Below are 72,089 nucleotides of genomic sequence, written 5' to 3' on the forward strand. Positions count from 1 at the left end.
ACAGTCAACTCACTTTAACCCCAATCTCCCACATTTTTACCATTAGCACTTTAAAACTATTTTTTTTCAAATTACAGAATTCAGTGAAAAACCTCAAATGAGAGTAAATGGAGTGAAAACCACAATTTCTTCTCCTCCATTTCCTACCGCTCTTCCCAGTCCCATTCCCTCCACAGCAGGAATCACCATCCACAGCGTGGGGGTAGTTCTCTAGGACTTTGTCGCCTTGTACACATATACATGTCCCATTATCATCATTTCTAAATTTAGCAATATGTGCTATACATCTTCCTTTTTTTTTTAATTAAACTTTATTGGGGTAACAATTGTTAGTAAAGTTACACAGATTTCAGGTGTACAATTCTGTATTACATCATCTATAAATCCCATTGTGTGTTCACCACCCAGAGTCAGTTCTCCTTCCATCACCATATATTTGATCCCCCTTACCCTCATCACCCACCCCCCACCCCCTTACCCTCTGGTAACCACTAAACTATTGTCTGTGTCTATGAGTTTTTGTTTCTCATGTATTTGTCTTGTTCTTTTGTTGTTTTTGGTTTATATACCACATATCAGTGAAATCATAGGGTTCTCTGCTTTTTCTGTCTGACTTATTTCGCTTAGCATTTTAATCTCAAGATCCACCCAAGTTTATACATCTTTCAATATCAATATTTTTATTCTTCTTTTTAAATAAAAACATGCCTTTTATTAAAATTATTTACATGGAACATGAATTACTCATACTTAATAGCAGAGTTAAAAACTTCACTTCGGAACATGAAGTAAAGAAAGACAAACACTTCGTCATAACTTATGACTGCTTATTTATTTTTATTCTCCCATATCTGTAATGTAATCTAATCCAAGTTGAATGGATCCCAGTCTTTGGATGTTACAGGATTTCACACCCAGGTCTCTATGCTCACCTGTTGCTGACTAAATGCTCTCTTTCTAATTCTTTACAAGAAGGAGACACTTCTGCTTTAGCTTCGGGCAGTTTCTCTTATTTTTGAAGAGAAATGATATCATAGTTCACTTGCGAAGTCAGGAAAGCTTCTCCCTGTTAAGTCAAACTCTGTGATTGTCTTTATTTCATCAGAAGAAAGTTTCTCTCTTTTTTTATTTTCCCTTGATATCTTTATACTTTCCTAATATCGAACCCTTTAGAGTATTTTGAAAATGTCTAGCAGTTTCACTGACCTCGCATGTAGAAGACAAATTTCTTTCTATTATCAGTTAATCAATCCACAAGATTTCTTTATGCACTCAGCACTATGCTGGATTTTTGGCGAGCATTGCATAACACAAGGTTCCTGTCTTTCAAGAGTTTATAATCTAGTTGAGGAGAGCAAAAGAAGCTGCAAGGAATATAGAAAAGATTATGGGGGTGTCTGGCGGGTGACACTCCTTCAGAGGAAATTAAAAACAGTGAATAAAACCAAAAGGAAAAAGTCCTCCCTGAGTGATAGGCTGTGGCTGAGAGAGAAAGATTGAGTGGAGACGTCAAGAAGAAATGATGGAGAGCAGTGCACACCCAACGGTCTAGATGTGATATGGTGGTGATCAAAAAGAAACCAATAGCCCTTGGAGGATGAGAGGACATGAGACAGACATTGCTCCGGGGGGTTAATCAGGGCAGCAATGACTGGACGAGGGGCCCGGGGCTTCGAGGCTGTTGCATGAGTCCAGACTGGCCCAAATGGAAAGGCAGCTGTCTGCAAGAAGACAAGAGTGTGGGTGTGAGAGTTTTAGAGAATGCCCAGCAGACCCAGGGGGCAGCTGGATTTGGAGAATGACTGTGGGTACCTCCGTCTGACTGGGAAAAATTCTCAGACACCTTAAGGGTTCCATGCGGCTCTCCTCAAGCAGTTCATAAGCTTGTCAGGTAAGGTCACACCTCTCAGACTTCTAACTTCTTGGCAAGGAAGTACCTGAAGTGGTTCACAGACAGACATTCTAGAAATGGCCACAGTACCATGGGAAATCTCTGGATTGCCTTAGCTTTCACCCTTTTGGTAAAATCTTAGTTTCCGATACACATTCATTGGTAAATTGCAAACAATATCTCCCTCTATTTTGCCTTTCTTAACAGTCTCCCCCACTTTACTAATTATCTGTACATACATATTAAATAGAATGGCCAATATAAACCAGTGTTTTTGGCCACTAAAATTGAAAGGTACTATTCTGAATGCTTCTCATGAAACATAAGATGATACATTCTCAAGTTTTTCGTGGAGAGGTTGTGAGTGACAGCTCATGAAGTAAAATGAAAATGTGTTGTTCCCCCTGATGATTAGTCAGGATGGGAACTCTGGTTTGGGGACAGGTATTTGATAACGTTGCTCTAAAGAAGATGCTCACAGGTCCCAACACCCTGCTCCTACGGTGTGTTAAACCCCAATTTAATTTCACAATCCTCGACCTATTTCCTGAAGAGGAACCTTTAAAAACCAGACCCCATGCTCTGGTACACATATATTTTATCATAAAAGGAGAGAGGGGGGCAAACATTTTGTTTTTGATTATGATTTTAAATATATTTCAATTGAACAGTCATTAAATTAAAAACATTCAAAATAATTGATTTGTGTCCCATTCCCTGTCCCACATTATTATTTTTTCTCATCTGTCTTTACTCTAACTCCTATAACAACATAGAGATGGAGTAAAGATAGATACTAGATACATAGATACTCTTTGACCAAAGTTTTAGCTTTTCTCCCCAATCCAAGGCAAACTGTATTCTACCGGGGCCCATACTATCTACTTTCTCTCCCATCCCTCAACCCACCCCTGAAGTTTCCGCACCCACATCCAGCCCTTCAGCATAAAAGAGTTGGGGGTGGTCCTCAAGGAGGCAGGGGTGTCTTGGTGCCTCCGCCTTCTCACTCGGGGGCCTCTTTCCTGTCAGCACTCTCTTCAGGGCGCCCTGCACATCGGGGTTCCGGAGGCTGTAGATGAGTGGGTTCAGCATGGGGCTGAGGACAGTGTGGAGGATACCAATCCCCTTGTCCTTGTTTGAGGCCGAGACTGAACGGAGACGCATGTAGCTGAAGAAGCCAGTTCCATAAAAGATACAGACCGGGGTGAGGTGGGAGCCACATGTGGAGAAGGTTTTTCTCCTCCCATCAGCGGAGCTGCAATGTGGGCATAGGACAGCGAGATGAGAATCGTGGGGATCACCCCCCTGAAGGTGGCCCCAACAAAAAGCAGTTGTCTGTTGAGGTGAATGCTGGAGCAAGAGAGCTGGAAAAGGGGTGGGAGGTCGCAGTAGAAGTGGTTGAGCACATTAGGGCGGCAGAACTCGAGCATGGACACAGCCACGGTGTGAGTCAGAGGCATTGATGAAGGAGATGGTGTAGCGAATGCCCACCAGGGCACCCTGGACTTCACGGCATGCGGGGGCTGCAGGTGAGGGGCTGGCAGATGGCCAGGTAGCTGTCATAGGACATGGCTGTCAAGAGGTGGCAGTCCACACCAGCCAGGAGGTGGAAAAAGAAGAAGAGCTGTGAAATGCAGGCAGCATAGGGGACTCTGCATTGGAGGGCCAGGAGACACGCCAGCATCGGAGGAACGGTGATAGCGATGCAGCCAATGGCCAGCAGAGACAGGTTCCCCAGGAAGTAGTACATAGGAGCGTGGAGTTTGGGCTCCACCAAGATGGCAGCCAGGAAGCTGACACTGCCCCCACTGTGACTACATAGGCAAAGAGGAAGACAGCAAAAAGGATGGTTTGCAGTGTTTTGCTCTCTGTTAGGCCAAGAAGGATGAACTCAATGACAGTTGTCCCACTTCCCCAGGCACCTGGCTCCATAGGACACTGCGAAGAGCTGTAGTGGGAGGAGAAGACTTGGGCCTGCTAAAGGGGGAGACAGACACGCAGTGGACACTTAATTTGTGTCTATTGGATGCTAGGATAATATGGCATGGGTACTTACCAATCAGAATGGGTACCAGCCTAGAGCTCAGCAGGCTCCTGGAGGACCCTACCATGTCAGATGTGAACCCTTTAATTGCTGGTTCAGGTTGAGGTCCGGGGGATCCCTGGGAAAGGCTGGGAGAGAAGGAACTACTTTGGGGAGCCAGGACTGGGGCTATTTACCAATGCAATATGGACATGTTTTGCTTGTTTAGCAACTATTAAGGTCATGTCGGTGTATAGTAACTGAATAGCAGCTCTGACAAGCTTAATAAATAAGGATGTATGACGTTCTAGAAAGCACAATAGAGGAGAGTAGCAATAAAGAAGGGTAGGAGGACAAGATCTTATGAAATAAAAAAGGGATGTGACAGAGAGTGAGCTGAGAGAAGAGCAAGGAACAGACCAAAGTACAGAAATACACAGAGGCTAACAATGGAAGACATGAAGGCAAGTTAACAAAGGACTAACAATGTTTTTAAAGTATAAACTATGAGTATTGCGCTACACACTCCATATTTATTTTCTCATTTAATTCTCATAGAACTCTGTCGGGTAACTCCTATTATGTCTTTGTAATCAGGACACCGAGGCTGGAAAGGGTAACAAGTAGCAGAAGGTTGTCTAGCTCTTGGCACAGCTCAAGCCCGGGACTGTCTGTCTCCCCAGGCCCACACCTTTACACAATAATCCCTTTCTCATAGCTCATCTCTTCCTGCCCTATAGTTGGAAAAGATAAATTTCTTCCCTTATGAGCTGGTCCCACGCATACAATCTCTCCCTAAGAGCTGGGCAGGCCCAGCAAAGTGTACATTTAAAATTAGTACAGAAATAATGAGAGTGTTCCCTGGAGGTGGTGGAATCAGAGTGACAGCCAGTGACAGGTAAGATTTATAAAGCATTTTCTATACAAGTTACTTTTATGTGTTAACTCCGATCCATACAAAAATCCTTTAAGGTAGGTAATACTAATAATAACAGAGACCTAATTAGATCTTAGCCTGTGTCAAGCACCATTCTAAGCATTGTACATGTATTATCTCCTTTAATTCTCAAATGATCCTTTGAAGTGGGTACTATTATACTATTACAACCCCCATTTTTCAGATAGGAAACTGAGGCACAAAGAGGTAAGGTAACTGGTCCAAGGTTATGGAGAGTTAGGATTCAGACCAGGCAGTCTGGTGTCAAAGTCAGTGTTGTGAAACATTTCACTCTACTCTGAAAGAGAGTGAATGAATGATTCACACAGCTGTGAAGTGGTGGAGCTAGGATTTAAGTTGAAGAGTCTGTTCACAGATTCATCAGAAATACCCCAACACCTGCCACCTCCGGGACAGGCAATTGGTTGATACAGGTTATTTGCTCTGCTGAGGAGGCAGAGAGTATTTGTAGGAAGCCCTTGTTACTTTAGGAAATGTCCTCACGATGGATTTTCCCGGCTTAACTTTCAGGCAAGCCCAATCTGGGTTTAAAATCATAGCAGTGACACACAGCACAGTGACAAGAGTTTAGCCTTGCTCTCAACAGTGGCTGCATCTCTCCATCCTTAAGGCATTGCCCACTCCCTGCTTCTTCTATCATCTCCCACCTGCATGTCCATAGAAAGTTCAGTCTACCTCGGGTTCTCTCGTCCAATTTGCCCTACACAGTTCCTTTTCTCCACAAAGCCATGTATGCTCTCTCTCTCTCTCTCTCTCTCTCTCTCTCTCTCTCTCTCTCTCTCTCTCATTTTCCTGGTATATAGGGACAACTCAGCACAGTGGAGGGAGCTGTGAAGTTGGAGTCCAGATGTTTGTGTTATAAAGAAGTTTCTACTACTAACTAGCTTTGGAACCTGGAGAAAGGGGGGGAAAAGATGAAAGGAAGGGAAGGGCAAGGAAGGAAAGAAATAAGGGACGATACAAAAAGCTAATGTTTGGTTGAATATAAACTTTTCCTCGGGTATTTAAAAATTTAAATTAACTCCATTTCACTCCATTATATGTGATTCTATTTAAATTTTACAAAAATCCTTGAAGATAGGTAATCATTTACAAATGAGAAAAGTGAAGTGCAAAAAAAGTTACCTTATTTAAATTCACACGTCAGAGTTTGTTCCAAATGGAGAACTTGTTCTTTTCTCCCAACTCCTGCTGTTTCCCCAAACCCTTGTCATTATTCTTTCTTTCTATCGATCTACCTGTAATATGAAAGCCTGTACTGCATTGTCTCTGGGTGTATTAGAGGTATAAGATTCTGTAAATATTGATTCCTTGACCCAGATCAATTTAAATAGCTGCCTTGGCTCTCCCCAGACTCACTTCATTTGCCCTGCTCTTTACCCCAATCAGTTCCCTTCTGACTTCCCTCTATTTTTCCATTTGCCAGCTCTGTCCTTCATTCTTTTTGAGAGTGGCAAACCTCACCGTTATATTTCACCACCACTCCCTCAATCCAAGTACCACCCAGTCCTTTATTCTCCTATAACAAGGAAAAGGCCACATGAAGATCACGAGTGATCTTCCTACAGCAGTGGGGAACTTACCTTTCTGTGAGCACGCTGGGTAGAGTTCTTGGGTGGGGTTTCTCATAGAGAGAGAAGTGAGTATTATGCTGACTTGAGGTGGCTTTTCTCCAAAAGGCTTATAAAGGGAGTAATGCCAGAGCCAAGAGAGTCTGTCTTGGTGCTCTCTCCATTTAGGAGCTGACAAGCACCTAGAGGCCTCTAAAAATTGTCTCCTTTCCCCAGGGATTGTACAAAAAGCCCAAGGCAGACAAACAACCATACTCCTTAAGGGTTTTTCTCATCTGCCTAGTATTTTAGACTATTAAAGAAACATTAGATTTATGACAATACTCCAGGCTTCTAATGTCTCTGAGAAAGGAACAAAGATATAGTCACCATATTATAGGTGGGAAAAATAAGATCCAGGAGGCTTAGATGACTTTCCAAGGCCAGACGGTGGGTCTGTGGTAGAGCTCAGGGTGGGCCCCATATGAGCTGATTCTGGTACTTTTTCTCATTAACTTTTCACATTGGAATTTTTAAGGTATCCATATCTTTAAAAAGTTAGGTTACTAAGATATAACTTTAATTGTCATGTCCTCTTGATTACTTCCTCCATCACTTCAACTTATTCAAAGATGTTTTTCCTATTTTTTAAAAGAAGTTTTATAGTTTTAACTCTTACACTTAGATCTATGACCCATTCTGAATTATTTTTTTTAATATGGTGCAAGATAAGAGTTGAGGATTTTTTTTTCCAAATAAAGGTACAGTTGTTTCAGTATCATGTGTTAAAAAGATTATCCTTTTTCTGTTGAATTAACTTGGTGGCTTTGACAAAAATCAACTGACCTTATAATTGTGGGTCTACTTCTGGACTCTATTCTATTCCATTAATCTATATGTTTATTCTTATACTAATGCGCACTGTCTTGATTATTGTAGTTTAATAGTAAGTCTTGAAATCAGGTAGGTTAAGTCACCCAAATTCGTTACTGTTTTTCAAAATTATTTTGGCTATTCTAGATCCTTTGTTTTCTCATAAAAAATTTAGAATCAGCTTCTAATATCTATAAAACATATGTCAATATCTATAGATCAATTTGGAAGAATTAACATATTAATAATATTGAGGGCGGCCCGGTGGCTCAGGTGGTTGGAGCGCCGTGCTCCTAACGCCAAGGTCGCCGGTTCAATTCCCACATGGGCCAATGAGCTGCGACCACAACAGCTAAGATCATGAACAATGGCGAGAGCTACTGTGAGCTGTGATCTGCTGTGAGCGTCCACCAACGGACCCGGGACTGACTGTCTCAGATGGGTGGAGCATAAGGCTCATAATACCAGCATGGGCCAGGGAGCTGCGTCCTACACAACTAGACAGAATAAACGCTTGAATCGGAGTTGGGAAGGGAATCACATTGAGCCTTCTGGTCATGAACATGACATATCTCTTTCTAAATTTCTCTCATCAATGTCTTATAGTTTTCAGTTTATAGGTCTTACACATATCTTGTTAAATTTATCCCTATTTCATGTTTTGTAATGTATTGTAAATGGTATTGTTTTAATATCAATTTTCCTTTTTTGTAAAGGAACCCTCATACACTGTTGGTGGGAATGCAGACTGGTGCAGCCGCTATGGAAGGCAGTGTGGAGGTTCCTCAAGAAATTCCGAATAGAATTACCATACGACCCAGCAATCGCTCTCCTGGGTATCCACCCAAAAAATTTGAAAGCATTTCTCTATAGAGACACGTGTACTCCAATGTTCATTGCAGCTTTGTTTACGGTGGCCAAGACATGGAAACAACCAAAATGTCCTTCGATAGACGAATGGATAAAGAAGTTGTGGTATATATACACAATGGAATACTATTCGGCGTTAAGGAAAGATGATATAGGAACATTTGTGACAACATGGATGGATCTTGAGAGTATAATGCTAAGTGAAATAAGTCAGACAGAAAAAGCAGAGAACCCTATGATTTCACTGATATGTGGTATATAAACCAAAAACAAGACAAACAAATGAGAAACAAAAACTCATAGACACAGACAATAGTTTAGTGGTTACTAGAGGGTAAGGGGGCTGGGGGGAGGGAGATGAGGGTAAGGGGGATCAAATATATGGTGATGGAAGAACTGACTCTGGGTGGTGAACACACAATGGGATTTATAGTTGATGTAATACAGAATTGTACACCTGAAATTATGTAATTTCATTAACAATTGTCACCCCAATAAATAAATTTAAAGAAAAAAAATAAAATTTTCCTTTTTTGTTATTATGTTGAAATACGATTGATTTTTTTATACTCTGTATTGCTCTTATATACTCTAATTTTACTAAATTCACTTAATAGTTCTAGTAGCTTCTTGTGGATTGTTTGAGATTTTCAACATTATTCATGTCATCATGAATAAAAGCAGTTTTACATCCTCCTCTTTTGAATCTGTATGACTTTTACTTTTCTTGCCTTACTGCTCCAACACAATGTTAAAGAGAAGAGGTGAATAACAACATCTTTGCTTTGCTCCTGATCTTAGCGGGAATATATTATCTTTCTCCATTAACTATGATGTTATCTCTAATTTCTTTGTAGACATCTTTTATCAAGCTGTTAAACTTACCTTCTATTCCTAGTTTCCTGTGAGTTTTCCTCACAAATGAATGTTGAATTGTGTCAAATGCTTTTTCTGAATCTATTGAGATGACCTAATGTTTTTCATGTTTAGTCAGCGGACATGGTGAATTAAATTGGTTGATTTTAGAATGATGGACTGATTATTTATGTTACTGTAAACCTGTTCCTTAAAACAAGACACGGATTTATCCCGTTAGTATTACTTGAGTATTTTTTATGTGTTGGTAGAAATTTCCTGTATTGTGAATTTAGAGATCAGATAGAACTAGAAAATTCTAGAAAATAAGAATACATTAGATGTAGAACATTTCTCAATAGTGCCAAATGTCCCCAAAACTAGAACATCAAATGTCTAGATCAGGAATGACAAATTCAAATGACTAAAAGGGCCAGGCAGATGATGTGGTCAGATGGAAGACTTTGGCCTCCTATAATTCCCTCAACCTCTACTAGCTGCTCTGGAACAAACTGTAAATTTGTTAAAGGAACAAAAACTTCTTGATTCATATTTTCACTGTATTAGCTTTTTTTTTTCTATTACACTGACCTTCTTTTTCTTTTTTTCTCTTCATTGCCCATTCTCCCACTCCACCTTACACACACCCTTTATCCTTGAAATGATTTAACTTCTGAGAGTACCGTATTTCCCCGAAAGTAAGACCAGGTCTTATATTAATTTTTGCTCCAAAAGACTCATTAGGGCTTATGTTCAGGGCATGTCATCCTGAAAAAATCATGTGAGGGCTTATGTTCCTGTTAGGTCTTATTTTCGGGGAAACATGGTAGTTAAAAATGTAGGCTGCCTAGATTCAAATCCCAGCTCTGATGTTCATCAGCTGTGTGACTTTGGGCAAGTTACTTCGCCTCTCTGAGATTCTATTTCCTGATCTGTAATTTGTAAATTTGTAGGTTCCTCATGGAGTTCTTATGAGGATTATATAACTTAATAGATGTCAGTCACTTAGAACAATGCCTATAGTAATCATGATGTAAATGCCAGCTATTATAATTTTTACCGACTTTCCTTCCTAAGCCAGTCTCTGACCCCATTTCATCATATCCACATCCAACTTGCACTAATCACAATACCCCATGAAGGCAATAAGTGGAGCCATGATGTTCTCTAAGGCCAGAGGAAGGAATGCCACGTGGGGGGAAATCTCCCCCTGAGCACCCACCACAAGGTGCCCTGCACATCAGGGTTCAGGAGGTTGCAGATGAGTGGATTTAGCATGGGGCTGGTGACAGTTGTGAGGATACCAATGCCTTTGTCCTTGTCTGAGCCCAGTCTCATTACTGTGTTTCCCCGAAAATAAGACCTAGCCAGACAATCAGCTCTAATGTGTCGTTTGGAGCAAAAATTAATATAAGACTCGATCTTATTTTACTATAATATAAGACCAGGTCATTATAATATAATATAATATAATATAATATAATATAAACATAATATAATATAATAATAATATAAGGCCGGGTCTTATATTAATTTTTGCTCCTAAAGACGCATTAGAGCTGATAGTCCTGTTAGGTCTTATTTTCGGGGAAATAGTGTAGTTGAAGACATTTGTCCCGTAGAAGATGTCGACCATGGTGAGGTGGGAGCCACATACAGAAAGGGCTTTCTTCTTGCCCTCAGCCGAGCAGATTTGTAGGACTGCAGCTACCACGTGTGCACAGGACACAGTGATGAGGACCAAAGGGGACACACCCACAAAGCTGTTGTTACAAAGAGCAACTGCTCATTGAGTTGGAGAGCTGGAAAAGCTGTGGGAGGTCACAACAAAAATGATTCATCACATTGGGACCACAGAATTTAAGAGCAGATAAGGCAACAGTTTAAGTCAGTACACTGGCAAAGGAAAAGACAACTGACATAAATGCCGGGGCTTGCTGGATTCCCCAACTCATATATATAGGTGCTGTGAGTGAGGATTGGCATATGAACAGATAGTGGTCACAGGCCATAACAATCAGCAGAAAGCAAATCCACCCCAGCCAGGAGGGGGAAGAACAAGAGCTATGAGAGGCAGGCTCTACCGGGAATGCTGTTCTTATTGGACAGAAAAGGCCTCAGCATGGCAGGGACAGAGACACGATGTAGCTGACATCCAGCAGGAACAAGTTCCCCAGGAAGAAGCACAGCACAGTTTTTCTGCCACCTCTCAAATCATTAAGGGATTCCCAAGGCACAGTCTCTGCTGGCCCTCACTAACAGGTCCCCGGGTGGGGATGTACATGATTCCTGAGGATTCATTAAGAATTTGAACTTGAAAATGGCTTCTCCAGCTTTTGCCTCCTGCCTTGGGTTTCTTCCTCATTCCCAGGTTTAGGAGTAAGCTTGTCTCTGCCACCAGGTCCTGTTTGGACCAGGCGCCTAGGAGAGCAAAACCCTCAGTCTGGAGACCCAGATTCAGTCCTGGTTCCACCTCTAGCTCCCTGGGTGACTTTGGGAAAGCAAACAGCTCCCCTATGTCCCATGTGTTATATGGAGTTATTATGGTAACTGCCCTAACTATCCCAGAAGATTGTATAGGGGATAGAGATGATGTTTGGAGAAATTCTAAATCACCACAGAGGTATAAGGCACCAGTGCTTTATCACTGTCGTGTTTATTAGGGCTTATGTTATTATCTGCCTGTCCTTAGCTCTCCCCACAGCCTCCTCCCACTTCTTAGGCTAATTTTGAGGTCCCATGAGGATAACACTATGATGGAGAAGTCCCATGTCAGACATTCTCTCAGCATCTCTGTATCTCATTTCCATATATATACATATACCCCCGGAGTCGCTGACTGAGCTAGTGCAGTCTCCCCCGCTTTACATCCCTGTCCACGAAACCTCACAGGCCTCTGTGCCAATACAAAGTGAGTTCTTTCAGGATCCTCCCTCTGCTCCCATGTAACAGGGAAGGGACTTTAGTTGGGACTGAGTAAGTTGAACCTCCTGGTTTTACAGATGCAGCAACCAAGGTTTCAACATCAAAAATAAGAGACTTGCTCAGAATGACACGTCAGGTGAGTGGAAGGGCTGGGAACTATTACGCAGAGATTGAGGTTCCTCGTTCAGGCATCTTTACCAATTCCCTCGTTTTTAGACGAAAGCTTATTTTTCTATTCTGTTAGGGGTGAGTGGGATGAGATTCGGTGTTCGACTTACGCAGCTCAGAACCCAATCCTTACTGGGAAGCCTGTCCAGATCCCTAAGACCAACCTTAGTGCATGAAGGACCCATCGGAACTTCCACTCAGGGAGCGGTCATAGCGTAATGAAGGAAGCCTGGGACTCAAATGGACCCCAAGAGTGGTGACCCAGAGGGGCCTCCTCATCAGTGATCACTCCTGTGATTTCATCAGCACAGCTGTCCTAAACGGATAGTCCAGGGGACAACTCCGCATTAGGAGATCTTATGTAAGCTTCATCCCTTGTTGACTGAAGACTACACAGCAGCTACTAGGTGGGATTGGTACACTAGCTAATGACTTACTTATTTTTAAGGAATACGTCTTCTGATTATAGAAAATATGTGTGACGTTTATACAAAAAGCTGTGTCAGTGTGTGGATTGCTACAACTGCATGCGTTATCTAGACAAATGAAGGAGTCCTCCCTACAGCAGTAACCTTGTGCCTTTCACGCAACTCTTTAACACCCCCTAAGTCATATCAATTCTTCAAAGTCTAGCACAAATTCCCACTTTTCCAGAAACCCTTTCCTCACTACTATAGTCCACAATAATGCCCCCTTTGTCAGAAAACCTAGTTGTCAACCAGTGCATTTATTCATTTATTCATGAAATGGTGCATAAATAAAGAGTGCATGCATGTAGCTCCTAAAGTTGAATCAGACATGAATTTTATCCTTAAACTGGCCTCGCGGAACTCCACTGAATCACTAAATGATTGTGCAAAAATGTGCAGTGGTAAGTACCACGTAGAAGACAAAGTGCAATGGGAATGTTGAAGATGCAAATATCACTTTTACATGGACACAGATTGAGGAGGTATTTCTGGAGGAAGTAGCATCTGAGCTGAGTCTTGAAGACTTTGGCCATGTGATGGGGGAAGAAGGAAATTATATATAGAGAAAGTAGCATAAGCAAAGGTGGGGATGGAGGAAGTCACAGAGTTTGCAATCTGATGATGTGGGTTAAAATGAAAAGGGAAAATAGGAGGCAGCTGAGGACCGTGATCCACCACGGCATTCATTTGGACTTCAGCTTCTGCAGCCTGCGAGGCAAGACTTTGGGATCTACGAGGGCACAGCTATAGTGGGTGTGGGAGTGGGTCTTTGAGTTTTAAAAATGAGTCAGAATAGGGTTAGCTGGTTAGCTCAGTTGGTTAGAACGCGGTGCTCTTAAGAAGGTTGCCGGTTCGATCCCCACACGGGCTGTGCCCTCCACAACTAGATTGAAACAACAACTTGACTTAGAGCTGGTGGGTCCTGGAAAAACACAGTTAAATAAGTAAAAGCTTTTTTAAAAAAAAGAATGAGTCAGAATAGATTGAGAGAGTATTACAGGAGAAGGACTTTATGGCTTTATGATTCTCAAGACAACTTGTGTTTCCTAGCATGGGGTATGTGTAAATATTAAGAGCTGGGGCTCTGGGGTCAGTCTACCTGGGTTAAAATCCTGCCTCTGCAACTTGCTTTATGTGACCCATGTTCTCTCTGTAAAACAGGAATCAAAATGGTATCCATGTTTCGATTCCATTTGAGGAATCATGAGTTTTAAGGAATAGATGAGTTTTGAGGAATAGATGAGTTAATACACATAAAACACTTAGAACTGTACACAGCGCCTAGCCCCGAGTATGTCTCCTCATAACTGTTAGCTGTGATTATTATCAGGAAATATCCCCAGGAAACTGTCAGTATTAAAGATATTGGGGCAGCCTGAACAGTAGATATCACAGGGAAAGGGATTTCTGGTTTCTTTTTTGTTCAGTTAGTTTATTGTGATGTTGGATTTAGTAGGTATGACATGAACATGCCCAGGAGGTGGTACTTCATAGAACATTATAAAAATCATCTGTATTCACTGTAGACAAATCAAAAAGTAATGAAGAGTTGCTTCTGTGTGTGTGTGTGTGTGTGTATTTGTGTGTTAATATTGAAATAATATTTTGTTGTATAGTTTTGTGTCTTGCTTTAGTCACTTTATATCATAAGAATTTCAGTTTTGTAATTTTAATTTGAATGTATTTTGTATGATTTTTCCACGAACATATGCTGATGGTATATAAGGAATATATAGATTTTTGTATATTTGTTTTTTATCTTGCTACTTTAAAAAATAGTTCTCCATTTGTTTTCTCTTATAGACAATCAAAAACCTTTTTATCTACCTATCCAACATATAAACTTGATTTTTCTATTTGTTGACATTAATTTTGCTAATGATTCTAGGACAATGATAAAAAAATAGATGTAATGGGGGGGGATTCTTCTCTTGTTCCTGTTTTCACAGAATAATTTGTTATTCTTCATTAGGAAGGATCCGGCAGTATCCTCTGATTCCTAGATAACAAGTGGGTGTTTTTTCTTTAAATCAAGACTGGATCTTGACCTGTAAGAAGTACCTTTTAGGTAATTGATCTGATATATTATATACATACATTTACTTATATTAAATCATCCTCAATTTCTTATCAGAGGTCTCCTTAATAATGGTAGATTATTCTTTCAAATATTCTGATTTTTAAATTTGCTGTAGTTAGTTGTATTTAGCATGTTGTTTCTATATTCATAACTAAAGCTACTCTCTAGTAATATTGGATATATTTCTTCCAAAACATTTTAGATCTTAGTGTCAAATGTATGTTAACTTTATAAAAAGTAGTGGGGTGCTCAAATTTTTTTCTCTGCTGCAGGAAGTTTATATAGCATGATAATATTCTGTTCATTAAAGTTTAAACAAAATATCTTTCAACAGTTTTATAAGCCTAGGGATTGCTACTCGGGTAATTATTTCTTTGGAAAATTTTTCCACTTTCTTTTCTCTGCTTTATTTGGGTTTTTAGACTGTTCTTAAATATATTTTCATTTATATTTCCCTTTCATTGTGCCCATTTTATTGAAATTTTCCATTTAAGTAATGTAGTCATAGGGAATATCTCTGACTATAACCCTTTCTAATTTGTAATTGTATTTACCCATTTTTTTCTTGTTTATACTTTCTCAAATGTCCATCTATTTGGTTATTGAAATGGACTTATTTTTCTTTTGGTTTTCTAATTTATCATTCATTCATTCATTCTATTATACTGTCTCCTACCCATGCAATCCTGTTCCCCAGGAAAAACCAATACCTCCAGATTCTCAAGTAACCTTCTGGATATATACTTACAAGCAAAAAAAAAAAATGTATATATTATATTACATTATAGCATATTATATTATATGTGTGCATGTGTGTGTATGTGTGTATATTTTTTTCCTCTTTTTTAATGCAAACCAAATCATACTATATTCATTCTACAAATTGTATTTTACATTTAACAATATGGCTTTGATCAGCATGGACTGGGCTGTTTCCTACAGCTGTATAGTATTTCTTTGTAAGGATATACCATAATGAATTTAGCCCTCTAATAATGAACAATTAGGTTATTTTCAATTATTTGCTATTACAAACAATGCTGCAACAAATAACCTCATACATATGTCACTTTTTACATGTGACCATATATCTGTTGAATAAGTTCTCAGAAGTGGAATTGCCAGGTAAAGGGAAAATTACATTGGTAATTTTGAAAAATATTGCCAAATTTCCCTTTTTTACTTCTACCTTACAACTATTATGCAAACTCTCCTTAAGGCCAACCCTAAGCTGGAACTATACACAGAATGGAATTTGGGAAATGTACTTCCAGCTTAGCTAATTTGCTAGAAATTTTGAATTTTAATAGATTAAACCAATTTTTTTATTTTAAAGTTTTTTCTATATTTTAAGTCAACCTTACACTATTAAAATTCTCCAATTTTTCCCAATAATTTTATGGTTTAATTTTCACATTGAAATATTTGATTCATTTATAATTTATTTTTGCAAAATATATGAAGTGTGTATACAACTTACATATTGTTCCCAGATAGCTATGTCACTGCCCCTGTTAATAGCACTTATTGAGTAATACATTTTCCCATTAATTTAAGATATCACTTATATCATGCACTAAATTCTTTTATCACTTTATATCTATTCCTGGACTTTTCATTTTTTTAAACTTATAAAATGTTATTTTATTTTTTCAGAATTTTGAGGTATAACTGACAAATAAGATTGTAATATGTTTAAAGTGTAAAACAAAGATGATTTGACATGTATTTACATTGTAAAAGGATTCCCACAGTTGAGTTAATTAACATATCCATTACCTCACATAGTTACTTTTTAAAATTAGTTTCAGGTGTACAAAACAATGTAATAATTAGACATTTATAGTTACCTTTTTTGTGTGTGAGAAGTTCTCTTAGTAATTTAGTTTTCTTTGCTAATTTCAATGATGGAATACAGTATTTGTACCCCCTTGGCACTACATGTAGTTATTACAATATTATTGACTATATTCCCTAAGTTGTACTTTACATTCCTGACTATTTTGTAACTATCAATTTGTACTTCTTAATCCCTTCTCCTTTTTTACCTACTCCCCAAACCCTTCCTATCTGGTAACCATTAGTTTGTTCTCTGTATCTATGAGTCCATTTCTCTTTTGTTTATTCTGTAACCACATCTCCCTTCTAAAAGTTAAAAAAAAAAAAAACTAATTTCACCTAAAGATGAGCACAGAAAAAAGATTGAGTACTAGAAAGAGTGTGAAAAATGGGCATTCATAAATTTTAGGGAAAATTTTTATTGGGACGAGCTTATTAGAGAACAATTTAGAGCATCTATAAAAATTAAAATGTTCATTCTTTTTGAGACAATTCTACTTTTTTAAACATACAATCTTATATTAGTTTAAGGTGTACAGCACATTTGTATACCTAAAGAAGTGATCACTGTGGTAAATCCAGCAACCATCTGACCCCGTAACGTGCTATCACAATATTATTGACTATATTCCCTATGGTGTACATTATAACCCCATGACTTATTGGTTTTATACCTGGAAATTTGAACCTTTTATTCCCCTTCCCCTTTCCACTCCTTTTTACATTTTTCAATTACAGTTGATGTTCATTATTATTGGTGTCAATGGGGTGTTAAAGTCCCTTACTCTGATTGTATTGCTGTTGATCTCTCCCTTCATGTCAGCAATACTTTATATATTCACGTGCTCCTGTGTTGGGCGCATAGATGTTTACTACGATTATATTCTCTTGTTGGATTGATCATTATGTAATATCTTTCTTTGTCTCTATTATAGTCTTCATTTTAAAGTCTATTTTGTCTGATATAAGGATTGCTCCCCATTTTTGTTTTTGTTTTTGTTTTATTTGCATGAAATATCTTTTTCTATCCCTTTATTTTCAGGGTGGGCTATCAGGGAGTTACCAGGATAGCGCATGTGGACATCACCAGGCTAATTCAGTCTCAGATTGGGTTGTGTACAGGAGGGCTCAACATAGGAAAGATGTGTGCCTGCCTATAGGCTATGCATGAGACATTTAGCCCTCCTCTACTTCTTGAATCCAGGATTAGAGAAGGTAATGATGCCATACTATGCACCTCCTCCCATTATTGCAAAGAAGAGCTTTTTATTTTTGTTCCTTAGTGAGTGCTCCTTTTCTATGGAGAATTGTACTTGTCTAGCTTTTTCTACAGTTATGGATTTTCTCTCTTTGTCACTCTCTTATTCGATCTCCACTATTCTTGAAGCCTTCTCACCTAGTTTGTGTATTAGAGTTTTGCATACTTACTAGTTTCTTTGAAGATAGAATCTACATTTTTATTCTTGTTCTGCTTGTCTTGGGAAGGAATGAGTTTTGAGAAGAGAAAATTCCAGATTTACTCTGCCATGTTCAATCCAGAAATACACATTCTACTTATTTATTTTTCCTAAGGGTTTTGTCCTTCATAATCATTACAAATAGATTCTTTCAGCTCAGACAGGGAGGGAGGTCCAGAGTGGTTATGGCTCCTGTCCTTGCAACTGAGAATGATGTAAAGCTATTGAGATAAATGTAGTGAGAGAGTTAATAAATGTGGTGTGTTCCTAGGAGTGGGAATGTCCTTACTTGGAGAGGGGGAACTTAGCAAAGGGCTCAACACATGGAAAGGAGTCTATTTCTTCTTTTTGAATAAACATAGTAAGAAAAATGATTCTTTATCTCCTTGAATGTTTCCTTGCAGGAAGTAATGCAGCCAACATTTTGGGCCAATGAAACAGCCGATACGGAGTTCATCCTGCTGGGCTTGGTGGAGACGCCAGGGCTGCGACCAGCTGTCATTGTACTCTTCCTCTTTGCCTATCTGTTCACTGTCGGGGGCAACCTCAGCATCCTGGCAGCCATCTTGGTGGAGCCCAAACTCCACACCCCCATGTACTTCTTCCTGGGAAACCTGTCAGTGCTCGATGTTGGGTGCATCACCGTCACTGTTCCCTCAATGTTGGGTCGTCTCTTGTCTCACAAGCGTACAGTTCCCTATGGAGCCTGCCTCACACAGCTTTTCTTCTTCCATCAGTTGGTCGGTGTGGACTGCTTCCTGTTGACAGCCATGGCTTATGACCGATTCCTGGCCATCTGCCGGCCCCTCACCTACAGCACCCGCATGAGCCAGACGGTCCAGAGGATATTGGTGGCGGTGTCCTGGGCGTGTGCCTTCACCAATGCACTGACCCACACTGTGGCCATATCCACGCTCAACTTCTGTGGTCCCAATGTGATTAATCATTTCTACTGTGACCTCCCACAGCTCTTCCAGCTCTCCTGCTCCAGCACCCAACTCAATGAGCTGCTGCTCTTTGCTGTTGGTTTCATAATGGCAGGAATCCCCATGGCTCTCATTGTCACCTCCTATATCCATGTGGCAGCTGCAGTTCTACGAATCCGCTCCGTGAAGGGCAGGAAGAAAGCCTTCTCCACTTGTGGCTCCCATCTCACTGTGGTTGCCATATTCTATGGTTCAGGTATCTTTAACTATATGCGACTAGGTTCAGCCAAGCTTTCAGATAAGGATAAAGCTGTTGGAATTTTTAACACTGTCATTAACCCCATGCTGAATCCAATCATCTATAGCCTCAGAAACCCTGATGTGCAGGGCGCCCTCTGGCGGGGGCTCACCGGGAGGCAGTCACCCACTTGATAAGATATTGAGAGTCACTTCCTCCTTTTTTCTTTTTAAAGAGTTTTCCTTTTAAAGAGTTTTCCTTTTAAAAGTTTTAAAGAGTTTTCCTTTTAAAAGTTTTCCTTTTAAAGAGCATGAGGATTTTTTTGTAGGGGATAATACTTATTGTTTCCCAAAGAAGCCCTGACCAGTTATAGGCAATGGTTGTATAAGTTAATGCTAAGTCAATCCCCTTGACAAATTACAACGTCAGTCACTATGTGCTCCCTTTTCTGGGTAGAAGTGAAACATAGGAAGTCCTGAATGCTTACATGTTCATGTCCCACAAAGAATAATTCTTTAGTTGCATATAGCATGGATTCCCAAAAATATCTCAACAAACCTCCCACCCCCAAACTCCACCCCAGAGGGTCATCTGATTCCTCCAACTTCACGTATGCTTGGTCTGTATATAAAACATAGGCTTAGAAATGAGTTATTTTATTTCTCCCATCAGGCTTCTACAAGCCTAAAAAAGCAGCTCATCTGTTCCCTATCACACAAAGATGCCAGAGGACATAGAGGGGACAGATGAGGAGCTGTATGGTCATGTATTCTCTAGTAACTCTGGAGGGTATGATCCCTGTGTGAAAAATTTTAAAACTCCATTAACACGTATGATAAATCTTATCATACAAAAATAAAATTTCCTCATCAATCCCTTCTCATGTTTAAAATATTTTGAAAAGATAAGCATTTACAATCAAAATATTATTTCAAGATTGAAAAAATTAGAATACTCAATGTAAAATTCCCCTCTAAATTCTCACTCTCAGTCCCCAAACCTAGTTAAGACAATCCATATCTGTAAATACAAGTCTGTTGTATTTGGTGATGCCTCACCTTAAATTTCTCTAATCTGTAGGAAAATATGTCTCTAACCTAGAAGAAGACCTCATCTTGTTTGCTGCTTACCAGCCTTTAGTTCAGTATCATGTAGCTAAATTCTCCTTCTAGCATCCTTTTAGGACTAATTGCCCATTCCTGGCATCTCTTTGTGTCACTGATGTTTCCCAATTAATTTCCCTAAAACTTCCCTTTGGCCTGTACCTGTGGCTTGGCTTCTCCATGATACTTTATGGGGGTGAAGGGACTGGAAGGATGGGATGAGATGGAGGTAAAGAGAGAGGACATGATAGAGGAAAGCAAAACAAGGGGGAGTTTGTAGAAAAAAATGAAGACGAAATATGGGGAATAGGGAGAAATAAGATAGAATTTCAAGCAAAAGGGGACTGAATGGGGGAGAGATAGAGTGAAAAATGAGAAAGAATGGAGAGATTGATAAGATTCCTTGAAACTGGTAAATGACCAGAGGAAGGAAGTGGAGTAATAAAATTAGGGGGTCAGAGATGTGGGCTTCCTATTATGTACTGTCCAGCAATAACCAATTCTGGCAGCTCTGACATCATCACTGTAGTCCATCTTCTCTACCAAGAATAAAGCAATATTTTAAGTTTTGATAAAAGTGCTAAAAAGTGTACAGGGGACTCATTTTTTGCTTCTCTAAACAGAAGGTGCTCTTAGAATGTCAGGGAGAAATTTTGTCAGATGTGGGAGGAGGAGAAAAGGAGTGCTGGTATTTTGTCCACCTACATCTCTAAAATCTCATCAGCGTTTGTGACTAACTCCTCAACTTATCAATTTACTCCTGCCTTTTGGGTCATGCCGGCCAATACTGTCAAAAACTTGGGGGAAATATGGCTCTCTCCTGGTCCTTTTTAGGTCACCAGACAAACTTCAAGGATGCAAAGAGATAGCTTTCTCCAAGGAAACTGTGAAGGAAGACCTGTAACGTGGTTCTCACCTCATCACTTCCTCTCATCCATAATGCCCTTGACCTTGAGTAAGTACTTTACCTTCTCTCAGCTTATATTTGATAGAGGTACAACGTTATCAACATGGTTCTTCCACCTGTAATGTTCTCTGATTCTACTAGTCTGAATGAACAGACTGTTTCACTCTTTTTACCCAGAAGAGTTACCACATCTGTCACTATCAATGCTTCTACCCCACCAGCATTTCACTCTGCTGCAAAACAGATTTTTGTTTACTTCCAAAAATCCCTGTGCCCCTGGCCTTTCTGTCATATGAACACTCACATAAAACCTCAAGAGAGGATTTTGTGTGGATCACTGGGGAGGAATGGATCAATGAGTTCAGCATCATAAAGAATGACCCAAGGACACTGATTCTCAGCACTCTGTCCACCCTCCAGGATCACAGGGTTTTTTAAAAATAATTTTTCCTTTGGAATTTGTCTCTTATTTTTTATTCCAAACTGGAAATTTCTTTGCTGCATATTTTATCATACATATAATGTAAAATGTTGTAAAAGTTCAAAATTTACAGAATGTCATCATTACTCTTTTATGCCATTCCCACAATAATCTCATTCTTTAAAAGTAACTATTGGTAATAGTTTGTGGTTAGCGTTGCAGACAAATGAACACACACACACACACACACACACACACACGTATGCCAAACACCATACTATTTTGTAATCTGTTTTTCTCCCTGTCCATATTATATCGTATCAGTCTTTACATGTCAACCAACAAATCTATGTTATCCATTTTAAAGGATGCAATAATATCCCATTTTATGTATAAATTATAATCTATTTAACCAAACATCTATTGATGTAATCCAAATTTTTTCCTTTTTTCTTTTCCTTGTTTTATTTATTTTTTTTTCATAAATTTATTTATTTATTAGTTTCAGGTGTACAAAACAAGGTAATACTTAGACGTTCATCATCCATATCCCTCACACTGTGAACCCCCCTCCCCCCATCCACCATCCCTCCGACCCCACACCGAACCATCACATTATATATATAAAATTATAGTTGGCATTCATTAATGTCCAGCCTCTGGTGTCCAATGTCTTTTCCTTGTTTTAAATAATTGCTAATAATACTAGAATATTCTTACTTATATATCTTTCCATACATCCGAAATTATTTTCACTGCTTAAATTCATAAAAGTAATTTGTGTGTGTGTGTGTGTGTGTGCACTCACACTAAGGAAATGCAAAGTTAAAAATTGATAAATATTCTGCCTTTCTATCTGCAAAAAAATGTGTACCATATTTTTACATCCTGATTGGCAGTTTGAGAATTGTCAGGGCAATTTGCAAGGAAATATCGAGGATGATTGTTATCTTACTTGTTTACTTCCCTGGGTATTATAAATAAAATGTTGATAATTACATTAAATATTGCATTATTTTTACATTTTAATTTCTTTCCTTATTGTGGTTAGGTAGATGTTTACATACAGAGGAAGCCAAAAAAATGTATACACATTTTAAGAAAGGAATAAACTGCATTAAAATTGTAACACTCAATATATACCAATAACAAAAGATGAATACAAGTCACGTTTGACTTCTGCAATTACAAGAGGTTACCATCAAAGTTGTTACCATCAGTGTAATTTTAATACAGTTTTTTTTTCCTTTCTTAAAATGTGTATACATTTTTGTGGCACCCTCTGTATTTATTTGTATTTGTATTTATTATTTCAAAAGTGCCTCTTCATGTTTTTGCCCTTTTGGGGGTAGTTTATCTTTATCTTGATTGGTAGAAACACTTCACATGTTAGTATAGTATCTCTTTGACATATCTATTGCAAAATATACCTCAATTCCCCATCTGTCTTTAACTTTGTTTAGGGTGTCTCTTGCCCAAATTAAGTTGGACATTTTAATGAAATTTATCTTGCTTTATGTCATGCTTAGAAAAAAACTACTTTTCCATCTAAATGCTGTACAAATATTTGCCAGTGATGTTTTCTAGTACTTTTACATTTCTTTTTAAATGAAGTATTTAATACATAAGTAATTTTTTGACCGCCTTTTGAGTTTTATCAAGTCCATTTTAACTATCATCAGCTGTCTTTCTCATTCCTATTTTTCACAAATGATTCAGTTCTGGTTTTAAGGCTAAGTTACCTCATCATCTACAAAAACATAATCAATGGCAATATTTATAACAATATCATAGAAGAACTTCAGCTAAAAAATGTTATTTTAAAAAGCAGTCAAGGGGATTTCTGGTCAAGATGGGGGAGTAGGTAGATCCTGTGCTTACCTTCTCTCACAACCATATCAAAATTACAACTAAACTACAGACAACCATCATTGAGAATCCCCTGAAGTCTAGCAGAACAGAAGTCCCATAATGAAGGATTTACAGAAAAAGTCACATTCAGACTGATAAGAGGGGCAGAAAGGCAGAACAGTCCCATCTATAGAGGTTAAAAATTGGTAGAGATAGTGTGGCTGCAGAAGTGCCCCCTGAGAAGCAAGGGGTACCAGCCCCACACCAGGCTTTCCAGCCCAGGGTTTCAGTGCTGGGAAGAGAAGTCCCCACAATTTCAGGCTGTGAAAACCAGAGGAGATTGTAACTGAGTGAGACAGAGGGTGACTGGAGTCCCATGCATTCCTCTTAAAGGGCCCATGTGTGGGTTTACTGCTGACAGACTCACTTGCTTTCAGCTCCAAAGCTGGGGTAGCAGCTCAAAAGGGGCCAGAGACATACTGGGAGTAACTGAATTGTCTGGCTTCAGGGCGAGGACTGGAGAGGCAGCTTTCTCCCAGACAGAAGTGCTGGCAGATGTCATTGTCCTTTGTTTAGCCCTCTCTCCCTCCCAGCATACAGACCCAGCATACAGACCCAGGTGGTCACCATATCTGAGTCTCTGTCAACCTGGCTAATACTGTTCTCTCTACCCTGGCGATTCCCTGAGACCCCACCCAACCCAACTTGCAGACTCACCCAAGCCATTTCCAGTGGTTTTTCCATACAAATGGCTTGTCTTGGCTCATGTTTTGGATTTTCCTAAAATCTCTCAAATGTTCACAGACCCCAAACTAGCAGCATCTTGTCTCAGTGTGCTCCATACCTCTTGCTGAGTAGCCTCAAGACCAGCACTAGCAGCAGCCAGCCTTGTGTTTTTCAAGGCTTGGCCTCTCCCAGCTACTTCCAAGCCCAGCACAGGTGGTGGCCATCTGTAGATTACTTTGTGGCTCATTCCAGGTGGCCATGGGCTGGCACAGGCTGCAGCTGAACTTGGCCTGCAGCAGGTCCCCTCCCAGGAAGCCCCGGGGCTGGCACACCCAGTGGCCAGCTTCAGACTGAGCCAGAGCACCACCATTCCACCTCCAAGAATGACACACCCAAAGGGCAGACTAGGCAGACACCAGAGTCCTACCAAAGGAAATCCTGCTTTGTAGGGTAAGCCCCTGCATAACAGCTCCTCCACTGTAGTCATAGCCAGTCCTTACAACTAATCAGCTTGAGAATCAATCCCTCCCAGTGACATGGAAACAACAACCAAGACACAACTACAACAGGAGGGCAAACACAACCCACACAAGGGACATATCTGGAACACCTGACTCAGGTGACCAAAAAACCGTGTCACTGAACCCAATAACACACCTACTACATAAGGCCACTCTACTAAGACCATGAGCCATAGCAGCCCTACATAGAAACAAATACAGGGAGGCAGCCAAAATGGAGAGACAAAAAAAGCATGTCCCAAGTGAAAGAACAAAACAAAGCTCCAGAAAAAAAACTAAACAAAACGTAGACAAGCAATCTACCAGACACAAAATTCAAAACACTGGTTATACAAATACTGTATGATCTCACTTATATGTGGAATCTAAAAAACAAAATAAATGAACAAACAAAATAGTAATGGGCTCATAGATACAGAGAACAAAAACAAACTGATAGTTGCCAGAGGGGTGGGGGATTGGGGAGCTAGGTGAAAAAGGTGAAGGGATTAAGAAATACAAATTGGTAGTTACAAAATAGTCACAAGGATATCAAGTATAGCTTAGAGAATATATTCAATAATGTTGCAACAACTATGTATAAGGCCACATGGGTACTAGACCAATCAGGGGGTACCTGCATAAATTATATAAATGTCTAACCACTATGCTGTACACCTGAAACTAATATAATATTGTATGTCAACTGTAATTAAAAAATTAAAAAATTATTTTAAAAAAATTTTTAAAGAATTTATTTTTGCGTATGTTCTTTTTCCACCAGTTGATAAAAATTGCCCCAACACAATAAAAATGTAAGCTTGATCATATATACACTGTATGTGGTTGCATGTATTACTATAATAGTCAGCAAGATGACAGAAAAGGAGGGTCCCAATCATATTTTTCCCTCGGCAATAATATTTGCCAGCCACACTTGGACAAAAGTACTTTTGTGAGAGCTTTGGGATCTAGATAGGAGATTGTGAGACTCTGCTGGAGCCCAAGACTGAGGAGGGCTGTTTTAAAGCAGGCCTATGCCAACGTGGCAGATTTGCTGACTGTAATCCTGGCCACAAACCTGGTAACAGACTGGTTCCCCTGTGAGCTTGACTACAGCCCCACTTGGCCTTGGTCCTGTCGCCAGCAATATCTGTCAAGGGACCTAGCAATAGTCATGACCACCTGTGCCTTGGTAATAGGCCTACCAACCTCAGCCCTGGCTGTGAATGCTGAAGGGGCCTGTGACTCACTTCCAGCCCCTCTTAGCTGCTAGTCCTGCCCAGGGACAAGGTAGGAGAGACACCCATCCATGCCCCTAACACAGGCCCTCCGGCCTTGATCCAACTGCAGACACTGAAACAGCCCTATAACTTGGCTCCAGCACCATAGTTATGGGCCAGGAACAATCCTGATTGTCTAGAGACCCGCCAGAAGACAGATTCTTCTTCTGTGCCCCCAGAGGTTGGCCCATTGACCTCAGTTCACCTGTGGATCTTGGAGTGGCCCCAGCTCCTACCATAACCCAGCTTCTGCCCCTTGAAGACATGGGCGGGGAACACTCCTGCCCACCAGGGGCCTGGAGGAAGACACCCTCCTGCCAAAGTTGGTCTGTCTGTGGGTCTTTAAGAGGCCCTATAATCAATATCCAGCTTCAAAGGGACGTCTCAGCAGATAATTAGGACCAGCTCCAGGCATCCTTGCCAGGATGTTAAATCGCGATTCATGGAAAGTGCTCCCTTGTCCATTAACTCTCCGTAAACAGCTTTATATTCTACCCTACTCCTTTGGTCCTTACAATCCACTCTCACCTACTCCTCTATAAACTGGAGGAACCTTTAGTTTCTGCCTGGATATATCTGCCAGGATGTATGTATTAGTTTCTTATTGCTCTATAACAAATTACTACAAACTTAGTGACTTAAAACAATAGAAATGTATTCTCTCATGGTTCTGGAGGCCAGAAGTCAAAAATGAGTCCTACAGAACTAACTTCAAGACGTCAGCAAGGAAAGTTCTTTCTGGAGTCTCCATGGGAGAATCCATTCCTTATCTCTTCCAGCTTCCAGTGGCGCCTAGCTTCCTTGGCTTGTGGCCACATCATTCCATTCTCTGCTTCCATCGTCATATTGCCTTTTTCTCTTCTCTAATCAAATATCTCTCTACCTCTCTCCTATAAGGTCTTGTGATTACATTGAGGACCCACTTGGATAATCCAGGATTGTCTCCCCAGCTGAAGACCCCTAACAATCACATCTGCCAAGTCCTTTTTACCATATAATATTGAATTCTGGGATGAGAAACTAGGTTTCTTTGAGAGCCATTATTCAGCATGCTACATCCAGGTATGGGGATTCTTTCCAGGAAGTAAATTATTTCCTCTTGGATCACAGGTGGGATTTCTTTTATCAGAATATGCTGAGACCTAACCTGAATTATTCTGGAGGCACTGAGAAGAAGTGGAAGAAGCTCTTGAAGAGGAGATGAATCACCTTGTAAGGCATCTGATTCATATGAGGTCCTTGTATGATCTTCAGGCAAAAGGAGGTTGATCTCTAGCAACGGGAAAGGGATGCTTTTCCCAGCCAAGTGAGTTCAGGAGAGTCTGGGGGTTCCAATTCCTCATGCCCAACCTCTCAAACATCCCCATCCCAGGATTTAAGGTCTCAGTCTTTCCCCCATCAGGGCTCTGGATTTAGGATTGGAGACCCACCTGAGTTACAGTCAGCCTCCTTTGTAGCTCTGCCACCCTTGCAATTAGGTCCTAGTTCAGATTTTCAGCACTGTCTGCCTTGTGGCTGCAGAAGATGATTGTCTCATTAAATGTTGCCATGGGAGTGTGCTGGCTTTCACAACATACTCTGAATTAATAATTGACTGACCTGGGTCTATCATTCTGTTTCTTCAAGACTTCCAAGGCTCAGCTTCTGCTCCCAGTTAGCAGAGAGTGAGGCGGCGTAGACAAGGGGCCTGGGCACCTGGTGGCCCCTGCTGCCCGCTGCTGTGGGCCCACCCTCCTGCAGCTCACTGCTTCTCACCTCAGCCTCCAACCACTGCTGCAGCGCCCCAGAGAGCTACCCATATGCAGGCCAGGCCATCAGGTGTATGATAGTGGGAGACACAACTGTAGGTACGTAAAACTTGCCTACCGTACTGATCAGTTATACAACCAATGCATTTCCTGGAGAACATATCCCCACTGTCTTTGACAAACTACTCTGCCAGTGTTATGGTAGATGGGAAACCAGTGAATCTGGGCTTGTGGGATACTGCTGGACAAGAAGATTATGACAGATTACATCCCCTATCCTATCCGCAGACAGATATATCCTTAATTTGTTTTTCCCTTGTAGATAGAGAGCTCACATTGAATGCTAAGTTTTTGTTGCAGATTAGTTTTTCCAAGAAACTGTTTTGAACTAATTAGTAATTCTTAGGTTTTGTGTGTTTAAAGTGTAAGAGTTCAAACATTCACATCCTATTAAAATTTAACCCTAACATGACAAGCTTTCTTAAGACCTTATTTTTCAAAATCCCCTATTCTTGCTCTGTTAAAGAGCTGCCAAAGTACCTTGTGGAATAATTGCATTGCTGTGCTAAGAACAACTAAGCACTAAACTATTTAAAGACCTTTGTCTTTTTTTTTAAATTAAATTTATTGGGGTGACAATTGTTAGTAAATTTACATAGATTTCAGGTTGTCTTTAAGAAGACGGTAGTGTCTGAAGTTAGGAAAGGCAGACACTTTCTAACTCTTCACATACAAGCAGTACAGCCTCCTTCATGAAATGTTGCCATTGAATGCATTGATAATTTGTCATCATTTAACATTGTATGTATTATATGTGTTTTGTATATATATTCTATATATGTATATGTAATCTCACTTATGTGTGAGATCTTAAAAAGTCGAACTCATACAATCAGAGAGCAGAACGGCAGTTGTCAGAGGCTAAAGGGTAGAGGAAATGGGGGATACTGATGAAAGAGTACAAACTTTCAGTTAAAAGACGAATAAGGCCTGGAGAACTAATGTACAGCCTGGTGACTATAGTTAATAATACTATATTGTATACTTGAAAAAAGTGCTTGGGAGACAATAACTAGAGACAGAGAAAGAGACAGACATGCACATGCAGAGAGAGAGAGAGAGACACAGAGAGAGAGGAGTCATGGATTTTTAATACCTAATCTCAGAAGTGATATCCCACCTCTTTTCTATATTCTGTTTGTTAGAAGCAAGTCCCCAAATTGAGCTCACACAGAGGGTGGGAATTATACAAGGACGTGAACACCAGGAGAAGGTATCATCCAAATCCATTTTAGGAGCCTGAAACCCCACAACCCACACGCCCACCAGGTGAATGGATACAAATGGAATATCAATCTGCAATAGAAATGATCAAATTACTGATATTCACAACAACATAGATAAATTTTTTAAATACTGTACTGTTTGAAAGAAGCCAAGCACAAATGATTCCTTTTGTTTGAAATTCTAGAAAATGCAAATAGTGAAAGAAACATACAGATGTGTGGCAGCCTGGGTCTCTATGGTGTGTAAGGAAGTATCTATGACAAAGGTGCACTGGGGAATTCTTGGCGATGAGGAAAACATTCTGCATTTTTATTGTTCTGCAGGGTAAACTACTATATACATTTGTTAAATTTCATCAAATTGTATGCTTTAAATTGCATGTAAATTATATGGTAGGTAAATTATACCTTAATAAAACTGGTAAAAACAATATATACACTATGATACCATTTACATTCAATTCCAAACATTTGCAAACATAAATAATATACACATTTGAGGATACATATATGTAATAAAACTATGAAGGAAATAAAGAAAATGATAAACACAAAATTCAGGATTGTGGTTATTCCTGAAGGAGAGAAATACGTGACAGGGTCTATGGCACTGGTTACGTTCTATGTGTTACACTGCATGGTTCATGTGTGGTGTTTATTACACCATTCTTGAGATGAAGAAGACAAAGAAGCAAGCAGGGGCACCAGCTGCCACTCTCCCTCTTTCCAATTCCTTGTCCAAATTTGTGGACATGGTCTGGATGTCCTCCTTTCTGGATGGCTGTGGAAGAAGTGACTTGTGGAACAGACCTTGGCTCCTGAGGGACCCATCCTACCATACAGGGAGTGATAGACCCATGGCAGCAACCCAGACCACGGCCAGTGTCTGCCTTCCAGTGCCTTCCTGACTGGCAATAAAGGGGGAGGCTTGTTTCTCACAGATATTGCTTACCGGAGGTTGACCCATCAAAGGTGGGCCTTAGCAGAAACCTAGTCTCCCCACCTTTTAGTACATTGTTAATTCACGCAATGTTGCTAAAGAAGCACAGTGTTGCTTTTGCTTTTTGCCTATTGTAGTAAAAGTTCCTGAATATTTCTCTCCTTTCTGAAACATGCAAGGCAAATAAACACAAACAAAATAAAAACTAGAACTTGTACCCCGTCTTTGTAAAAAACATAGGGGCAATTTGTGAAGGTTGAATTGGAAAAAATGGATCAGAAGCTCTGAACAATAAAAACTTTATTTTTAACTCTTTCTTTTAATTGAGTAACTGTTTTTTTCCAGGACCCATCAGCTCCAAGTCAAGTCATTGTCCTTCAACCTAGTTGTGGAGGGCACAGCTCATCTCCAAGTCAAGTCACCGTTTACAATCTAGTTGCCGGGAGCGCAGCCCACCATCCCATGTGGGAATCCAACCGGCAACCTTGTTGTTAAGAGCAACCAGCCACCCAACGTTTTTAAAAACAGAGTCTAAACATCCATCAATTAGGAAATGCTTAAGCATATGATGGTACCTATAATAAGTGAAATATTATGCACCATGTTTATGGGCCTGGGACACTTCTTATGAGATAATGACAATAAGAAGGAAACTATTTCTACATGCAATAGTTTCAGGAAAATATTAGAAGTAAATATACCAATACATTGCATATGATTATCTCTGGGTGATGGGATTAGAGGTGATTTTTACTTATGTCTCTTTCTCACTGGACTGAGATCTAGGGCTTCTCTTGGGTAAAACTCATTCATTCTTCTCAATGTCCCAAGGGTCCAACCCAGGATTTAGGGCCCAGACGACATGAATAGTGTTTGCCTTTTGGAAGATTATATGGTTTAGGATCCAGCAATGTTTAGCTTCCCTCATGCTCATCCGCTCAGATGTAAGTCATTAGCAAACTATTACAGCCTAGGAGTCTTCCTCAGTAAATAAATTTGGATTTTGCATTTTCTTGAATAGTGTCAGGGTCTTGACCTCTTTTATTACACTGAAAAATTCTGACCACTAATCAGCATGCCTTTTGACTTAATTCTATTGAGTTAAGAATATTAAAATAATTTGCATGCAACAGTTTCCTAAATACAACAGATGAATTCTTTTATATACACATTTTAAACATACTATGTATTTATAATTCAGAAGTAACCTTAAACATTTTTAATATACAAAACAGTCACAAATGGAAATAATACTGGCAAAGTGCTCTGTGCTTTTATCTCAGAGACACAGCATAGAAATCTCAGGCTAAGAAAACTGAAAAATGGGAGCGGCCGGATGGCTCAGCTGGTTAGAGCCTGAGCTCTCAACAAAGTTCCCGGTTCAATTCCCACATGGGATTGTGGGCTGCGCCCCCTGCAACTAAGATTGCAAACGGCGATTGGACTTGGAGCTGAGCTGCGCCCTCCACAACTAGACTGAAGGACAATGACTTGGAGCTGATGGGCCTTGGAGAGAAACACTGTTCCTCAATATTCCCCAATTTAAAAAAATATATTTAAAAAAGAAAACTGAAAAATGTTAGTTTGTATATTAAGAATATTTAGGAAGTGGAGAGAATAACAGCTTTCCATTTGTTTAAAATAGTCAAGCGTTTGAAGTCACTGAGTTTGAAGTCATTGAACTTAGAATTGGAAAGCAGCGGCCCCCTGCAGGAGTCAGAATTCTGAGGCAGGAAATCCATCATGGGAGCACCCCATTGTTTCTTCACTCAACCCCTTCACAATGCTGGGCTTAGTTTCCACCTTAAAGGAGCTGCTGAGGTCACTTCTATCTCAGAAGGGTAATTATTTGATAGTATGAACAACTTTTTCATCTCACTAACTGCAATGAATGATACTTTGCAAAACGCTTTTCCATTTTAAAACATACAAGTCTCTGTATCCCAATGGACGAAGCAGCAGGCACTGTTGGGCGTCTGAGGGTAATGTCTGCACCCTACCAATCTGTGCCCTACCAATCTGTAAGCCGGAAGCATGGAGGTGTGGAGCAGCCTGGAGTTCAGCTGTCTGTGGCACCCCGGAGTTGACTGGAGTTTCTCAACTATAATAACCAAACTGTAGACATTTTCCCTAAAATTCTCAGTTATCAATAATTTTAGTTCACAGAAGAGAAGACTAGACTCATACAAAATAAGGGAGGCCCTTGGGTTAGCATCTGGGACTCCTGGGAACCAACCCAGAGGTTTTTCTTCACGAAGCTCTTCAATAAATTTGTTCCAAGTCTTCAAATTCACACAATGATTTTTGTATTTACTCTCAATCTTGACATAGAAATGTGAACTTTATACTGTAGAAATGAAAATCTTATCTTTGATGCAGTCTTGGTTGAGACTAGAGGCCGCAAGTCTCAATGGAAAGAACTTTGAGAAGATACAGATTCTTTTACTGCATATCAGCATTTGCAATCAGCCATGACTTAAGCAGATAAGGAAGGTTAGGGAATATTACATTTGTATATTTTATCGTCTCATTAAAAATTATTCATAAATCTGTTCGCTGAAAATAACATGGACCATTCCTGTATTGTTCAGAGGTTTGTTTTAATAGTTGCAAATATTTTTTGTTGTTGTTACAGGAAGACAAATTTTGAGAGAAGTCTGTGCAGCTGCAGACCTGAGCTCAGTTCCTGATGAAGATATATCCTATGTAAAACTTCAAATAAAATCACGAACTAAGCATGTGTAACTGTTTGTTTACATCATTACAAAAATCTAAGTAAATTTTGCTGATTGCCAAATGTCCAGTTTAGAAAGTGATTATCCCATGAGCATCTTCAAGATACACAGTAGTTGTTTTCAGTGTTAAGCTTGTTGCAGAAATTCTCTATTGCCCTATTGAAGTTACCTTATTAAAAGTGGCTTGACCTAGTTGAGTCATGATAAATTCCAGGTGAATAAATCAGTCTTTATTTCACTCATCTTGTGGCCCTCGTAACCCTTCAAGATCTTAAAAAATGTGGTCTCAGAAAATTTTGTCTTTTGTTTCTATTTGCAAGATTGAATATATAATGTGGCTTTGCAGATGTGATGACAAGAGATTGGCCAGCTTCCATACTCATTTAAAAATCACTATCAGTATCTCTACTGCAGAGGTTTTCAATTCACCATCTCTAATCTGCTCTCTGAAAGGTTTAGTGACCAGGTGATCAGGATTGATGAGGAAGATCTTGTCAGAATCAATATTTGTCACTATCATCCTGCTGGCCCAGCAAGAGCAGCTAGCTGTGGATGTCGCTACAAGTATTGCTAACCAGATTCTAGGTTACTAGACCTACTTAGTTCTAATATAGTTAAAATTCCTTTGACAGTTTTTCCTTTGCTGTGAAAAAACTTTTTAGTTTGATGTAATCCCACATGTTTATTTTTTCTCTTACTTCCCTCACACAAGGGGATATATCAGTGAAAATCTTACTCCGGGTAATGTCCATGAAGTTTCTTCCTATATTTTCTTTTAGATATTTTATGGTTTCAGATCTTACATTTAAGTCTTTAAGCCATTTTGAATTTATTTTTGTATATGGTGTAAGGAGGTGGTCCAGCTTCATTTTCTTGCATGTGTCTGTCCAGGCTTCCCAACACCACTTATTGAACAAACTGTCTTTACCCCATCGTACATTCTTGCTTCCATTGTCGTAGATTAGATGGGCATATAGGCATGGATTTACTTCTGGACTCTCTATTCTGTTCCATTGATCTATGTGTCTATTTTTATGCCAGTACCATGCTGTTTTGATTACTGTAGCCTTGTAGTATAGTTTGAAGTCAGGTATCGTTATACCTCCGACTTTGTTCTTATTTCTCAAGATTGCTGAGGCTTTCCGGGGTCTTTTATGGTCCCATATAAATTTTAGGATTATATGTTCTATTTCTGTGAAAAACGTCATTGGTAGTTTGCTAGGAATTGTGTTGAATATGTATATTGCCTTAGGCAGTATGGACATTTGAGATACCAACTCACCCCAGTCAAAATGGCTATCATCAATAAATCAACAAACAACAAATGGCTGGCGCGGATGTGGAGAAAAGGGAACGCTAGTGCACTGTTGGTGGGATTGCAGATTAGTGCAGCCACTATGGAAAACAGTATGGAGGTATCTCAGGAATCTGAAAATGGAACTACCCTATGATCCAGTAATTCCACTCCTAGGCATCTACCCAGAGAAATCCAAAACTCCAATTCAAAAATCTGTATGCACTCCTATGTTTATTGCAGCACTTTACACAATAGCCAAGATATGGAAACAACCGAAATACCCATCGGTAGATGACTGGATTAAGAAGCTGTGGTACATTTATACAATGGAGTATTACGCAGCCATAAAGAAGAAAGAAATCTTATCATTTGCAACAACATGGATGGATCTAGAGAACATTATGTTAAGTGAAATAAGTCAGAAAGAGAAAGACAAGTACCATATGATCTCACTTATATGCGGAATCTAAAGAAAAGAATAAGTGAATGAACTAATCAGAAACAGTTTTGGGGACAAAAAGGAAAAAACCGAGAGTTGTTAGATGGGCGGGGGGGGGGGGTGTTGGGGATAAGGGGAAAGGTGAAGGGATTAGGAAGCAGCTGGTAACCACAAGATGGCCTCAGGGTATTTTGAAAATTAATTTGGGGAACGTATTCAATAATGTTGTAAAGATTTTGTTGGGTATCCGATGGACATGCGTCCTATTTGGGAGACCACCTCAGGGACACTGTGGATGCCTGATCATGGCATTGTACACCAGAAGCTAAACATTAATGAATGCCAACTATAATTTTATATATATAATGTGATGGCTCGGTGCGAGGTCGGAGGGATAGTGGATGGGGGGAGGGGGGTTCACCGTGTGAGGGATATAAATGATGAATGTCTAAGTATTACCTTGTCTTGTACACCTAAAACTAATAAAAAAAAATTCCTTTGACAGTTTTTATAAATTCTTTTTATCATCTTTCTTTCTTTAACTACCTCTTATGTTTTCCCATTCCAAGTCTGTTCATACTTTTTTTATCTTTGGCTTTATTTCTTCTACACCCAGAGATATTTCTACCAGGATTCCATTTTACTGTTATTTCCCTACTTGTCTGATGGAACCTTACCAAGCAAGTGGCCCAGCTATTCAAAGCGTACTACTCAGTCCATCAGCATCAGCATCACCCGTGAGCCTCTTGGCAATGCAGGGTCTACGGGGAGATGTTGGTCAAAGGGTACAAAATTCAGTCCTGCAAGACGAATCATTTCTGGAGATTGAATATACAGTAGTGTGACTATAGTTAACAATACTCTATTATATACTTGCAATTTGCTAATTTGCTTAAAGGGTACATCTTAAGTGTTATCACCACACACAGAGAGAGAGTAGAAAATGGTAACTTGCATTATTTTAATGGTTACAAAGATTTAGACTCATAACCTTGAGACAACAAGTGCTTGTATAATTTCCTATTTTTGTAGGAAAAAAATACTTGTTCACTTAAAATCAGCACTTGCAATAAAATATTGACTTTACTTGCTAATATTTTGATAATTAACCCACATTCCATCACCTCACTGAATTTTGATGAACTAGCATAAAAGGCTGCACAAACTTTTAGAATTATGAACATTGCAAAAGGCATTCCTCCTCATGAAGTTATTGTATAAGTAAAAAATGAGTAAATAAGTAATTCTTTAACAGATTAACTTTAAAGCACAACGCGAAATCTTGAGATTTTCCTCAGTAATATCAAATTCTGGTAGGACTTGAGGAGGGGAGTAGCAATTAGGCACATGTGGGATTCAGAAATGAGACACTTGAGGTAGAAATTTCTATGATGTTCCTCACATGAAGGAACAGAAGACACCTGCAGTTTCTCTGCAGGCGTTACTGGCCCCACGAGAGGGAGACTTTGCCCCTGAAAAGTCTCCCCAGGGCTCCCTTCATGTCCTTGTTCCGCAGACTGTAAATGAAAGGGTTCAGCAGGGGAGTTACCACAGTGTACATGACAGCAGCTGCTGTGTCCTCTTCCACTGAGTTGGAGGAAGAGGACGATGGGCACAGATAAGCCCTGATCACAGTCCCAAAGAACAGGGCAACAACAGCAAGGTGGGACCCACAGGTAGAGAAAGACTTGCGCCTTCCCTGGGCAGAGGGAATTCTCAGGATGGCTGAAATAATGTGGATATAAGAGACCAGGATGAGCATAAAGGGGATTAAAATGACTGCTCCCCCTAAGAAGAGCTCATTGACCTGAGTGTCTGAGCAAGACACCTTCATCAGGGGTCCCAGATCACAGAAGAAATCAGGAATGATCTTTTTAGAGCAGAAGGAAAGTCGGAATATGAGGAAGGTGTGGGTCATGGCAGCAAGATTCGGAAGGGCCCAGCAAGCAGAAACCAGGAGTGTGCAGCGCTGGCGGCTCATGACCATGGTGTAGTGGAGAGGGTGGCAGATGGCCACGTAGCGGTCATAGGCCATTGTGACAAGGAGAAAGATGTCCATGATTCCAAAATTCAAGAAGAAGTAGAGCTGAGTCAGGCATCCTGCATAGGAAATGGATCTGCTCTGGGTCTGAATATTCACCAGGGCCTTGGGCACGGTGGTGGAGGTGAAAAGAATGTCTGCACAGGACAGGCTAGCGAGGAAGAAGTACATGGGCGTGTGGAGACATGTGTGGGTGCCAATGGCCAGAACAATGAGCAGGTTCCCGGCCACAGTGACCACATACATCCACAGGAACAGCAGGAAGAGGATGTGCTGCTGCTCTGGCCTCTCTGAGAATCCCCAGAGGAGGAACTCAAACATGCTGGTCTGGTTCCCTCCTGCCATGAGCCCAGAAGTCAGAGAAAGAGACCTCAAGTGAGACCCATTAAAACTCTCTACACATATTTTACTCTAGATGATTGATGAATGTGCCATTCTCTGAACTCTAGAGAAGAAGAGGAAAGAATGACCTTAATGGATTTGTATTGATCACATACTATGTACACTGTATATTTTATTGAAACCTATTAAGTAGAATATACTAGGAAGTATGGGAGACACAATTTAAGAGAATTAAACTAGGCTTCCTGGTTTATTTATCTGCTCTTCTTTGTGTCCCAAATTTCTTTAGTTATAGTTTATTTTTTCTTCAGCTGTACTTTTAGGGGAATTAAATTAAATGTTATAAGTTAATTTTATTGTTTTTAGGAACAAAAGATATTGTCTAAAGAAAGAAGGGACTAAGAGTATATATTATATAAAGCTATCAACATAATGGAAAACATCATGTAATCAGAGAGATCCCATGCAAATAAATGTGTAATTTCAAATGAAATGAATAACCTTTGGAGAATACAATCTACCAAAAATAACCCTGGTAAAGAGAGAAAGTCTAAGCCAACCACATTTCACAAACAAAAACAAAAAAATGTTACATTAATCATTTTTTTTCTTGGTAGAACTGTGATAGAAACTGCTCTCAAATCTCAGTGATTTACAAAAACAAAGATTCATTTCCTCTTTTTATATTATATGTCAACTGCAAGTTGTATGCAGCTCTGATTAAAGCAACCCTTATTTGGGACATGCCATTCTTGACGAAAAGGAGAAAAGATATAGAGAGTTCATTATGTTTCTTAAAGGTTTTGCTTGGAAGTGGTACGTATGTCCACTCACTTCCATTGTTAAAACAAGTAACATAGCTAACTAGATGCCAGGGGGACACAGAACTATAACCGCTCACAATGACATAGCAAAAATGACATAGCAAAAAGTGGAGTATATAATCTTCCTTCTGGGAAGGTAGATAACTGACAACAAAAATATAGTCTAGCATATTTGTCAAACAGCTACTCCCTAAAGAAGTGCCAGGATCACCTAGTTTCACAGGGCATCCCACCAAGCCTTTAAAAAGTAGACAATCTCTTTTTCTATTTAGTATAGAGTATAGAAAGAGAAGGAAAACTTCCAAAGTCTTTTTTATAAAGCAGGGACAATATTGATTTTAAAGCTTGATAAGTATTGTACGAAAACATGAAAAACAACAGACTATTGAGATCAGTATGTTTTTGATTTTGCATGTTGATTTTGTCTGTTACAAAATCAACATACACAAATCAGTCATATTCATTGTATATAAAAACAATATCCACTTGGAAGATGTGATGAAAGAGAAGGACCAACTGTTTATAATAGCAACAACAAAAAAAGGCAAGATACCTATGGAAAAAACACTTTAAAAAAAAAAGTTTTCAAGATCTATGAGAGGAACATGTTAAAGCCCCATTAAAACATTGATTCAGGCAAGGATAAAATGATGACAAATGGTGTTAAGACCATTCAGTGAATGGCAGATGGAGGGATGGATATTTATATGATGCCAAACTCACACCACACAGATTCCTTCCTGGACACAAGAAAGAAAATGTGAGATCACAATGGAGGGATCAGGCTATCATTTCACAAACCCAGTGGTGAATCTTACCATCGATCAATCATGGCATACAATATAATGTGATGCATTTTAGTTAAAAATGTTTAATATCTATGTAATCAAATTGCTGGCAACTTCCAGTTACGGGAATACATGATCTCAAGGAGCAAGTTAGCTCCACCAAGAGCAAACAATCACATAAATTATAAAGGTAGGACACTACAGCGGTGCCTCCTAAACTTCAGTGTGCATATAAGCCACTCTGGGCACACAAGTCAATGCAGATTTGCATTCAGTGGTTCTGGATTTGGGCCTGAGACTCTGCATTTCTAATAAGCTCCAGGTGATGCAGATGCTGCCATCAGTGAACATGAATTTGAGAAAGAAGAGATTGGGGCAATCTCTTCAATTAGTCACTGTTGTGAAAAAATGAATCCTTAGATATAAAAAAAAAAAATCTACACCAAGATTCTCAATGACTGGATGCAATGCAAGGTCCTGGATTAAATTCCTATGTTGGTAGACCAAAAGACACTGAAAACACACTTTTGAGGATAAGTGGAGAAATTTGACTATACACTAGAAGTGGATAATAATAAGAAATTGTTATTACTTGGGTCGATGTGAAAATGTTATTTAGGGCATGTGGAAAAGATTACTTTTGAGATGTATGCTTAGTATTTAGGAATGTAATATCATGAGACACTCCCAAGGAACAACGCAAAATATATGAATCTGATTCAAATTGTACTAAAATGGAAAGAGTCCTGCATTTGGACATCCAAATGGTTCTCTGAATTTTATACATAATTTTTGAAGGATCAAAGAACATACATTGTCATATCCTGGAATGTTTACATTTCAAAGATAAACATATACCAAATAATTTTAAATAGTAATCAACATATATTGAGAACTTACTCTCCAGAACGCTTTCCAAAGTTTACTTGTACTATCTTATTTAACCTTCACAGTACACCATGAAGTAGAAGCCATTAGCTGGCTCCATTTACATAGAAGAGTGATGGTCAGACAAGTTAAGTCAAAATAACTAGCCTAGTCCACACAGTTTTTAAGTGGTAGAATCAAGACAAGCCAAATTCTCTCAAAATCTGAAACCTCAGCTCTTATCTTTGACCACACCAAGTTGATTCTCCCTCTGATTTCCTAGGTGAGCTCAAAGCTTCTTTCTCTCCCTCCAAAGAACTCTGCCACAAGGCAAGAAGACATGCTGTTTCCAGTACTAACAGTACGACATTCATTCATTCAACAATATTACTGAGGGTGAACTAAGTGCTAGGAATGGTGTAAACACCTGAGGATAGAGAGAAATTATGTATATAAAGAAGGATGAATTTGAAAACACTTATTTGTAAAGATATCTGCATCCCTATGTTCATTGCAGCTTTATTCACAATAACCAAGACATGGAAATAACCTAAGTGTCCTTCAGCGGATGACTGGATAAAGCAGATGTGGCACATATGTATATATATTAATATATGTGTATATATGCATATGTACACATACCGGGGGTGCCAAAAAAAGTATACAAGTGGACACTTCAATGTCACTCAAGCAGTAGTTCGCCGTAATCAGAAGTGTCTGGATGCTGATGGAAACCACTTTGAGCACCTCTTATAATTGCAGAAGTCAAACGTGACTTGTATTCATCTTTTGTTATTGGTATATATTGAGTATTACAATTTAAAACAATTTTCCTTTCTTAAAATGTGTATTTCTTGGCACCCTCTGTATATATACATATATATATGTATATATACAGAGGGTGCCAAGTATGTATATATATATGTGTGTATATATGTGTGTGCATATATGTACATATACGTATACTCGTGTGTGTGTGTGTGTGTGTGTGTGTGTAATACCCTGGAATATGATAATCGGTTTTGTTGAACTTAGGACGAACTTGCAACAACGAAGAGTTGGCCTTCTATGATGAGTAAATACCGTAAATTTGTTACTGCTACATAACATTTCTTGTATCTTGTATCTGTTCTTGTGTTTTGTAATTATTTGTTACATAAAATTTCTTGTACCATAATATATTAAAATACAAATTCTAAAATTCTTTTATAATACAAAAAACAAGTACCTAAATGTAAACAAATAAAAATTTGAATGAAGAAATTAAAGAGTTTCTACCTGAAAGTCTGGGCCAAAAACGTGGGTGCACATTATACACGGGAATGCATTAAATGAGGTAAAACATGGTCATTTTACTCTAATGTGGGATATAAAATAGAAAGCAACAAACAAAACAAACTCATGGACACAGAAAACAGTATGCTGGAAAAACAAAAGCTCAGTCTTAGAATATACATAAAGTTGTCTTAGAACTGCTAATCTTTACCACTGAGGAAAACAAATAACTAGAGAATATTTGTTTACAGTTCCTTTTCGAACTTAGTATGAGGACATATAGTCAAAATACTGCGTTCATGAATTAGTTAGGTTACTTCCTCCTGCCCCCTTTCAGTGTAACTACATTATTTTTGAAATACTGTGGGAGTGGGGTGGAAATAATTTTATCGGATTATAAAACACATCACATAGGCAAATACATATGTCGATTCAGATATGGTATAGTTACAGATATAGATATAAAATCAAGGACAGGAGAAAACCAACCCAAGCAGAATGCAGACAGACACAAATAAATCCTTAGGAGCCAAGGTGAGGAGGGCCTGGACTGCTGGCCTGGACGGAGACACCGGGACGCAGCGATCTCTGAGGTCTGAGTCTGCGCACTGGGACACGGCAGGACTGCGCACTGGGCTGCGTGCCTGGCTCTGCCAGACCTGAGAGTACAGGCTGAGAGCAAGACCCTTCTCCCAAGTAAAGAGCATTTCCTATAAAGTCATACTGAGCAGAGGAGGTTCCTGCCAGAGCCTCCCAGCTGAGGAGGGGCGTGATGCTGGAGGGAACTTACATTTGCTGAGTCCTTCTGGGGACCCTGACCCAGGAACTTCCTAATCCCCTCCAGATCACCGGAAGCAGATACAGCTATTATCCTCTGCTGACGAGGAAACTGAAGCTCAGAGAGGCTGAGTGAGGTGCCCAAGGTCACTCACTGATAAGTCGCATGACCTGGATTTGCTCTTGTGACTCCAAATGCCAGGCAATGGTTTCCTGGCAGAGCTGATGTTTAGTCTCAAATAGCTTCCTAGCAGACAACTGGTTGGGGTTCTCCTGCTGATGGCCCAATAGACTGGGGTTCTCCTGCTGATGGCCCAACAGATGCCATCTGGGTCTCCTGTGTTCCTTCTATCAGCGCCTGCCTAACCCTGACCTTCGCTCTGTGACCTGTCCATTCAACACCACCATCAATCCGGCACTGTACCTGCTCTGTCAGCACCAAATATGATATTTACCAGTTTCTTGAACAGTCTCCCCTCATCCCAACCCCCAGTCCTCATCTCTGGACGTTTTCAACTGCCCTTCCTTCTGCCCGGGACACTCTCTCCACCATCACCTCCCACTCTCCCACATCGCCGTTCCTTGTACTGTCTGCAAGTGGGAGCACTGAAAACTATAATCTTGCAAGAGATTAGTAGGCATTCTCCATTACCACCCAAACCTGAGACCACCTAATGCCAGGATCAGTCCCATAGGAAGGAATTTCTCAGCCAAAACACAGACTCTCTTTAGTAGAGTGTCCAATTTTCTGAGTCTCCTACCGTGGCTAGACTATGAAATCATAGCCGTTCTAAAAGATTCACCCCAGGGTTTTCTGTGTGTGAAGGGAAACACTGCTCTCACCAATCCTTCCACCCTGCACAGGAGGGCTGGTTCTCAATCCCTCTTGATCGCCTTTTCTGGGAAGACTTCCTGGACACACCAGTTCCCAGGGATCCTCCTTTGCTCTCCTCCATCACCTATTTTCTGTGCCCCTCATTTGGTGGCTCCCAAATCTCTTGTCTTCTGGTGAAAATGACTTTTACACTTTAACATCCTCCTTCCCCGCAAACTGTGCAAGTGCTGAGATTTTGTTATACTTTCGTTATCAAATGCTGAGGTCTTTTCTTCCCTACTTGACTCGGACACTTCAGAGATGGACAGCAGGCCATATTGACCTGTATATCCTCACTGCCCCTGGACATGCTAGTCCATGTTTGCTGCTGCACAGGGAGCTGTGTTGGGACTCGTGTGTCACCCCAGCTATCAAGCTTACCTTCCTGCCAGTGTCCATCTCTGCCATTATCACCAATGACCTATTGCCTCTTTCTCAATCCTCTACATCATTGGAGATTAACATGAAAATTCTGCCTGCAGACTCAGAGGCAAGACCCAGGGACACATGTGAACATAACAAAAGGCTCATGTCCAGGTAGCTTGCCTCTCTGCTGCAGCAAGCCCCTCTTACACCCCAACTGCAGCAGGGCTGCAGATGGGATTCTGTTCATGACATCAGAACCTCTGGAATAACCCTAGGGTCTCAGCCGTGGGCTAAAAGGGGACCTGTGCTATTTATTTCCCAGGCAGCCTCAGTGTGAGTTCTCTCGGGGATCCTGTGGGAGTTTGCAGCTTAGTAATTGTCCCATGTCCTTGACAGCCTCTCAGGAGTGGTTACTAAACGGATGTCGTCCAGCAATACTGTGATTTCCTTTAAGAAGAGTTACTAACTGCCTGTCTCTTGAGTTGAACGAGAAAGCCACCCGATCCATCCAAAAATATCTCCTTTGGTTGCTCATCAATGAAACAACACTATTGAATGAAGTCATAAGAGGTCTCTGCTAAAATTAGGAAATCTTGTGCCACAAGCATTTCTGTGGCCAGTGCTTTCCCTGCTCTTCGCTCAGGAAAACACTGGAGAAGAAAAGCTTAGACTCTTAGAATATCCTAAAGCTGTCTTAGAACTGCTAACTCATACCACTGAGAAAAACAAATAAATAACTAGAGAATGTGTCTTTTCAGTTCCTTTTTTAACTTAGTATGAGGCTACATACAGTCAAAATACTGTGTTCAAAAATTAGGTTACTTCCTCCTGCCCCCTTTCAGTGTGGTTATGTTATTTGTTTGAAATACCATGGGAGTGGGGTGGAAATAATTTTACCAGGTTATAAAACACACCATATATATAAACACATCATATATATATATATATATATATATATATATATATATATATATTCAGATATGGCATAGTTACCAGGTATAGATATAAAATTAAGGATAGGAGAAAACCAACCCAGATGGAATGCAAACAGAAACAAATCTAACTGGGTTTCAAATGAATAATAGAAACACATTAAAAAGGGGGAAGGAAATTAACCCAAGTAGCTTTTGAGCATGGTATTTTTACTACCCTCAGGCTAATGACACATTTAACTATAGAAATACTTTTTATTCTTGTTGTTGATTTGTTTTACACAGTAGCATGAGTTAGTGATTCTGAAACTATGTGTGTCCTACAATTGAGCAAATAAGTAATTATAATGTGGATATTAACAGCCAGGTTTCTTATTGTTGCGGAAGGGAATTTTAAACACAGAAAGTGAAAAGGCTAGAATGAACCCTGTGTGTTGGGCTGAAACTAGAGTTATGCGTGTAAATTCATGGTTCTCAAGATGATAAACACGTAGGCAGATAGATAGATAGATAGATAGATAGATAGATAGACAGACAGACAGACAGACAGACAGACAGACAGACAGACAGATAGATGGAAATAGAGGTTTATGTATGTATATAGACACATACCTGTATTTCTTAACTCTGTCCACTGAGCAGACCTAAAAGCAATGACATCTCCATAGCAAGCACACTTATCATCCAGAAATCAGTTTTGAAATATCAGGAAGGACTTTACACCCCAAATCTGAAGGCAGGGAAGTGAGGAAACATCAAAACACAGAGAGGTAGAGAACAGAAAAAGAGATGTGCATAGATAGTTGCCTAGCAGGAGCTGTGACTTTTACACAGGGATGCAGGAGTCACAGATTAGTAGTTTTAGGAATAAATTCTCCAACCTCTCTCTCTTTCCTCCCTCCAGTCTTGGCTGCAGCTCTCCATTGGCTAAACCAAACCAAATGCCAGAGGATAAGGCAGCCTATTGTTGCGTTCATACTGATCAGCTTCCCTGAGTGCAGAGCAGGGTGGACAAAAGAGATTGAATTTGGATTTCTGGTCAAGATGACAGAGTAGGTGAACGCTGTGCTCACCTCCTCTCAGGACAACATCAATCACAACTAAACTGCAGAAAAATCATTATTGAGAATCACCTGAAGTCTAGCTGAACTGACACCCTACAATTACGGACATACAGAAGAAGCCAGCTCAAGACTGGTAAGAGGAGCAGAGATGAGGAACAGGATGGTCCCATACCCTCATGTGACCATTAAAAATAGGGAGGGATATCTCAGCTGCAGAGGTTCCCCCCTCCACCTCCCCACCTGGAGGAGCGAGGGGTCCCAGCCCCAACCAGGCTCCCCAGCCTAAGCTTTATTTTCTCTCAACACTCAAAACTTCTTTATTGCTTAAAAATGTTTGTCCTTTTAATTTTCCTTAAGGAAGGATTTCTGCTACCATCTGAATATTTTTGTCCCTACCCGCAACCCCACCACACATACACACACAATTCATACACTTAAATCCTAATTCTCAATGTGATGGTTTAGGAGGCAGGGCTTTTGGGAAGTGTTTGGGGTGTTCATGAGGGTGGAGCCTCACAAATAGGATTAGTGCTCTTAGAAAGAGACCCTACAGAGCTCTCTCTCTCTTTCTGCCATGTGATGACACAAGGAAAAGGGTCTTCTATGAACTGGGAAGCCCGCACCAAACACCAGATTTGCCAGTGGCATGATCCTGGACTTTTTAAGCCTCCGGAACTGTGAAAAATAAACTTCTACTGTTTATAAACTACCCAGCCTGTGGCATTTTTTTTATAGTACCTCAAATAGATTAAGACAACTTCTGAATTCTGTCCTGAATATTACTAATTTATTTTCTGAAATGTCAATTCTGCCTTAAAATGCAATTAAAATCATTTTTCTGCTCCTTATTCACTTCTGTCTGCTGTTTCTATGTCAGTTTCATTTTCATCTGAATTTGTTTGCTACTTTCATTTTAAATGTCTTCAGAATATGAAAAAATAATTTTAAAAATTTCTGTTTCCTTCCTTAACTGCATTCAAATACAAGTTTTTCTTCCAAGTACTTAAGGGACTGCTCTTCTTCTCTTACTCTGCAAATATAGATCATTCTTTTTTAAAGTGTCTTTAAACTATAAGGGATTTAACAAAGCCTGAAATTTTCTAACAGAAAATTAAATTTAGCCTCTTTTACCATCCACAGGATTTTCTCTTTAGGACATGGAAAGTCGGAAATCCCTTTCACTAGCTAATGAAAGGTGTAGTCACTATAGACAGAAATATTTGCAATGTTTGATACTAAAGTATCATTTTCTTTGTATTCTCTTTGGTGGCATTGCGTAATTCCTTGCTCCTACAGGTACGTGGAAAATAAAACATGGAAATAGTAAGAGATTTCAAAAAATATATAAAGAGAAAAATATGATTACCAGGAGGAAAATACTTATGATGAGATGTCATCTGTGTCTCAGGAGCCCACGTCCTGGACACTGGAGCATGAGCTAAACACAGGGCAGGTAATTAAAGAGCAAATAGGAAGGTGTGACTCAAAACACTTGTACGCCTAAAGGAAAATGGAATTCAACAAATATTTGGACATCTCCCATATGCAAAATCTGAAGAAGAGTTTGGAGAGTTGTCTAATAATTACATGACCAGTAGTAAAATAGGTAGTCAATAGGTAGTATGATAGGTAGTAAAACTAATAGTATAGAGGTAGTAAAGTATTGAGTTAGTAAAATAACAGTGCTAACTATGTGCCAGGCTCTAGTTTAAGAACTTTTCAGAGATTAGTTCATTTGATCCTCAGAACAACTTTATGAGGATGTCATTATTGCTGTTGTTATTCTAATTATAGAGATGAGTAAGTACATTAAATAACTGTCCGAGGTCAATTACAGCCAGGCTCACTCAGGTCAGTTACTTCCAGAAGCCTGGAAGGAAACCTGGCCAGAGTTCACAGTTTTCACCATGGTCCTCTACAGAAAGCAGTGACCTCTCTGCCATAGGAGGTGCTAAGTCATAGTAACATAATGACCATTAATTGGGGCTGTTATAAAAGTGACACATACATGAGGTGGACTAGATAACATCTAGGCCCTTTCCATATCTAAGAATTTAAAAAATTCAGAGACTTACTATTAAAATACTAGAAAAAAGAAAGCTGAACTATCACCATAACCCTCCTCAAGAGAAATCATAGACAAAAGGTGAAATATAATTCTTCTTTTTTGCATCTTTAATACCAGAAAGCCTCCAATATATCCTGAAATAAAGACCAGGAGCTTGTACCATAGTCCTTGTATCCCAAGGGATGGTTTCAAGTCTCTGAACAGCAGAGAGGAGCCCACATTCCGAGAAAAAGGTTAGAATAGGTCAGCCAAGTGCTTAGACTCTGGAGACACACCTTATTGAAAACTCCATTGCCCATCCTTCCCTCTAGAACTCTGGGAAAGATTACTCTTGAGAACCACTGTCCTCTCAGGGCACAGGTGTAGAAGTGTGTAATGAGTCTAACAATTACTCTGATTAAGACCTGAATGAACATGGGGAAATCATTTTTCAAGAGACTTTGTAACCTAGTGAATCATTCATACTTTTCTCTATCCTACTTCTGAGAGGAGGAAACTAAAGTACTCATTTTCAGGCTCTATCCAGGACAAGTTCCTTCCATCCCTTCTGCTCCACAGTTGGGAAACTTGGGGTTCCTCTTTCCAAGCCATCCAAGTCCTGTCTCCTCTGCCTCAGGAACAGAAGACCCGCTCTCTAACATGCCTGTCCCCGAAAAAGAATGCTAATGGGTGCTGGCCCGTTGGCTGTAAACTTTCCATTTGTGGAAGAGAAGTGAAGGTCACAGGACCAAAGCCTTTTTGACAACATCTGAGCTGACTCCGCATGTAGGGGCTGTGGACAGTGGAGAACAATCTCTAAGACAGTGATATCAAGGGACAGGTAATCAGCAACTGCACTACAGGCCTTATCCCTTTTGAGCCTCACAACAAGAGGTAAGTAGAATTAGTTTGTCATTTTATCAAAAGAAAAAAATTGGTGAACTGAGTTACCTAAAATCACACAGAGAAGGACTGGCAAAACTAGGACTCACATCTTGACTCCGGAACCCAGGTTCTCAAGATTGTGTAGACAAAACAGAGAGGAGGAGAGAGGAGAGGGGAGAAAAGGGGAGGAGAAGGGAGGAGGAGGAACTCTCCTTGTGACAATGGTTATTCTTGGGCCCTTATCCATGAAAATCAGATGAGGAAGGAGGAATTTTGATTTGGGTATCTCAGTCCTGAGCTCTCCACGTCATGAACTAATATTGTGTGTGTGTGTGTGTGTGTGTGTGTGTGTGTGTGTGTGTACATGCACTAGCACAAACCCATTTTCTTAGAGAGGAGCTGCTACTAACCCACCTTGTATTCCCACATTCACAGGGTATGCTAACAGGCCCCTTCAGAAAATTATGTTATTTTTATTATCAAAACATAGATGGGTCAAAGTACTTGGACATTCCTTTGGCCTTGTCTGCTAACCACAATGGCAAGGGGATGTATGTATTTGGCCTCTTATGTCCCTGGAAAATTGTCCTCAGCACTGTCACACTCGTGTGACAGATATCTCAGAGCACAAACACTTTCCAGGAAAGTGGACTTTAGCAGCCCAGCATTGCCTGGAACTCTGATTAATTCCAGGGAACTCAAGGCTCTCACTCTGTCTCTAGCATTCATGCTGATGCTTCTCCTGGCTCCTCTCTCCGGGAACATATGGTTCTTTTACCTCTCTCTTCAAGATTTCAGCAGAAATCATCTCTCCCTGTGGCATTTAACACTGACGATTCCGAAGTCCCTGTGCTCAGAAACTTCTCTGCTCTGCTTCCCTGTCTCTCTCTCTCTCTTTTTTTAACGGCTGCCTTTTTAAAGCATATGCTTAATTTAGCCATATAATCCATTTAAGATGTTATAAAATTGTTTTTAGTTTCAGATGTACAAAACAACGCAATAGTTAGACCCCTCACAAAGTGATAACTCCCTGATCTACCCCTTGCCAATCTACTACCCATCTGACATTGCGCATAGCTGTTACAATTCTATTGACTATATTTCCTCTGTTGCATTGATTTAACCGTCTACTTCTTTTCTGGTGCAGCTTTTTCTTATATTTATTAACTTTTTTTTTTTAATCATCAACTTGTGATCGTCCTCGCACCAGATTGTCATTGAAAATGCTGCCTTCTTCACCAGCCCTTTTATATGCCCAAATGCTTGTATTACAAAAGGTTGCATATTTCTGTTGCCAAAAAGGGTAGTACAATTTACATCCACTATACTAATTTTTGGTATGTAACAAATCCAGTACAAAGGTTTTATGTTGGTTCAAAATTCTCCACATTATAACCCCAAACTTCTTTTCCAGGCTGATTTCCCACTTTTGTATGTTTTCTCCACTATTCCTTGTTAAATTTTGTTTTAATTTAGTTCAACCTCTTTTCTTTTATTAGTCGTGACAGCTTCTTCTCCTATGATTGATCTATTCTAACAAGTTGCCCATAGTTTCCTATTTTTGACCCTTTTACCAGCGTCTGGGACTCTTACATATTCTGAATACTAATGCTTTATTGATTATGTGTGCAGCAGATTCCTCTTTTGCGCCCATGATTTCTCTTTCCCTTCTTTATAGTCTTTTTCATGCCAATGTTTTAAATTTAAAATAGTCAAAGTGTAATACATTTATCCTACTTTGTGTGTGTTTTGTGCTGGTTTAAAAAATTAGTCCCTTTCCTGATATCATAAACATATTTTCCTCTAATTATTTTCAGCTCTATTGAGATATAATTGACATAAAATACTGTAAAAGTTTAAGGATTACATGTTGATTTGAGATGTTTATATGTTCCTCTAAGTTTTTTGAAGTCTTGCTTTTCACAATTAATCCTTTAGGGATTATTTTTCAGTATTATTTTCATATATGGGTATCCCGTTGTTCCCATGCTCTTTACTAAATGGTCAGTCCATCCTTTCCCTGCCATTTCTAAACCAACTTATGTCATGTACCAACTGTTAATAAATGCTTAATCTGATCTGTCTCTCTAGTCTGTTACATACATCTATTTTTCATTTCCTACGTCAATACTACTCTGCTGTTTGAATTGCCATAGTAAATTATTTTGATACCTGATGGGGCCATTATTTTCTCCTCATTTTCTATCTTCAAGTTGTCTTAGCTTTTATTGGCTCCTTATTTTCCTGCATGCTAAATTCCATGTTTAAAAGAAACCTGTAGTATTTTGATTGGGATTGCATCAAATTCATAAATTAATTGGAAGAGAACTGACATTTTTACCACAGTAATTCTTATCATTAACATTGCTTATCTTCATTTTCTTAGGTGTTCTTTTCTTGTCCTTCCTTCAATAAAGTCTTGTCATTTTTGAAACCAATTGGACCTCTTTTGTTAGAATTATTTCCAGATTCCTTAATACTTTTTATTGGTAGTATGAGTCTTTTTAAATTATATTTTCTAATTTATTATTGTTTAAGAACAAGAACAGTATCAATTGTTATTAATATCAGTCTACATCAAACGAACCTGCTAATATGTCTGGAGATTCCCTTGGGAATCCTTGATTGACCTAGAGATTCCTTTGGGTTCTTTGTAGACAATTAGATTTTCTGTGAATTGTGTTCTTTTGTTCTTTCCTTTCCAATTCTAATACAGCAAAAATAAATTCTAATGTTATTTCACAAATAGGGCAATACTTCATGTGTTTTACACAGAGGACTCAAATTAGCTGTCTACTTCATACAGGCCTATGGCCACATCTCCTGTACCAAAGGGGAATTACATACCAAACCCCAGCCTTTTGGGTCTTGTTTGTAGTTGGAAAACCCAAGTGTCCACAATAGCATCAACTGTCTTACAACTCTTGCTCTGAGTATTCTTTTTGTTTCTCACACCTAAGTGTTCCCATTTCTTTCTTTTAAATTTGGTTATAGGCATATTTTATTAGTTTTAAAATTTGTCTAGAATTTTTATATGTTTTAATTGGAATGGGATCTATTGACATTGGCTTAGTATGCCACATTGCCAAGAACCACTCCTCTAAAATATTACGCTTCCATACCATATGAACTAACCATAGTCCCTGGGTCCTTTAGCTTTATTGAGCCCTCTCAACCTTAAGATATTATGATTCTGTACAAAGACAAGGAAAAGTATTTCAAGAAAGAATACCAAATTCCTTTAGGTTCAGTGATGGAAAAGCACATCACATTTGGGGAAATATATACTTAGCTCTGCATCCCCTATGCCTAGCATATAATTCACACATGTACTATTGGAGATATTGAGACTTAATGATCGAATTAATTATAGATTAAATTAATTCTTGAGTAGCGTTCTCTTTAGAAAAAATAGTGAATTATTTAGGATATCCTGGACTACAGTAATACATACATCTCAAAATGCATAATAGTTTAAACAGAATAAAAGTTCATTTCTCTCCTATGTAAGTGTCCCACTGGGTATCCTCGGAGGTAAGAGGCTCTGCTGGGTGTAGAGAACTAAAGACACAAGCACATTTCACCCTGTGATTTCCTCATCCCACTCCGCTTCCTGGTCATTTCCATCTAGTTGTCGTGAGGGCAAAAAGAGTATGGAGGAAGCTCAGAACTGGAACACATGAATAGGAGTAAAACTCAGTCACATGTCCACACCTCAGTACAAGGGAACCTGGACATGTAGCCTAACGTATGTTCAGGAAGCAGAGAACAACATGGGTTTGGATGAGTAGCTAGTAGTCTCTGCCATAATTAACATGCCTCAAGTACAAGTGGATTAAAGAGGAGGGAATCTACACTCAAGCAGTTAAGGGAGTATCATAACATTTCAGGTGGAAAATGACAATGATCTAAGCTAAAGCTCTGAGATAATACATAGAAAAGTTGAATTAGTTAAGAATTATTTTAAATGAAGAATCAACAAAATCAGATGTAGAAGTGAAGGATAAACTGGGTGAGTGTACCTGTAAGCATCCCAGATATGGGGAACCCAAGAAATAAACCGTGATTTAACTTAAGAACATTGAGTGCAAACTCATTGGTTCATATTATGAACAATATTTCACAATGATCTCTCTGGGGGTGACTAAAATAAAGTATGGTTTTCCTCCTCAAAAAATCTTGCAAACTACTTAGGTAGGGATGTGCAGAGAAGGGAGTTTGTGCAGACATGTTGGCAGGATGCCTAAAGATAGAAATATGGGAAAGAGACATCAAGCCTACAGATACGGACTTACGAGTTTTTTACGCGGTAGTTGAAGTGACTCTGGAGTTGGATGAGTCACCAAAATAAATAATAAGGGAAAGAGAAGCCTGAAGAGAAAAGCTTTGCAATTATCTATATTACCGAGTTTTCCAAAGAGATTAAAGTCTTCTTTGGGAATGGGACACTTGGGTAGAAAATTTAGTAGGCTTGTTTTTGTTAGGGTGTCAGTCCAGTGCTCCTTGTGATTTATAATCTTTCAATGTCAGTGTCAATACCTGTTATTTCCTGGGATTTGGGATCTTTATGAGTTTGGTCATTGGAACAATTCCTCATTCCAGGCTAGTGCTTGCACTAATATAACCTTTGCACTGGAGTACTTTGTCAGAAACTCCAAAATGCTGTCCTTCCCAGGTCATGTGTAATGAAATTAACATGTAATTCTGGCTTCTCCATTAAGTTGTAAGGTCCCTTAGAGCAGAGACTATGCCTTACGTGTTGAATAAATAGATTAACACATTTTATTTTTCAGATATTTTTTTTTATTTTTCCATAAACCTTTCAAAGTATGAAGCACATGCAATATGAAAGTTAAGTATCTGATAATTGATTAAATGCTAGGTGTTTGGATGGTGGTGTTGGGGTGGGGGAGGATGGGCACTTCTGATTCAAAGATTGCTCACTTCTTAGACATGAGTGTCCAGGGCTGTCATTTAGTCCCACTGATGAACAAGGATATTTCCCCAAAATGTTGGCTTTCTCCAGATTTAGTAAACTCAATTGTAGAGGTGGCTGATCACTTGAGACAAACTGTTGTGTAAAGAAGAGCATTATACACAGTAACTTCACTAATAATTCTGGATTCTTCTCCCCTTTCTTAATAAAGGAACCATGAGGGAAGAAAACCAGTCCTCTACCCTGGATTTCATCCTTCTGGGAGTTAGCGGTCAGCGGAAACAGGAAGATTTCTTCTTCATCCTTTTCCTGTTCATTTACCCCATCACACTGATTGGAAATCTGCTCATCATCTTGGCCATTTGCTCTGACATTCACCTTCACAAGCCCATGTATTTTTTTCTTGCTAACCTCTCTTTTGTTGACATCTTCTTTTCTTCTGTAACCATCCCAAAGACGCTGACCAACCATATCTTGAGCACCAAAATCATCTCCTTTGGGGGATGCCTAACACAGATGTATTTTATGATTGCTTTGGGTAATACAGATAGCTATATTCTGGCTGCAATGGCATATGATTGTGCGATGGCCATCAGCCGCCCACTTCATTACACAACAATAATGAACCCGAGGACTTGTATCCTGCTAGTTGTTGGGTCTTGGGTGGTTGGAAATGCTAATGCCTTCCCTCACACTCTGCTTACAGCTAGTCTGTCCTTCTGTGGCAACCAGGAAGTGGCTAACTTCTACTGTGACATTACCCCTTTGCTCAAGTTATCTTGTTCTGACATCCACTTTAATGTGAAGATGATGTATCTAGGGGTTGGTGTTTTCTCTGTGCCATTACTATGCATCGTCATATCCTATGTTGGGGCCTTTTCCGTGGTCTTACGTGTTCCATCCTCCAAGGGTGTGCTCAAATCCTTCTCCACCTGTGGCTCCCACCTCACAGTTGTTTCTTTGTTTTATGGGACAGTCATGGGCATGTATTTCCGTCCCCTGACTAGTTACAGTCTAAAGGATGCTGTGATGAGTGTAATGTACATGGCCGTGACCCCGATGTTAAATCCTTTCATCTATAGTCTGAGAAATAGGGACATGAAGGCTGCCCTGGGGAAACTGTTCAGCAAGAGAATCTCCTCATTACCAATGTGAGCTCATATTGGAGACTGCAGTTACTACTTAGGAGACACTTGAAAATCTATCCCCAATGTCCTCCCCCTCCAAGAAGCCACCTTTGATATTTCCAGTTAGGAAGTCTTCTCTAAAATCATATAACAAACAATTTATGAGACATCTTATTGAAATTACCACTCTGTACACATTATTGTCCTTTGGCAGAATGGCAGCACTGGACTGTTGGGTTCATGTCCCAACTGTTGTACTACCAGACTAATGTTGAGAAGGTCTGAGACTCAGCTGCTACATCTATATTTAGAAAAAATAACATCTGCCTGTCACAGGATGTAAGCATAATGATAATTCTTTATTTGAAGGTATAAATCACTAATCAAATATCAATTTTTATTGAACTATATCATGTTTAACTACCCCTACTATGCATGCAATCTTCTGAGGGCAAGTCTTTTTTTTAACGTTTTTTTTTACTAGTTTCAGGTGTACAAAACAATGTCATAGTTAAACATTTATATCCCTTGTGAGGGCAAGTCTTAACACATCATTGTACCTTTCATAATCTTGGTCTTATTAAGTGTATCCAATAATTCTTAGTGGAAAGTTAGATGAACAAATGAAAACATCACTCTCTGAAATGTAATCTGAGAATTATCAGACATAATCAGATTAGACATTCTTTAGCCATCCATTAAAATCTTTAATGGAACTGACCTGGGGAGATATTGTTGTTTTTGCTATATTGTGGATTAAACTAGACTGTTTCTAAAAAGCATATGACTCTCCCTAAAATGATACTCATCAATAGAGTTGTTGCATTTTTAAATAATAAATATTCTGATTTAATTAATACAGAAGTGCTGATTTAATTAATTATAACATGAAATAGAGCTACAGAGACAAAAAAATTGGATCCCAAATAATAACTGAAGAAAGAAGAGAAGTACTGAAAATGATGTGACCATGTTTCTCCAGCATGGCCAGGGAAGAGGAGACTTTTATTCTGGATGACCAACCCTGATTATGTAGGTGATAGTCACCAAAACAGAGGCAGTTAATCCAGCTGGTCACTAAATACCCATTAAGGATCTCCATTACCTATGATTTGATTCTGTTCATGAGAAAATTAAAAACTTTTTCAAAATATTAATAAAATATAAATGATTGGGGCAGCCAGTTAGCTCAGTTGGTTAGAGCCCGTGCTCTTAACAACAAGTTTGCCGGTTCGATTCCCACATTGGCCAGTGAGCTGCACCCTTCACAACTAGACTGAAGGACAATGACTTGACTTGTAGCTGATGGGTCCTGGAATAAACACAGTTACCCAAAATATATTATATATATATATTTTATATAAATATAAATGAGTGTCCTTAAATATCATTTCCAAACAGCATAACATTTTGAAGAGGCTGATTGAATGTATCTTAGAACAGTATGCAAGTTGTTTTGTTATCTACTATTTTTAACTGCCAGTAAAAATAAATATAAAATTATTATCTTGTACAGATAATTCATATTGCCAAGAATTTGTCCATGGATGTTGGAAGATGACATAATTCACCTTTTGATGCGCTTTGGGTCTCTAAAATGCCAAGGATGAGAACTATCCCAATTATCTTCTTTTTAAGCAAAAAGCATTTGATTACAAATGCATAAGAATCTGTGTGAATGAAGGACCAGATCATGGAAAAAATGAAGGTACCCCGGGCTGGAGGAATCCAGGGTGGTCACGTTAACATCTGGCACGGCAACCTCAACTCCCAGCATTTCAAAACCTACACAATGAGCATAAGCGGCCAACAACGTGCCCTCCAGGACCGCTGCAAAACCAATGCCAAGCCGACGGGTCCAGCCGGCGAGTCACTACCAAAAGCGCATGCGCAGCCCGTGCCCGGAGGAGCCCCGGGCCGACGGCACCGGGATGCGGCGGTTACCCCTCCCGGCCGCCCGATCCTTCTCCAAGTCCCCAGGACCAGGTCAGCACAGGCGAACGCCGCAGGCCGTGCTTGTGGTCGGGGTGGGAGCCGGTGGAAGCGGCGCCCCATGGACGCCCGGGCTCCGCACTCGCTGGCTGGCCGGGCCGGCAGGGGGAGTGGATCGCGCCTGCAGCCGCCGCAGGTCTCCCGCGGGCTCTGAGCACTCGGCACTTGGCCCGCCGCGAAGGCTGCAGAATGAAAAGTTCTCCTTTTTCCCTATCTGTTTTACCGCGGCCAGGCTGACCAGGGGAGGTCCAAAAGCCAGGGACTTGCCACTCCGCGGGTCACGTGACCTGCAGTGTCGCGGGCCGGCTCGCAGCGGCGCCCCGGGGTGTCCCCGCGTGAGTCCCCTGGGCATTTCGGAAGCTGAACCCAACATCACACCCATGTGGAAATCCCAGTTACTGGGAACTGTAAATGAAGTTGGTTTTTTTTTCAGTCGTTCTTCAGAAAAGCGACTGTGGAGCACAAGGGAAAAATAAAAAAAGAAAACCCTAAAAACAAAACAAAACAAAAACAAACAAACAAACAAAAAATGAAGTGCCTCATTTAGGGAATTTTCAAAGTTGGCCAATGAAAACATTACATAAATTTATTCTATCTCTCCCCATGAGCATGTAAAGATTGGGGACCTGTTCTGTTCACTGCTTTATCTTCAGCACTTAGGCAGTGCTGACATATAGTAACTACTTAATATATTTTTATTAAATTAATGAATCCTGCAACATTATGTTTAAATATGGAATGCAACAAGGTTAATTTTCTTGTCATGGATCAACTCAAGAAAGCCAAATGATACGAGATATCTAAATTATTTCCCATAGTGAAATATTAAGTGCCAAAGGATAGTATAAAAAAATCGAGGATGTAAACTCTTAGAAGACTTCCAAACCACTTAACTGTTCAATCAATCTGACATTATTCCTCTGTTTACATTTAAACAAGAGAAGTTGACCTCCCCTACTGTATTGCCTATAATAAGAATCGATATGTTTATACCTTTAAATGCAAATAAAAATCATTACACCTATATATTAAGCCATGGTCTCAGGCATCTCTCTTTGATTCTGTCAAACATGCTGTCCCGGAATAATTTTGACACTATAATTTAAATTACTTCATGTACCAATGCCCAGGGATGGACTAAGTCTAGAAAAGTGTTTATATCTGGGAGGTCAGTTCAGGTCAGTAAGGCTCCATTCAGGAAACAGAAATCACACCTGGTATTTTTAAACCGAGACGACTTAATACAGGGAAGTAGATATATAGGTGTGTCCTAAAAGAGACTAAAGGAGAAAAAAAACAATATCAACATACCCTAGAATTATAAACTGCAAGAAGTTTCTTACCCTCATCACAAAAGGGAAATGTGGTTTAACCAGGACCTAGGAGCTCAGAAGAGGTATGATCACATATCTAACGCTCAGATCTCTGAGAGGAGCTGCTGCCATTTGGTCTTCACCTGCTGAGGTGACACAAGCTTTCAATCCTGGAGGGTGAGTCCTCCATAGTACTCCCTTTTGGGGGGGGGGCCTTGCTGTAGCTGCTATTAATCTCTGTTATTGGATATGGAAATACAAGAGGCATGCCAGACATCGTTCTACACATGGTCCTCCTTACCCCATCCCATTGTGTGGCAGCAACAAAATGTCCTTGGTAATTGGCCCATCACTCCAGCCAGTAGAGAAATCTCTCTTTTTCTGAATGGCCCACAGAGATATGCTACATGTGACTGAATCTTAGAAACATAATAGTAATATTTTAAGATGTAAATCCCAAAAGATTATTATTGATAGATACCCTTTTATAAGGTTATAAACAGCTAAAGAAACCAAAAAATAAACTTTCTGGGAACAGATATATATGTAATAAAAACACATTAAAAACAAAAGCAAGGCGAAGATGAGCATAGAATTCAGGATGAGAAGAAATTCAAGAGCGGAGAGTCAGGAGAATGCAACTGGGGTTACAATGTAGTTAGATGTTAAGTTATTATTAAAGACCTAACCTTGAGGTTGCATGGTAGGTCTAGGGGTATTTACAATATTATCTAGATAGATGATAGATTAGATGATAGATAGATAGATAGACAGACAGACAGACAGACAGACAGACAGACAGACAGATAGATAGATAGATAGATAGATGATAGATAGACAGACAGAAACAGCTCTGTGTGAAGCAATGATGAGAGTTTATGTTGAATTAAGATTCAATAGAGAGAGAGAAGAAAGGGAGCAGGGAAGAGTGGTGAGACCAGGAGTTTTGTTAGGAAACTCTAAAGAATCTAAAGAGCTCTAAAGAATTTAGAACAATCTGAAAAACAGTGAACATATAAAGACCTGAATGCCAAGGTAATGTAGAAAAAGAAACAATAGAACGTGGTAATTAGTATGAAAGTAGTAAGCAAGGGGGTGTCTTCTAGGTTTTGAAGCTGAGCCACTAAAAGAAAAATGATATCTGTAATGAAAATAGTGAACAAGAGTGTAATTTAAAAAAATTAGTTCCTTTTTGGGCATGTTTTCAAAGAGGTATTCAAACAAATAGTAGAATGAGAGATACGAAACTTTAGAATAAAATTAACAGAGCATGGATCAGAGTGGAGTTGATAAATAAAGTTATGAAATGGATGAAGTCATCTAAGAATATGAGACTAAAGCCTGGGACTCTTGTAAAATGACTAAATTTTAAGAAAGGAGGCCATAATCCAGAATGAGGATTCTAATTGGGGAAGTAAAACAAGTACAATCTAGAATTGATATCAAGCTATGTTTGTCTCCTTTTTTTTTATAAGCCAAAGCACATAACAGAGTGTACTGTCACAGTAATTTGGAGTGGGCATGCAACTAAACTATAATATCTGAATGATACAATATAAAACATGTATGTTAAAATGTATGTATATACAGTATAAAAATATAAATGAGTTTCATTGTATCTTTCTATTTTTATACTCATATATTTGAAATATTATATAATAATAAGTTTAAATAAATATTATAAATAGTGGGGAAAATGATGGTCTTCCAGGGCAACCAATAAAATTACTCCTGGACTTTAGGCATTGTCCTTGACACTTCTTACTCTGCCTCACCCATCGCCATCCGATAAGTCACCACAGTATGGGATTTCATCACGTTGCTCAGAGAGGTACACAATTTAAAACGTATGAATTGTTTATTTCTGGAATTTTCCATTTAATGTGTTTGGACCAAGTTTACCACGGGTAACTGAAACTGCAGAAAGTGAAACTTCAGATGGCAGGGGGAGGCTACTGTACTTGATGTTTTTTATAATTCCTGTTTAATTTACCTGTTGCCTTCTTAGTTATTCCTCTTTGACTTATTTTTCATTTGTTACTAGGGATTTCAACATACAGCTTAACTTTTTGCAGTCCATTTGCACTTAATGCCATACCACTTCATGGAAAATGCAGAATTCTTGCATTTATGTAGTTCCATTTACTCTGCCACCTGCCTTTTGCTATAGTTGTCATACATGTGACATCCACATACATTACAAGTGGCCAAATCAATGTTATAATTTTTCTTTAAATAATCATACGTATTTAAAAAAAATTAATAAGAAAACATCGACTTTTATATTTGCCTAGACATTTACTATTTACAACACTCCTCATTTCTTCTTAAAAATCCAAATTTTTATAGGATATTACTTCCCTTAAGCCTGAAGCATTTTCTTTAAGTATTTCTTATTGTTTTGTACTTTTGGCAAATAATTATCTTAGTTTTCTTTTATCTCAAACTTATTTTCATTCTTGAAAAGTATTTTCACTGGATATAGATTCTGGGTTTGATGGCTTGGGTTTTGTTTGTTTGTGAGCGCTTAAAGATATTTTCTACTGTCTTCTTGCCTCCTTTATTTCTTCTGAGACAACACAGTAATTTAAATCATTGTTCTTCTATATATAAACTGTCATTTTCTCTGGCTGCTTTCAGAATATTCTCTTTATCTTTATCAGCAGTTTGACTAAAATGTGCCTATGTGTACTTTTCTTTGAATTTATCCTATTTCAGGTTCACTGATCTTCTTGAGTCTGTAGGTTTATGTTTCTATATATTTGGGGAAATGTTGGTCATACTTTTTCTTTCTAATGACCTCCATTCTCTGCTTCCTAGACTGTAATTACAAATATATTAAACTTCTAGACAGTGTCACACTTGTTCCTAAGGTTCTGTTAATTTGTGTTCAATAATTTTCCTCTCTGGCTTTAGATTATAGAGATTTATTTATTTATCTTCAAGTTCTCCTACTCCCTCTGCCATCTCAATTGTGTCATTAGGGCTAGTCAGAGTATTTGTATTTCACATAATTGTAATTTTCAGTTCTAGACTTTCTATTTGGTTCTTTCTATAGTTTTAATTTTTCTACTGAGATTTCCTATAATTTTTTTCATTGATTGCATATTTTTCTTTACTTCATGGAGCACAGTTATAATAGTTGCATTAAAAGCTTTATCTGATAATTCTAACATCTAAATTATCTCATGGTTGGTCTCCGTTGAACATCTTTTCTCTTGAGAATAGCTCTTGTTTTCCAGTTTCTTCATATGTCCAGTAATTTTATTGATTCCTATAACATTGTGAATATTATATTATGCAGACTTTGGGTTATATAATATTTTTCCAAAATGTCAGGGTTTGTTTATTTACTTGTTTGTTTCAGCAGGCACATAACATGGCTGAAATCAAACTAAAAGCTCTTCCTCTTGGGCAACAGTTCAATTCTCAGTTCAATTCTATTATCCTTAGCTGGAATCTGTTATATGCACGATTGATTTAGGGGTCATTAAGATGAGGAAACTGGGGCTTAAAGAACTTATGAAACTTGTGCAGGTTCACACAGCTGGAATTCAGATAACTTGCAAGATGCTATACATCTCTAGGTAGAGGACTGAGGAACAAAAGATAAAGGGGGGCTTTGGAGATGCTAATCTGGTCAAATTGAGGAAACATGGGTTAGATATGGGCTCTCTTTATGTTCTGCCTCTCTAGAGTCTAAGAAAAGAGGAAGTGGTATAGGAAGAAGAACTCATTACAGATATTTTTCGAGCTCCAACACCTTCATTGCTGTCTTCCCAATTACTGCCCATTCAGCTGTGCCAGTTGCCATTCCACTTTGGTCAATGGATTGTGAGTATGAAATACCAATGTTCCAAGCTGTGTTACATGTTCTTCTTATAGGACTAATTCACTCTTTTCCTTTTGCTCACAGTAGAAAAGAAATTAAATTAGATTTTTTTTTAGTATGGAATTATGTGGTTGTTACTGTGTTCAATAAAATGAAATCGTATATTTAAACCATTGGACTACTGATTTAAGGTTATACCAGGCCAGCAGTTCTAGAACACACAAGAAATTGGCCACTGTCCCAAAGAGACCCCAAAAATAAGCCATACTCCCAGTCTCCCATATGCTATGCTCCTTTATTCTCTGTGTCCTTGATTAGATAAACTTGGGGAAGAGGTGCTATTATGAGACCATTTCTACAGGAGAAAGAAGAGATTCCATTTGCTGATTGCATTTCAGCTTTCACCTGCCCCATAGATCTGTTCATACAACATCTACAAGGGTAGGGTTCAGGTTGCACCTGCCATGGTAATTAATGCCCAGCTTCTTACCCTGGATCTCCCCAGCTCAAAGAAGGTATACATAGTGCAAGTGGGGTTGCACCAACCTCAACTAGGATTTTCATGTCTAGGCGACAAGATGGTAAAGTACTCTCTGAGTCCGAAAGTGGTTCACCTCATCTGGCCTTTTTTCATGGTGCTGAAGGCCACTGTTTACAACCCCCCGAAAAGTTCCAGGGGGAAAAATCACAAGACTAAATGAAACAACCAAAGCTTTCTTTGTTGCTTTGCTAGTGAATGCAATTCCAGGATCCTGCTAGGACCACAGAGATGTCATAGACAGGTCCCTAATGCCTTAGCCTCTCTTGTTCCAGCTCACAGCAGGGACACAGGCCTGGATTCTCTACCCTCTTGGGTTTTGGGTACCTCACAGAATTAATTATCTTCAATTTAACAGATCTTGAGGCTGGTCCAACCAACAGCTAAGAATAGCAGAAATTTAATTCTAAGGGTGCTGATGAAATGACAAGAATGTATTTCTCATGGGTTCTATGAACAAGTAAAAGGGGCAGATACTAGCAGCAAATTCTAAAATAAATAGAGAAGGGACACTGTGCGTTTGTTATTAGGCTCTATGTGTTCTGTGAATGCAGCTTCCCAGGATGACATATACTGGCATGATCATACGCTTAGCCTGGTTTTCTTGTCCCTTTTTCTCAGAATGGACAAAAATAAGTTCTCTAATACTGTAAGGCAAAAGGGGGAAACTGAGCAGACACAGTGATGACAAAAATCATTATTTGATATATCCAGAGCATGAAGCAAATTTCCTTTTGGTGCCTTTAAAAGAAGTTCCTGTCACCTTCTTCTGGCCATCCAGTGGGAGAGACGCATGTGAAACAGACAGAAGCCTGCCAGTAGCACCCTCAGCAACTGGTAAAAACAACAGGGTAAGTAGTAGGGTAGAGGATACATAACTCCATTTTGCTTCATTTTTCTCCCTCTTTCGCCTCTGCCCATCTCACTCTGTGGTCAGATGGGAGCATATCTTTCACAGATAGTCCTGTAACAACATTGATGATACTTGGCTACTTTAGTGACTAAAAGAGGCAGAGACCCAGGTCTTTAAAATCTTACAGACAACGAGAGTCATATGAGTATGCTATAAGGAGAACAGAGAACAGGAATCAACAGTGACTTCTCTTCAAATAGGTCTATGAGATGATCCCTTTCATTCAACATCCAGCCTCTGCAGGAGACACATACACACTCACATACCCATACACACACAAATACACAAACGTGTACACTCATGACCCCACACTGCATTAAGGCATTAAAGGGATGTGGCCCCAACCAAACAAATGTCTCTGCTATTTATGGAATCTTCAGAAAAGAGAAGCTGCATTATTCTGCATTGTCTTTCATTTTATACATTGTATGAGCCCATGGTTTGGTTTGGGGAAATGTTTTCCTTAATTTATTTTTCAATAAGTAGTACATTCACGCGGCTTAACTGTCTCACTGTTTTGTACAGCTGAAATGAATGTAATCATTATAAGATTGTCTACCAACTATACTTTAAAAGAAAATCACCAATGAGACTTTAAAAAAATGTACTAAAAGGTAAACATAAAAATCTCCTTCCCCCTCCTGTGCCTCAACCACCCAAGTCTCATACCCCTAACAAGTAATCACTGTTATTGCTTGCCTGTTTATTCTTCCAGAGATTTTCAACAAACATACTAGTCAACAAAGTATATATATTATCTGGAGAGGTGGGGTTAAAATGTTTATATCTGGAATGAATATGGGAATAGGAGTTTGAGACATGTCCTCAACACTCAGTCCCATCCCCCCCCACCACCACCACCTTATTCCCTCTGTTTTTAAGCTTATTAGTTTTACCTCTTTCCTCTGGATGCTTTTTTCCTCATCAGTGGAAAACACAGGTTCTCTAAATTCCATTTCTGTTTTCAACTTGAACCTGAGTCCAGAAAGCATCCAAGTTAAGTTCACTGAAAATTATAATCAACCACAGAAAATGTATGTGCTAAAACAGCACATAGCTAATATAAAATATGAGAACAAATTTGTTTTGAGTTGTAGGAGTTATAATTTATAACAAGCCTGGAAAAATGTGCACTGACCCCATATGAAAAGGACAACACCCTGAATGAGTTTTACGTTTCAATAAAGTACTAGGTATTCATATGGCAAAAGATAGCCTAAACGTTGGGACCAAACAGTAGCAAATGGGAAAAGAAAAGAGGAAGTAAGGTCTCTGGTCTGTAACTCAGGGAGCTAAAAGGGAAAGTGGTGGGTAATTAGGGCTGAGGGTTCTGTCTCTGCTGAGTCAGAAATGGTCAAGAGACAAGATTCTGGGGCCTTTTTGATCTGCCATAAGTCAATGAGAGACCTTCTGCTCTGAGTGAAGGAGAGGTGACAGTCAGCTGTGGGCGGTGGAAAAAGCAATAGCTGTTGAGGCCCAGGAACCACAGACATGACTGTACTCAGAAGAAACATTAGGAAAGGTGTACTAAAGCAGCCATATACAAATACGCACTAAGCCCCACACTACACCTAGAGCTAGGTCTTTGGGGTATGGGGAATACAACGTCTAATAAACACAGCCCTGAGTAGTGTAGGGACTCTTGGGAGAAAGTGGAGGAGCCACCATCCATTATGATCATATTCTGGCCAATTGCACACAAGTGGGCAACCTTGGGGATTTCAGCTGCTAGCAAAGTATGGTGATTTATGGAGAGACCATGTGGAGCGTGGAGAGCACAAGTCTTGGAATTAAATGATTGAGACTAGATTCAGTTCTACCCATGCTGGATGTGATTTAAGGCTTAGTGATGATTTATTCATTTTTCTATTGGGGGCATGTCCTTTATTTATTAATTAAAATTATTAATTACTCTTTTAAGAATGTTAATTCTTTCTATAATGTATGTTAAAAGAGCTTCCAGCTTTTTGCTTGCCTTTTTACTTTGTGTGTGCTCTTTTCCTTTAAAGGGAGAAATTTTTAATTTCATTTGATTAAACCAATTTTTTTCCTTCATCATTGCTTCCATTCCTTTTAGTTAGAAGTGCTACCCTTGTCCTGAGATCAAACAGTTATTGTGCAATATTTTCTTGCAGTTGCTTTTTAGATCTATCTGTAGCTATAATGCCTTAGCAACCTGAAATTTATTCAGTAAACACTGTGACACGTGACTCTAAGTTAATTGTCCCCAAAGATTTGACTAGCTTGTCCCAGCACCATTGATTCCATCCCTCTTCCCTTTCCTACCAATGGGCAAGGTCACCTTTAGCAGACCAAAATCTGATATATACTATGCTCTGGTTCTAGGCTTCCTATTTTTTTCCCCTTTGTTGGGTTTTTTAATGAGAGGATAGCAGCATGCAGCATGAGAGCTGGGGTATCTACATCCAAAAGGAAGATAGTTTGGTGAGAGATGTTCATGGTCAGTAAGAGAATAACTCACAGATACCCCTACCGTCTGGTGAGTACTAATTTCAGTGGTGCAGTTGGGGCTGACAGATTTGTAGGACATGTTTAACCTCCGAGGGGAAAAAGTAGCACAGGAGAAAACTGATTCTTTGGGTTAATTCCTCAGCTGAAACACTGTTCCATTCCCAGAATTTCATTTAGGAAGAATGTATCTGGTTTTTTTTTAACATCTTTATGCCTCTATAACCATAATGTTAACTACGTATTCCTATGGCAAGCACTCCATTAACTCAAAGCTATTAAAATTATGCTGATGGTAACCATTTTGAGCACCTCTTGCAATTGTAGAAGTCAAATGTGACTTGTATTCATCTTTTGTTATCAGTATATATTGAGTAGTAAAATTTTAATACAGTTTTTTCCTTTCTTAAAATGTGTGTACATTTTTGGGGCCATATACATATATATTCACGGGATATGGAGTACAGCATAGGGAATAGAGTCAATGGAATTGTAATAGCTGTATACGATATCAGAGGGGTAGTAGATTGGGGGAGGGAGGTTATCATTTTGTGTCTATTACATTGTTTTGTACACCTGAAACTAAAAAAAAGCAAACAAAAAAACACCTCTCTCCCATTCCAAACAAACCTTTGGTTTCCCATGGTACCAAGCAGTTATTTGCAAATATTCAGTTAAACTATATGAAACTGCCATTTTTATAGGTCCCGAGCAGTTAAATATTGGAGATTTCCTATGATTCCACTTCATACTAGAAGATCGACATTGGAATACTGCATAATTTTCAGAGTTCACAATCCACGGCTATCAGCTTCATTCAATTAACCCAACTTGCTGCTCACAGACAAATGGGATGGGAAAACCTGACCAGCAGCTCAGGATTTTTCCTCCTGGGGCTCTCTGAACAGCCAGAACAGCAGGAGGTTCTCTTTGGGCTGTTCCTGTCCATGTACCTGATCACCGTGGCCGGCAACCTCCTCATCATTCTGGCTATCGTCACCAATGCTCAACTGCACACTCCTATGTACTTCTTCCTGGCCAACCTCTCCCTCGCTGATGCCTGCTTTGTGTCCACCACAGTCCCCAAGATGCTGGCAAACATATGGATCCAGAATCAGGCCATCTCATACGCAGGGTGCCTATCACAGCTGTATTTTTTCATGCTGTTTGTGATGCTAGAGGCATTCCTCTTAGCTGTCATGGCCTATGACCGCTATGTGGCCATATGCCACCCACTCCATTACATCATGGTCATGAGCCCGGGGCTCTGTGTCCTCCTAGCGTCTGCTTCTTGGACGGTGAACGCCCTCCATTCCCTCCTGCACACACTCTTGATGAACAGCCTGTCCTTCTGTGCAGACCATGAGATCCCCCACTTCTTCTGCGACATCAACCCCCTCCTGAGTCTGTCCTGCACAGACCCCTTCATCAATGAGCTGGTAATCTTCACCATCGGGGGTCTCGCAGGCCTGGTTTGTGTGCTTTGCCTGATTATCTCTTACGCGTATATTTTCTCAACAATCCTGAAGATCCCCTCAGCTCAGGGCAAGCGGAAAGCCTTTTCTACCTGCAGCTCTCATCTCTCCGTGGTCTCCCTATTCTTTGGGACTTCCTTTTGTGTTTATTTCAGTCCCCCCTCAACCCGCTCGGCACAGAAAGGCACAGTGGCATCAGTGATGTACACAGTGGTAACTCCAATGCTGAATCCCTTTATCTACAGTTTGAGGAACAGAGATATCAAGTCTTCCCTGAGGAAACTAATTTGGGTTAGGAAAATTCATTCTGCTCAGTGGTACTGACTTCACATCCAACAGAAGGGTCTCCACCCAATTGCATTCCCCACAATTAAGCAGTGAAGAGTGAGAGAGGGAGTGAAAGTGGAGATGTCACTTCCAGGACCTGTGATGTGAACTTGAAATATTCGTGCCTCCGGGGGGACGCCCCATGTCTGCAAAGGCCCTATGCTGAAAAAACAGAAACTGGGACTGCAAAGGATTTGATGGCGTCTTTAGGTACTAAAGACTTTTAGACCTACTGCAATATTTTACCAAATATCTAAGACCCCCCATTCTTCCTAACATCTTAAATTTCATGTGAAAACGTCATTTTCATATTTAGGGAAACTCCTTCCAAGTCAGTTTCATCTTTGCAGCCCCAATGCTTACATTGGCATAATGCCTGGAATCATTAACATGTACTATACAAAACTGGCATAATTGTAATCATAAAGTTAGGGGCCAGGAAAGAATGATTTTTATGGACATTTCATAATCTCTTACCTGAATGATTGACACGCCCTTCTAGAAGTTCTCTGGTCCCCAGTCTCTCCCCATTCAATCTATTCTTCACACCACAATCAGATTAATCTTCATAGAATACGGTTATATCACCCTGACCACCACCCTATAAAAAATCTCCAATGGCTTTATACTGCCTGCAGAATAAAGTTCAAATTATTCATCTTAGCATCCAGGTCCACCACACCTGTTCATAACTTATATGGTCCACAGTTAGCCCTGTCCTGTATTTCTCCCAAGATCAACTCAGGCCAACATCTTCATAATACATTGATTATCGTTGATGGTTACCAAAAAGCTGACTCAGTAGAAGTTGTTGGAAAGATAAGTCAGTAAAAGTCGGGGCAAATATACGAGTATGTACAATAAGGTACACCATAATCAATTAAATTCTACAAGAAAATAAAAACTATCACTGGGTACGATTGTTCATTCTTGTCTGTTTCCCTTTAAGTATCTGGTTGCCTGCTACAGTGACACAGGTTGTGATTACTGAAGATAGTATCTCGCCAGTGGAAGTGACTTGTTGATAGCCAGATCGCCTGTTCCCTGTTTACCTTACAATAAAAAGTAGTGCAGAAAAGTGGTAGACAGCAGTGGCTCTAGAGTTAAACTGAAGCAAGTTCCAACCCTGACTTTGCCACATGTAAGCTATGTGACCCTGGGAAATTACTTTCAAAAGGAGTATAACCTACCTCATCGTGTTGTCAGGAAGTTTGAATATGGTAATGTATGTAAAGCATTGTTTGTGATAAATTAGACATGCATGTAAACATGCAAAGAGTTAATTCCTAGTATACAGTATATTTTCAATAAATGTTAGCTATTGTGGTGGTCCTTGTTAAAATTAAAGCTGAGCAGCAGCAGATAATGTCAATTCACTCTTGAGAAGGAATTGCCTATAGCTTGCCCTGGGAAACTGAAAGAGCTTGTGCTTAAATCATTCTTTTGGAGGACATCGTGGGGTTTAACATAGGATCATCCACTTACCAGGATTCATATGCTGGGAGGATTTCAGTCTATCTTTGAAACTATGCTTACTAAGTACTTAAATTTAAAGTGAAAATTTACTTAAACTTATAATACACAGGTCTGCATCATCCCACATTCCCTTTTAATTAACAGACATGCAATTTTCACTGTTTAAATTAATATTCACCAATACTTTTAGTTCTAACTTTTGTCTTAAATTGTGTTACTCTTTAATATTTATATTTTGTATATGAATGTCCCTGTAACAAGACAGTTTACACAGTTGTCATAATTATACTTTTTAAGGTGTGCCAATACACCCTCACACCATAGTTTTGTCAAAGATTGCCCTACTGTGCTATTTAAGGGTTAATTCAAATTTTTAAATATTAAAAAAACAACATTATGATAAGCACTACTTTTTCATGTGAATTATTCTACTAGCCTACATTCTTAAAAATAATGACATCACCTGTACTTATGGATAGTTTTAAAGCTCATGTTCTGTACTGCCAAATAGTTGTCAAAATGTAACTGTTTCCCCAGGGTTACATCAATACTGTTTCATTCTTGTTATTCATTTTACTAGTAACAAATCTACTAGCATTTTATTATATTTACTTAATAAATATACAATAACCCAATATAATTATTGATAAGGGTGATAATTTTTCCATGAGCATTAAAAACTAAAAATTATTCCTATTATCTAGGGTTATAACAATTTTTTTATATTATTACTACTTATTCATCAGAGCATTTAAAAAGAGACATTTGTCTGATTTAGTTCGTGAACGCATCCTAGAAGAAGTGCTACATCCCTCACTGCTGAATATCACTACGGTCACCTTCGAAGTACTCCCCTTGGGAAGCTATGTACTGAAGCCAGCGCCTAGTCCACCCTTCAAAGCAATTTTGGAACTCTTTCTCTGGAATGGCTAACAGAGCTGGCATCATATTGCCCTTGATGTCCTGAATGCCATCAAAATGTCTTCCTTTCAATATTTCCTTTATCTTCAGGTAAAGAAAGAAGTCACTAGGGGCCAGATCAGGTAAGTAGGGAGGTTGTTCCAATACAGTTATTTGTTTGCTGGCTAAAAACTCCCTCACAGACAGTGTTGTGTGAGCTGGTGCATTGTTGTGATGCAAGAGCCATGAATTGTTGGCGAAAAGTTCAGGTCATCTAACTTTTTCACACAGCCTTTTCAGCACTTCCAAATATTAATAATAAACTTGGTACCAACTTTGTCCAGCTGGTACAAATTCATAATGAATAATCCCTCTGATATCAAAAAAAGGTTAGCAGTATCGTTTTGACTCTTGATTTGGACTGAAGGAACTTTTTTGGTGGTGGAGAATTGGCTGACTTCCATTGTGCACTTTGACGCTTTGTTTCAGGGTCATATTGGTACACACATGTTTCATCACCAGTGATAACACAGCCCAAAATATCGTCTTGCCTCTCAAAAAGGTCTTGGCAAAATTTGACTCTCCTTTGCTTTTGTTCATCAGTGAGCTCCTTCAGGACCATTTTTACACACACCTTTCTCATACCAAGATTTTCAATTAAGGTTTCCCTTACTGTTTACTTGGTCTGCTGTGCGTCTCAGAGCCAGCTGATGATTTTGACACACAATTTGATGAATTTTTGCAATGTTTTCATCAGTTCTGCTTGTTATTGGCTGCCCTGACCTCTCTTCATCAGACACTTTCTCTTCCCTCAGAAAAACATTTAATCCATTTGTGCACTGCCTTTTTCTTCATAGCATTATCCCCATAAACTTGGACTAGCAAGTTCCTGGTTTCACTTCTACTCTTTTCAAGTTTAACAAGACACGTAATGTTTGTTCTATGCTCTAATTTAAGTTCAGATATTCTGGCAACGACACACAAAAACACTCAACAACAATAATGAACGCCACTCAGCAAGACACCGCCACATGTCAACACAAACACATCTGTGAGACACCAATATACCAAGGTTATGAAACCTTACTGAGCTCTTTGTACAGTGCTGCCCATGTAAGCACACAGTAGTGAGTTCGCGACCTTAATTGTCAGACCTTGTATGATGGTGGTCCCATAAAATTATAGCGGAGCTGAAAAATAATTTTTATAAATTTAGAGTAGCCTAAGTGTACAGAGTTTATAAAATCTATAGTAATGTGCAGTAATGCCCTATGCCTTCACATTCACCCACCACTCATTCACTGACTCACCCAGAGTGACTTCTAGTGCTGTAAGCTCCATTTGTTGTAAGTGCCCTACACAGGCCTACCATTTTTTATCTTTTATACCATATCTTTATTGTACTTTTTCTGTGTTTAATATGTTTAGATACACAAATACTTACCATTGTGTTCAATTGCCATCAGTATTCAGTATAGTAATACGCTGTACAGGTGTGTAGCCTAGGAGCTATATATATATATATATCTGGCCTAGGTGTGTAGAAGGCTATACTATCTAGGTTTGTGCAAGTGCACTCTATGATGTCCAAACAAATAAAATTGCTTAATGACTCATTTCTTAGAACATACTCCCATCATTAACTGATGCATGACTGTACTTAAAGAAATAATGGCTGAAAACTTCCCAAATCGGGAAGGGAAATGGACTTCCAGATTTATGAAGCCCCAATATCCCAATAGGTTGAACCTAAAGAGGTCTACACAAAGACACATTGTAATAATATTGCCAAAAGTCAAAGACAATGAGATAATTTTGAAAGTATCAAGAAAAAAGTAATCCATCTCATACAAAGGATCCCTATAATACTATCGGTTGATTTCTCAGAAGACACCCTGCAGACCAGGAAAGAGTGATATTATACATTTAGGTGCTGAAAGGAAAATAAATGTCAGCCAAGAACATTATTTCCAGCAAAACTTTCCTTCAAAAAGGAAAGAATGATAAAGTCTTTCCCAAGCAAATGAAAACAGAGGAAGTTCATCACCACTAGACCTGCCTTTCAAGAAGTGCGAAAGGAAGTTCTTCAAGTTAAAAATAAGGATGCTAGAATCACTCCAACAGTACATAAAGTATAAATCTCACAGTTAAAATTAAATATATAAACTAACACCAAACAATGTCATGCTGTAATGGTGATACAAAAATCACATTTAACCATAGTATAAAAAAATTAAAGGACAAAAGTATTAAGAATAACTATAACAATAAATATTTTTCCTTTTAAAAGAAGTAAATTATGACATCAATAACAAAGTGTGGCAAGGGAGTAAATGTGTAGTCTTTGCATGTGGTTGAAGTTATGTTTTTGTCAGCTTACAGGAGATGTTATAGCTATAAGAAATTTTATGCAAACCTCATAGTAACCACAAAGAAAAAACCTACAGTAGATACAAAAAGATAAAGAGAAGAATGGGAGAGAATATTTTCAAATCATATAGCTGATAAGGAATTAATATCCAGAATTTATAAAGAACCCCTAAACCTTCACAACACAAAATACACAATCTGATTCAAAAATGGGCAAAAAACCATTTCTACAAAGAAGATATACAAATGGCCAACAAGCACATGAAAAGATGCAAAACATCACTGATCATTAAGGAAATGCAAATAGAAACTACAATGAGACACCACTTCACACCCATTAGAATGGTTACTATCAAAAAACCAGAAAAAAAATGTTGGTAATGATACGGAGAAATTGGAACCCTGTGCACTATTGGTGGGAATTTAAATGGTAGAGCTACTGTGGAAAACAGAATGAAGATTTCTCAAAAAAATTAAAAATATAATTACCATATGACACAGCAATTCCACTTCTGAGTATATACCCAAAAGAAATGAAAGCAGGGTCTCAAAGCAATATGTATATACCCATGTTCATAGCATTATGCACAATAGCTAAAACATGGAAACAACCCAAGTGTCAAATCAACCAATGAATGGATTATTAAAATGTGGTATATTCATACAATGGAATATTATACAGCTTTTACAATAAAGTACTTTCTGCAATATGCTACAACATGGAGGAACCTTGTTAGAGGACATTATGCTAAGTGAACCATGGAGGACATCACGCTAGGTGAAATAAGCCAGTCACAAAAAGACAAATGCTGCATGATTCCACTTGTATAAGGTACTTAGAGTCCAAAAAAATCATAAAGACAAAAAGTATAATGATAGTTGCCAGGGGTTTGGGGGACGGGAAAAATGGGGAATTATTGTTTAATAGGTATAGAGCTTCAGATTTACAAGAGGAAAAGAGGTATGGGAATGGATTGTAG

General features: G+C 39.2%; 4 protein-coding genes and 2 pseudogenes across 6 annotated transcripts; 3 read left to right on the forward strand and 3 right to left on the reverse strand.

Annotated features, from left to right (window-relative positions):
- Positions 1-2,791: 2,791 nt before the first annotated feature.
- Positions 2,792-3,823, reverse strand: LOC308489297 (olfactory receptor 3A10-like; annotated as a pseudogene). The gene has a single exon. The product of its transcript is annotated as an olfactory receptor 3A10-like (transcript).
- Positions 3,824-5,748: 1,925 nt separating this feature from the next.
- LOC308489298 (putative olfactory receptor 3A4) lies at positions 5,749-11,304 on the reverse strand (annotated as a pseudogene). The gene is made up of 4 exons: positions 11,281-11,304; positions 10,630-11,168; positions 6,337-6,391; positions 5,749-5,765 (listed from the first exon to the last, which is right to left on the reverse strand). The product of its transcript is annotated as a putative olfactory receptor 3A4 (transcript).
- Positions 11,305-18,369: 7,065 nt separating this feature from the next.
- LOC308488862 (olfactory receptor 3A1) lies at positions 18,370-19,317 on the forward strand (the record flags this gene model as incomplete). Its single annotated transcript, XM_081029092.1, has 1 exon — positions 18,370-19,317. One exon carries the CDS (start codon positions 18,370-18,372, stop codon positions 19,315-19,317), a length of 948 nt encoding a protein of 315 aa, XP_080885218.1.
- A 16,483-nt stretch (positions 19,318-35,800) lies between these two features.
- LOC308488868 (olfactory receptor 1P1-like) lies at positions 35,801-36,751 on the reverse strand (the record flags this gene model as incomplete). The annotated part of the gene is made up of 1 exon (XM_081029098.1): positions 35,801-36,751. The coding sequence occupies exon 1, from the start codon at positions 36,743-36,745 to the stop codon at positions 35,801-35,803; it is 945 nt and encodes a 314-aa protein (XP_080885224.1). The 5' UTR covers positions 36,746-36,751.
- A 15,842-nt stretch (positions 36,752-52,593) lies between these two features.
- Positions 52,594-53,532, forward strand: LOC308489299 (olfactory receptor 1A1; the record flags this gene model as incomplete). Its single annotated transcript, XM_081030172.1, has 1 exon — positions 52,594-53,532. One exon carries the CDS (start codon positions 52,594-52,596, stop codon positions 53,530-53,532), a length of 939 nt encoding a protein of 312 aa, XP_080886298.1.
- Positions 53,533-65,296: 11,764 nt separating this feature from the next.
- LOC308488861 (olfactory receptor 1G1) lies at positions 65,297-66,360 on the forward strand (the record flags this gene model as incomplete). The annotated part of the gene is made up of 1 exon (XM_081029091.1): positions 65,297-66,360. Exon 1 carries the CDS (start codon positions 65,410-65,412, stop codon positions 66,358-66,360), a length of 951 nt encoding a protein of 316 aa, XP_080885217.1. The 5' UTR covers positions 65,297-65,409.
- Positions 66,361-72,089: the final 5,729 nt, after the last annotated feature.

This window comes from Rhinolophus hipposideros (genome assembly GCF_964194185.1).
Source record: "Rhinolophus hipposideros genome assembly, chromosome: 20".
Taxonomy (NCBI): domain Eukaryota; kingdom Metazoa; phylum Chordata; class Mammalia; order Chiroptera; family Rhinolophidae; genus Rhinolophus; species Rhinolophus hipposideros.